This window comes from Hordeum vulgare, chromosome 4H (assembly GCF_904849725.1).
Source record: "Hordeum vulgare subsp. vulgare chromosome 4H, MorexV3_pseudomolecules_assembly, whole genome shotgun sequence".
NCBI lineage: Eukaryota > Viridiplantae > Streptophyta > Magnoliopsida > Poales > Poaceae > Hordeum > Hordeum vulgare.
Window position 1 is genome coordinate 94,800,749 of NC_058521.1, and position 72,089 is coordinate 94,872,837.

Sequence of the window (72,089 nt, forward strand, 5' to 3'; positions counted from 1 at the left end):
GGATTTCTCAACACCATTAAATATATCTGATGAGGGTAATTATTGACAACTCGGGTACGAGAATTGGTTGGCGGAACCATCTCGTTAACAACCAACAATGTAGTAACATTTTGCTTTTAGCCCTCTCTTGATGTAGGAGAAAACTTGCTTTTCGCTAAAAACTTATAGCCCCACCCGCCATATATGCATATAGTATAGATGATTACTTTTCACCCCTCTCTTATGTGACTTGCCGGCATATTCAATATGCTGACCTACACGGCGGCAACGTCTTATGTTGCAGATATTTTTCTTCGACGAGTAAGAGTACGATTCAGGGGTACGGTCTACACTCAACTTGTCGTTGGTGTTTATTGCGACTCCACTCCCTTGACTGCTTCCGCTGAGATATTTAAGGTATATATATCAGTTTTACGCTATTTTACATGTGATTGCACTTTGATATATACATTGATGTACTGTGTGTGCCAGCATACTGATCCAGGGATGGCACAGATACACAGAGGCTTGACTCGTCTTGAGTCGGGTCGCTACAGAAATGGTATCGGAGCACATGTTGACTGTAGGACGTGACCCTAGAAACTAGAAATTTCTTAGGAAAGGATCTCTCAAAAATTCTATTTTTCGAGAACACCTTTTACTTATCATCTCTTCTGATTTCATCAAACGTTCTCTCTCTCCTCAAATAGTTAGACAACGTCCTTACCCCTTTGACCACATGAAGGATCAACCGACTCCCACTTCAAGTAAAGAGGATTTCATCATGCAATTGAAGCTACACCCATTGAAGACTCTCAAGACCCGAAGAATTCAAAGACCCTGAAGCATTCGAATATTTATATGACCCTTAGAAGTCCAAACCCCTGTTATATACTCATGTTAGTTACGATGATTTGTGAGCCGTCATTGGTGTGTGTTTTCTGACGGCCACAACTAAAACCTATTCTCAAAAATACTGTTTGTATTGTGTGTATCTCCCTCCCTCTCTTACCCGTCTCATCCCCAAAACCTCAACCCTACCAGATGGAGTATGAAGCTGGACTTGTAGTCTCTGGACCAATGACCCAGCTGGAAGCTGATATATGGATTCAAAACATGGAGAACCACTACGGGAGCAACTTGATCTCAAGGAAGTATGAAGTGGAACACGCTCTTCAGTACTTTACACAAACTGCTGCAATCTGGTGGAAAATGCATCATGCCATACAAGGATTTAGTGGAGCAGAAAGCTGGGACGAATTCAAGAAGACTCTGTTAAGATCACGTCTTATTCAGAACTGCTATGATAATCCGAAGAAGAAGACTTGTGCATGCAAGATCTGTGGAGAAATAGGACACACCCAGGAGGAACACAAGGATGGATGCACTCATTGTGAAGAAAATCACCCAGCTGAGGAATGCCCAACTAGTCAGGTGACTTGTTTCTTGTGTGAAGGAACCATCCACTACCCAGCGGCGTGTCATATTTACCCCAAGTATGCGTGAAACCCAGATACCCCGGGACTAACAAGGATCAAGTACTATCTTTTTGGAGAAGGAAACTTTTATCAGCAAACGTTTTCTTAGGAGCATACGACAACCCGAGAGTGGTGAAGAAACGATAGATGTTTTGTTCAGCTTGCAGAACCAATGGATTATCCGAACTTCGTTCGTGGACAAGAGAAATTCTGCAACCCTGTGAGGATGCCCAAGTGTTAGAATGCGAGATTCGCTAAACCTTATACAGAGAAATGATTTGGGTGCGGAATGGATTGATCACCAAGACGACTTACTCTTATCATTTATCTTGCTATTCGGAATGGTAAATCTGAGAGACTTACCCATATAGAGAGACGACGTTCTTTGAAGCTTTTGTTTAAGCCTTAGAATGGTATAAGAAAAGCCCATGTACATGGCACTTGTTGTCTCGCGTAGGAAATTTTACGGTGAGGATGAAACCAAGACCCCGCTCTCTGCAGGATAACCACAAATGGTAGACCACCATGAGAACCATCGATATGTTATTTAGAATTGACCACGAGACTGTCAGTTAAGAAGGCCCAGTAACGGAAGAAACTCATATCAACAGAAGAACCCTCGATTTTGATGGAAACGTTATGAATATAATGAAAGAGCTTCACCAGAGGAGTTAGTATGAAGACTATGAGGAGTCAGATTCCAAAACCCCAAAGGATTGTTAAAATCTTAAGGGGCAATATCTCTCATTTTAAGTGTGGTAGCATCCCACCTTGCTGGAGATTGGATTTGTTAGAAGAGCCCCAAACCCTAACCTTTCTTTCTAGCCTCTTCGAAAATCGAGGACGAGATTCATTTTAAGTGTGGTAGTTTGTAACATCCCAAAATTATAAATTTTGGAATGTTAATATAATTATTATTATATTTTTTGTTTGTTTGCCTGAGTGATTGAAACTTGTGTGAAATCTGAAACTTTTCAAAACTTTTGAATGAGAGGGAATAAAATGACTTGCCCCTTCTCCGGTGAATTCAAATTCAATCTTTTAAAAGCAAAGAGAGAAGATGACATGACTTCTTCAACTATAAAGAATTCGAACGGAGATATTTGCATTCCTTTGCATTTCCATTCGTTTTCTTCGTGCAAGAAATGCCGGGAAATACATTCTAAAGAGCGGAGGAACATGACCCTTAAATACCCGGGCATTTTGAAAGTCATTTGAACCCTAAAACTTAGAGGGTCATTTGAAAATTATTTGCAAAAGAAAATTAATCTTTTAGGCAATTTTGTGAAAATAATTTTTTCTGAAGTTTTTATTTTTGCCGTTTTTATTTTTGCCGTGGAAAAATGACCATCATCTATATTTTATTTTTCTGATAATTTTAGTATATAAAAACTCTTTATTCCGAATTGATTTGATTTCCTTTTTATCGTTTTAGTTTCCTAGTTTTAAAAATAGGAAGGAAATCACTTTTATTAGGAATACCTGCTGGCCCATTAAGCACTTTCCTATTCTAGCCCAACAAGAGATCATCTTCTTCCTCTGTTTCCTCTCACGTCACAGAAAACCTTCCTTCCATGGAGAGTAGATCCCCACCTCCGGGATTCGCGAAGCCCTTTCCCTCCTAGCCTCTCCCGTCGCCTCTATAAGAAGCCCCACGTCCTCCTCGTTCCATTCCCGTTGAAACCGCCGCCTCTCCTCGCCTCTAGCTAGCGCACCCCTCGCCGGAGTTGGCCACCAGAGAGCTGCCAGAAACCCACAGGAGCTCCACCTCGCCACCACCCTGCACTCCTCCCCATCGCCAGGAGCTTCCCACCCTTAGGCCACCCCTCCTCCAACACCCCACCCCGCCAGCCACCCTCCTGCACCCCTCCTCCACCACCCCTCCCATCGCCCCCTGCTTCCCCATTGCCAGGAGCACCAGCAACCAGGAGGCCAGCAGCTCCCACCTCGCCCCCCCTGCAGCCCCCCCCCCTCCACCTCGCCTCCCTCCCCTCCCTGGAGCCGCCCCACCCTTCGCCCCCCCCCCCCTCCACCACTCCCCCCCCCGTCGGAGTGCCCCCTTCCCCACCGGCGACCCAGCCCCATCGGCCACCACCCAGCCACGGGAGTCGTCCCAGCCGAGGTAACCTCTTCTCCCTCTGTTCTTTTTTTTCTTTCTTCGTTACATCGTTAGATTTAAGATGTGTGGTGTAGATTAGATCCTAGTATACCCTTTCGGTTTAGAGTAGAAAACCGGCGGTTTTATTTCACTTATACTTTTAGCCAGTAGCTTCGGTTAGAGCTAGGCCGTTTGCTCCTAACCTTGCAACAAACACCCTCCGCAGCCTATCATAGTGCGCCACGTGTACTCCGTGTTAGTTACTTGTTAGCTTTATTTTTTTCTGCCTATTTGCAAAAACAGAAAAGTTTATGTTTTGTTTTGGCCACAACTTTTAATCCCGAAGTCCAATGATAGTGATTCTTTTTCCAGTAGCTCAAAAATTTCCTGTAGTTTCTAAAAACATATAACTTGTCTATGTTTGAAATTTTGAAATATAAGTTAGATCAAATTTAGTTTAAACCTTGTTTTGCCTATTCCAGGAGTTTAAAAATAGCTTTTAATTTGATTCCTTTTGGTACTGATCACTAGTGATCTTATATATCAGTGGTAAAAATGTCAGATTTGTTTGAGTATTTTAGCTCACTGTTTCATGTGAAACAATTTCTGTTTCACCTCTTTTAGGATTTCGGCTAATTCCTTTTCCATATTTGTTTTTAAAATATTTTCCTTATTATTTCAGAAAGATTATTGTTTTGTTTATGTTAGATAACAGTAGTTTTGCAACAAGTTTTTATTTTATTTCTATTTGTTTTCATGAAACTAATTCTAGTTCCGTAGTAACGTGCAATTGTTTTCCCCACTGTTTCAAATCCCGTTTGGGAATACTTTCAAAAAGTTTTGTGAAAAATATTTTATTTTATCTTAGTTAGATTTATATCTTAGTTCCTTGTTATTATTTTCTGTTAGACAAAAACTATTTAGTGTTTGACGTAGCAGAAGATTCTCTAGTCTTATTTGAAGTTTCTTTCGGAATTCCTATTCGCTCTCTCTTTTGTTTTGATTGTTAGAATGATTGCTAGTATGAGTGCTTATGTGAATGATATGTTTGTTATATAGATTTCATCGGAGAGTGACGAGTAGTCTATAAAGTTATTTCTCGAGAAATTCTTCTTCGTCAACATCACCAGGCAAGTCACTTTGATCATACTATCACCTATGTTTTATGCATCGTAGTTCTACCATCCTATGCCCAATTGCATGCTGAGTAGGTACTTGGAAATTTTAGTATAGATTGTAGTATCATGTGGTAGGCACACAACAACCCCGATACTTGGCCCCGGGACGACAAGTTTCATATTGCTATGCTACAGTAGACGGGATTTCGGTTGAGTGCATAACACGAGTGATGCGAGGTTGATTAAATAATCAAGACCGGTTAAGACAAGATTTTCAAGACCTCGGACGCAATGCAACTCTGGGTGAAGGACGGTTGATCGGCTCCCTGGAGAACCCAGTGGATGACCCGGGATGCTGGAGAGGCCATGACATCCTGCGGAAAGCTTCACCCAGGCTCAAAGAGACGGACGGATATTTCAAGACCCAAGGCTTACCTGCACAGCCACAAGTCATTATGGGCTCTGGCTTGGTTGGTCAACGCGGCGACTCTGGACAGGCGGTGCTAGCAGATGTAGACGAACGATAGGAATGGATGGGCACGGACAGGGATTCAGAGGGACCCGTTGAAAGACCATGTTTTGATCATCCGGTCTTCAAACACCCTGAAGTGCGAGGACATACACGGAGGCGATCAAATCTTGTGGTGAACGTGTGCAAAACTCTGCAGAGTACTCAAACCTAATTGATTAGCCGTGTCCACGGTCATGGACAACTTGAGCCAAAGGAACTGAAGTTATCTGGATTTCTCAACACCATTAAATATATCTGATGAGGGTAATTATTGACAACTCGGGTACGAGAATTGGTTGGCGGAACCATCTCGTTAACAACCAACAATGTAGTAACATTTTGCTTTTAGCCCTCTCTTGATGTAGGAGAAAACTTGCTTTTCGCTAAAAACTTATAGCCCCACCCGCCATATATGCATATAGTATAGATGATTACTTTTCACCCCTCTCTTATGTGACTTGCCGGCATATTCAATATGCTGACCTACACGGCGGCAACGTCTTATGTTGCAGATATTTTTCTTCGACGAGTAAGAGTACGATTCAGGGGTACGGTCTACACTCAACTTGTCGTTGGTGTTTATTGCGACTCCACTCCCTTGACTGCTTCCGCTGAGATATTTAAGGTATATATATCAGTTTTACGCTATTTTACATGTGATTGCACTTTGATATATACATTGATGTACTGTGTGTGCCAGCATACTGATCCAGGGATGGCACAGATACACAGAGGCTTGACTCGTCTTGAGTCGGGTCGCTACATATGGTGTCTAGATCTAAGTTGCACGTGGCAAAAGTTGTCTGAAAGTATCCCTAAATCACCACTATATAAACGAGGGAGGGGGAGGAGGCTTTCCTTGAGGGCCGCCGGCCAAGGGAGAGAAGTAGTCCTACTCCAATTAGGATTGGAAAGTGGAGTCCTTCTTTTCCTTCCCACCTCTTTTTTTTCTTTCCCTTTGGTTTTCTTTCCTTGGCGCATAGGCCCTCTTGGGCTGTCCCACCAGCCCACTAAGGGCTGGTGCACCACCCCTAGGGCCATTGGGCTTCCCCCGGGTGGGTTGCCCCCCTCCCGGTGAACTTCCGGAACCCATTCGTCACTCCCTGTACATTCCCGGTAATGCCCGAAAACCTTGCGGTAACCAAATGAAGTCATGTTATATATCAATCTTCGTTTCCCGACCATTTCGGAAACCCTCGTGATGTCCGTGATCTCATCCGGGGCTCCGAGCAACATTCAGTAACCACACATATAACTCAACTATACTAAAACATCGCTGAACCTTAAGTGTGCAGACCCCGCGGGTTCGAGAACTATGCAGACATGCCCCGAGGCACTCCTCGGTCAATATCCAATAGCGTGTAGCAACCCAACTCAAAACGAGTCAAGCCTCTGTGTTTCTGTGCCATCCCTGGATCAGTATGCTGGAACACACAGTACATCAATGTATATATCAAAGTGCAATCACATGTAAATAGCGTAAAAGTGATATATACCTTAAATATTTCAACGGAAACAGTCAAGCAAGTGGAGTCCCAATAAACACCAACGGCAAGTTGAATGTAGACCGTAACCCTGAATCGTACTCTTACTCGTCGAAGAAAAATATCTACAACATAAGACGTTGCAGCCTCGTAGGTCAGCATATTGAATATGCCGGCAAGTCACATAAGAGAGGGGTGAAAAGTAATCATCTATACTATATGCATATATGGCAGGTGGGGCTATAAGTTTTTAGCGAAAAGCAAGTTTTCTCCTACAAAAAGAGGGGGCTAAAAGCAAAATGTTACTACGTAGTTGGTTCTTAATGAGATGGTTCCCCAACCAGTTCTCATACCCCAGTTATCAATATTACCCTCATCAAGTATTTATAATGGTGTTGAGAATTTCAGATAACTTCAGTTCCTTTGGCTCAAGTTGTCCATGACCGTGGACAGGGCTAATCGATTAGGTTTGAGTACTCTGCAGAGTTTTGCACACGTTCCCCACAAGATTTGATCGCCTCCGTGTATGTCCTCGCACTTCAGGGTGTTTGAAGACCGATTGATCAAAACATGGTCTTTCAACGGGTCCCTCTGAATCCCTGTCGGTGCCCATCCAATCCTACCGTTCTTCTACATCTGCTAGCACCGCCTGTCCAGAGTCGCCGCGTTGTCCAACCAAGCCAGAGCCCATAATGACTTGTGGATGTGCAGGTAAGCCTTGGGTCTTGAAAATATCCGTCCGTCTCTTTGAGCCTGGGTGAAGCTTTCCGCAGGATGTCATGGCGTCTCCAGCATCCCGAGTCATCCACTGGGTTCTCTAGGGAGCCGATCAACCGTCCTTCACCCAGAGTTGCATTGCGTCCGAGGTCTTGAAAATCTTGTCTTAACCGGTCTTGATTATTTAATCAACCTCGCATCACTCGTGTTATGCACTCAACTGAAATCCCGTCTACTCAAGCATAGCAATATGAAATTTGTCGTCCCGGGGCCAAGTATCGGGGTTGTTGTGTGCCTACCACATGATACTACAATCTATACTAAAATTTCCAAGTACCTAAGCAGCATGCAATTGGGCATAGGATGGTAGAACTACGATGCATAAAACATAGGTGATAGTATCATCAAAATGACTTGCCTGGTATGTTGACGAAGAAGAATTTTCGTTCTCGGGGAATACGTGATAGAACTATTCGTCACTCTCCGATGAAATCTATATAACAAACATATCATTCACATAAGCACTCATACTAGCAATCATTCTAGCAATCAAAACACAGGAGAGAGTGAAATGAGAATCCGAAAGAAACTTCAAATAAGACTAGGGAGTCTTCTACTACATCAAACACTATATAGTTTTTGTTCTAACTGAAAATATAACACTAAAATGGAAAAAATAACAGAAAACAAAGTATAAAATAACTAAGATAACAGAAGTAAAATTTACAAAACAATATTATTTTAGAAGTATTTTCAAAATAGGAAATCAAACTAGCAATGCAATCAATTCGCAAGTTAGTATAGAACTAGAATTGATTCCATGCAACCAAATAAGAATAAATAAAATAAAAAATTTTGTTGTTGAAACGTTACTGGTAAATATCAGAAAACAAAATATAACTTGTCACAATTACAAAAAAACAAATTAAGAACAATTAATACAAACGAAATAGCAAGAAAACAAAAAAGGCTAAAACAGAAACTGTTTTTCTTAAAACCCTAAGTAAAAATATTTAAAAAAAATGGAAACTTAAACTACTGAAAGATATGATCAATAGGAAGCAGAAGCAAAAATAATCAAATTAAAAGCTATTTTTAAACTCCTGGAATAGGCAAAACAAGGTTTAAACTAAATCTGATCTAACTTATATTTAAAAATTTCAAACATAGACAAATTATATGTTTTTAAAAACTACAGGAAATTTGTGAGCTAGTGGATAAAGAATCACTATCATTGGACTTCGGGATCAAAAGTTATGGCCAAAACAAAACAGAAACTTTGCTGTTTTTGGAACTAGACAGAAAAAGAGAATAATTGCTACAGACACGTGGCGCCCACTGATTGGCTAAGGGTGTTTGCTGCATAGGCTAAACAGCGAATGGCCGCTAAATAAGAAATGTGCTTTGGTTCACTTAACTGATGGACCGGTTCTTTTTAGAAAACCGAAGGGGTAAGTACCTATGTAATCTACACCGTAGATCCTGATCTAAGGGATGAAACTACACAATAAAAAAAACAGAACAAGTAGCAGGAAAAAAAAAGAGGAAAGGGATTACCTCCCGTGGGTGAACCCAGAAGGGGCTGGAGCTTTCTCTGGCGTTGGGGAGCTGCGCCGGCGGGGAAAGGGGGCACTCCGGCGGGGGGGTGGGTGGCAGGGGGCGGTGTGGCTCGAGGGAGGGGAGGGAGGCGAGGTGGAGGGAGGGGCCTGCAGGGGGGGCGAGGTGGAGGAGCTGCTGGCCTCCTGGTCGCTGGTTCCAGGGAGGGGCGAGGTGGAGTGGTGGAGGGGAGGGGTGCAGCGAGGTGGGGTGGTGGAGGAGGGGTGGCCGAAGGGGTGGGGAGGGCTCGGCAGGGAGGGGTGGGTGCAGCGAGGTGGAGGGAGGGGGTGCAGCGAGGTGGAGGAGTTCCTGTGAGTTTCTCTGGTGCCGACTCCGGCGGGGTGGCGTGCGAGCTAGAGGCGAGGAGAGGGGGTTCTTTCGGGAAAAATGGAGAGAGGAGGATGGTGGGAATTTGTAGGCGGTCTCGGATGGCGTCCGGAAGGAAAGAAGAGGGAGATCGGGAAGGAGAGGATTCCTTCCTCCATGGATGGAAGTTCCTGTAACGTGAGGAAGGAGAGAGGTAGGAGATGATCCTCTGTTGGGCCAAGTTTGGAAAGTCTTAATGGGCCAGCAGGTCTTTCCAAATAAAAAGGGATTCCTTTCCTATTTTTAAAACTAGGAAACTAAAACGATAAAAGGGAATTCAAATCAATTCGAAATAAAGAGTTTCTATATACTAAAATTATCAGAAAAATAAAATATAGATGATGGGCATTTTTCCACGGCAAAAAATAAAACTTCAGAAAAAAAATATTTTCACAAAATTGCCTAAAAGATTTATTTTCTTTTGCAAATAATTTTCAAATGACCCTCTAAGTTTTAGGGTTCAAATAACTTTCAAAATGCCCGTGGGTTTGGGGGTCATGTTCCTCCTCTCTAGGATGTATTTCCCGGCATTTCTTGCACGAAGAAAACGAATGGAAATGCAAAAGAATTCAATGCAAATATCTCCGTTCAAATTCTTTATAGTTGAAGAAGTCATGTCATCTTCTCTCTTTGCTTTTAAAAGATTGAATTTGAATTCACCGGAGAAGGGGAAGTCATTTTATTCCCTCTCATTGAAAAGTTTCAGATTTCACACAAGTTTCAATCACTCAGGCAAACAAACAAACAATCAGTCTAATAATTATATTAACATTCCAAAATTTATAATTTTGGGATGTTACAAACTACCACACTTAAAATGAATCTCGTCCTCGAGATTCGAAGAGGCTAGAAAGAAAGGTTAGGGTATGGGGCTCTTCTAACAAATCCAACTTCCGGCAAAGTGGGATGCTACCACACTTAAAATGAGAGATACTGGTCCCTCAAAATGCTTTAACGATCCTCTGGGGTTTTGGCAACTGACATCGCACAGTCTTCATATTAAATCCTTTGGTGATGCTCTCCCGTTGATATAAGCTTCTTTCGTTACTGGGTCTTCTTTAACTGACAGTCTCGTGATCAATTCTAAATAACCTATCGATGGTTCTCATGGTGGTCTACCATTTGTGGTTATCCTGCAGAGAGAGGGGTCTTGGTTTCATTCTCACCGTAAAATTTCCTACGTGTGACAACAAATGCCATGTACTGGGGGCGTTCATCATACCATTCTAAGGCTTAAACAAAAGCTTCAAAGAACGTCGTCTCTCTCTATGGGTAAGTCTCTCAGATTTACCATTCCGAATAGCAAGATAAATGATAAGAGTAAGTCGTCATGGTGATCAATCCATTCCGCACCCAAATCATTTCTCTGTATAAGGTTTAGCGAATCTCGCATTCTAACACTTGGGCATCCTCACAAGAGTTGTAGAATTTCTCTTGTCCACGAACGAAGTTCGAATAATCCATTGGTTCTGCAAGCTGAACGAAACATCTATCCTATCTTCACAACTCTCTGGCTTTCGTATGCTCCTAAGAAAACGTTTGTTGATCCATCATAGCTTCTTCCAAGTTTTTTCTCCAAAAAGGTAGTACTTGATCCTTATTAATCCCGGGGTCTGTGGGTTTCAGGCATACTTGGAGTAAATGTGACACGCCGCTGGGTAGTGGGTGGTTCCTTCACACAAGAAACAAGTCACCTGACTAGTTGGGCATTCCTCAGCTGGGTGATTTTCTTCACAATGAGTGCATCCATCCTTGTGTTCCTCCTGGGTGTGTCCTATTTCTCCACAGATCTTGCATGCACAAGTTTTCTTTTTCGGATTATCATAGCACTTCTGAATAAGACGGGATCTTAACAAAGTCTTCTTGAATTCGTCCCAAGTTTCTCCTCCACTAAATCCTTGTATGGCATGATGCATTTTCCACCAGATAGCAGCACTTTGGGTAAAGTACTGAAGAGCGTGTTCCACTTCATACTTCCTTGAGATCAAGTTGCTCCCGAAGTGGTTCTCCATGTTCTGAATCCATATTTTAACCTCTAGCTGGGTCATTGGTCCAGAGACTACAAGTCCAGCTTCATACTCCATCTGGTAGGGTTGAGGTTTTGGGGATGAGACGGGTAAGAGAGGGAGGGAGATACACACATTACAAAAAATATTTTTGAGAATAGGTTTTAGTTGTGGCCGCCGGAAAACACAGACCAATGACAGCTCACAAATCATCGTAACTAACGTGGGTATATAACAGGGGTTTGGACTTCTAATGGTCATATAAATATTCGAACGTTTCGGGGTCTTCGAGTTCTTCGGGTCTTGAGAGTCTACTGTTGGTGTAGCTTCAATTCTTCAAACGCGTGGTGAAATCCTCTTTACTATGAAGTAGAACTCCGTTGATTCTTCATGAGGTCGAAGGGGTAAGGGGTTTGTATAACTATTTGAGGTGAGAGAGAACATTTGATGAAATCAGAAGAGATGAGAAGTGAAGGATGCTCTTGAAAATAAGATTTTTGAGAGATCCTATCCTAAGAAGTTTCCAATTTCTAGGGTCACGTCCTACAGTCAACATGTGCTCTGATACCATTTCTGTAGCGACCCGACTCAAAACGAGTCAAGCCTCTGTGTTTCTGTGCCATCCCTAGATCAGTATGCTGGCACACACAGTACATCAATGTATATATCAAAGTGCAATCACATGTAAATAGCGTAAAACTGATATATACCTTAAATATTTCAGCGGAAGCAGACAAGGGAGTGGAGTCCCAATAAACACCAACGGCAAGTTGAGTGTAGATCGTAACCCTGAATCGTACTCTTACTCGTCGAAGAAAAATATCTGCAACATAAGAGGTTGCAGCCGTGTAGGTCAGCATATTGAATATGCCGGTAAGTCACATAAGAGAGGGGTGAAAAGTAATCATCTATACTATATGCATATATGGCAGGTGGGGCTATAAGTTTTTAGCGAAAAGCAAGTTTTCTCCTATAACAAAAGGGGGCTAAAAGCAAAATGTTACTACGTAGTTGGTTGTTAATGAGATGGTTCCGCCAACCAGTTCTCATACCACAGTTATCAATATTACCCTCATCAAGTATTTATAATGGTGTTGAGAATTTCAGATAACTTCAGTTCCTTTGGCTCAAGTTGTCCATGACCGTGGACACGGCTAATCGTTTAGGTTTGAGTACTCTGCAGAGTTTTGCACACGTTCCCCACAAGATTTGATCGCCTCCGTGTATGTCCTCGCACTTCAGGGTGTTTGAAGACCGGATGATCAAAACATGGTCTTTCAACGGGTCCCTCTGAATCCCTCTCGGTGCCCATCCAATTCTACCGTTCTTCTACATCTGCTAGCACCGCCTGTCCAGAGTCGCCGCGTTGTCCAACCAAGCCAGAGCCCATAATGACTTGTGGCTGTGCAGGTAAGCCTTGGGTCTTGAAAATATCCGTCCGTCTCTTTGAACCTGGGTGAATCTTTCCGCAGGATGTCATGGCCTCTCCAGCATCCCGGGTCATCCACTGGGTTCTCCAGGGAGCCGATCAACCGTCTTCAGGGAGAGAATTCAATGCAAATATCTCCGTTCAAATTCTTTATAGTTGAAGAAGTCATGTAATCTTCTCTCTTTGCTTTTAAAAGATTGTATTTGAATTCACCGGATAAGGGGAAAGTCATTTTATTCCCTCTCATTCAAAAGTTTTGAAAAGTTTCAGATTTCACACAAGTTTCAATCACTCAGGCAAACAAACAAACAATCAATCTAATAATTATATTAACATTCCAAAATTTATAATTTTGGGATGTTACATAGCGGGACCTAGATGCCCATATTGGATCCTAGATATTCTCCGAAGATCTTATCGGTTGAACCTCAGTGTCAAGGATTCATATCATCCCGTATGTCATTCCCTTTGTCCTTCGGTATGTTACTTGCCCGAGATTCGACCGTCGGTATCCGCATACCTATTTAAATCTCGTTACCGACAAGTCTCTTTACTCGTTCCATAAAACAAGATCCCGTGACTTACACTTAATCACATTGCTTGCAAGGCTTGTATGTGATGTTGTATTACCGAGTGGGCCCCGAAATACCTCTCCGTCACATGAAGTGACAAATCCCAGTCTTGATCCATACTAACTCAACGGACACCTTCGGAGATACCTGTAGAGCACCTTTATAGTCACCCAGTTATGTTGTGACGTTTGATGCACACAAGGTATTCCTCCAGTCCCAGTGAGTTATATGATCTCATGGTCATAGGAACAAATACTTGACACGCACAAAACAATAGCAACAAAACGACACGATCAATATGCTACGTTCATAGTTTGGTCTAGTCCATCACATGATTCTCCTAATGATGTGATCCAGTTATCAAGCGACAACACTTGCACATAGTCAGAAAACCTTGACTATCATTGATCAACTAGCTAGCCAACTAGAGGCTTGCAAGGGACCTTGTTTTGTTTATGTATCCACACATGTATCTATGTTTTCATTCAATACAATTGTAGCATGGATAATAAATGATTATCTTTAAATAGGAAATATAATAATAACTATTTATCATTGCCTCTAGGGCATATTTCCAACAATCTCCCACTTGCACTAGAGTCAATAATCTTGTCCTCACATCGCCATGCGATTTGCATTGTAATAAATCTAACACCCATACAGTTTTAGTGTTGATCATGTTTTGCCCGTTGAAGAGGTTTAGTCATCGGGTCTGCTACATTCAGATGCGTGTGCACTTGGCAAATATTCACGTCCACTCCTTCGACGTAGTCGTGGATGAGGTTGAAGCGTCGTTTGATGTGTCTGGTCTTCCTGTGAAACCTTGGTTCCTTTGCTAAGGCAATGGAACAAGTGTTGTCACATAACAGAGTCAATGGATCTAGTGCGCTTGGCACAACTCCAAGATCTATCATGAACGGCTTCATCCATACACCCTCCTTTGCTGCCTTCGAGGCAGCCAGGTACTCCGCTTCACATGTAGAATCTGCTACGATGCTCTTCCTGGAACTGCACCAGCTTACCGCACCCCCATTAAGAATAAATATGTATCTGGTTTGCGACTTAGAGTCATCCGGATCGCTGTCAAAACTTGCATCGACGTAACCCTTTACGACGATCTCTTTGTCACCTCCATAAATGAGAAACATTTCCTTAGTCCTTTTCAGGTACTTCAGAATATTCTTGACCGCTGTCCAGTGATCCACTCCTGGATTACTCTGAAACCTGCCTCCCATACTTATGGCCAAGCTGACGTCTCGTCTAGTGCACATCATTGCATACATGATAGAACCTACGGCTCAAGCGTAGGGGACGGTACTCATTTGTTCTCTATCTTCCGCAGTTGCTGGGCACTGAGTCTTTCTCAATTTTATACCTTGTAATACTGGCAAGAACCCTTTCGTGGACTTATCCATTTTGAACTTCTTCAAAACTTTATCAAGTTATGTGCTTTGTGAAAGTCCTATCATGCGTTTTGATCTATCCCTATAGATCTTAATGCCTAGAATGTAAGCAGCTTCTCCTAGATCCTTCATAGAAAAACTTTTATTCAAGTAATCCTTTATGCTCTCCAAAATCTCCACGTTGTTTCCAATCAGCAATATGCCATCCACATATAATATTAGAAACGCCACACAGCTCCCACTCACTTTCTTGTAAATACAAGATTCTCCAACCACTTGTATAAACCCAAATGCTTTGATCACCTCATCAAAGCGCTTATTCCAACTCCGAGATGCTTGCACCAGTCCATAAATGGATCGCTGGAGCTTGCACACTTTGTTAGCATTCTTTGGATCGACAAAACCTTCGGGTTGCATCATATACAACTCTTCCTTAAGGAAACCGTTAAGGAACGCCGTTTGACATCCATCTGCCAGATTTCGTAATCGTAAAAGGCAGCTATTGCTAACATGATTCGGACGGACTTAAGCATCGCTACCGGTGAGAAAGTCTCATCGTAGTCAACTCCTTGAACTTGTGAAAAAACCTTTGCCACAAGTCGAGCTTTATAAACGGTCACATTACCGTCTGCGTCCGTCTTTTTCTTATATATCCGTTTGTTCTGAATAGCCTTGCGGCCTTCAGGTAGTACTTCCAAAGTCCACACTTTATTCTCGTACATGGATCCTATCTTGGACTTCATGGCCTGCAGCCATTTGTTGGAATCCAGGCCCACCATTGCTTCTTCATAATTCGCAGGTTCATTGTTGTCCAACAACATAATTGTTAAGACAGGATTACCCTATCACTCAGGTGCAGTACGTGATCTTGTCGACCTGCGAGGTCCGAGAGCAACTTGATCCGAAGTTTCATGATCATCATCATCAACTTGCTCCTCAACCGGCGCAGCAGCAACAGGGGTTTCCCCTGGCCCTGCGCCACCATCTAGAGGGATTAGAGGTTCGACAACCTCATCAAGTTCTATCTTCCTCCCACTCAATTCTTTCGAGAGAAACTCCTTCTCAAGAAAAGCTCCGTTTTTAGCAACAAACACTTTGCCCTCGGATTTGAGATAGAAGGTATACCCAACTGTCTCTTTTGGGTAACCTATGAAGACGCACTTTTCCGCTTTGGGTTCCAGCTTTTCAGGTTGAAGCTTTTTGACATAAGCATTGATAACCCACAAGTATAGGGATCGCAACAGTTTTCGAGGGTAGAGTATTCAACCCAAATTTGTTGATTCGACACAAGGGGAAGCCAAAGAATATTCTCGAGTATTAGCAGTTGAGTTCTCAATTCAACCACACCTGAAAGACTTAGTATCTGCAGCAAAGTACTAATAGCAAAGTAGTGTGATAGCAACAATAGCAACGGTAACAGTAGCAGCAGTGACAACAGTGGCAGTAACAGTAGCATCAGTAACAGCACTGACAGCAGTAGCGGCAAAGTAACGTAGCAAGGACAAATAGAAAAAACTCGTAGGCATTGGATTGGTGATGGATAATTATGCCGGATGACATTCATCATGCAACAGTTATAACATGGATAGATATGTAACTAGCTCCAGTTCGTCAATGTAATGTAGGCATGCATTCCGTATATAGTCATACGTGCTTATGGAAAAGAACTTGTATGACATCTATTGTCCATCCCTCCCGTGGCAGCGGGGTCCTAATGGAAACTACGGGATATTAAGGTTCTCCTTTTAATAGAGAACCGGAACAAAGCATTAGCGTTTAATGAATACATGAGCTTCTCATACTATGGTCATCTCCGGGAGTGGTTCCGGCTATTGTCACTCTAGGGTTGCCGGGTCATAACACATAGTAGGTGACTAGAACTTGCAAGATAGGATCATTCCGGAGCCCAAAACGGACTCCAAATCTGCCCTCCAGAGGAAGAACAAGTGGTGGCGGTGCCTCCGTATCGTAAAACGCGATGAACTCTCCTTCTTGATTTTTTCCCGGACGAAAGGGACTAAATAGAGCTGGAGTTGGAGGCGGTGGAGCTCCGTGCGCCCCACAAGCCTGTTAGGCGCGGCCAGGGGGCCCGTGCCTCCCTGGCTTGTGGGCTCTTCAGTTCACATCTCCTGTTGATTCTTGCACGAGTATTTTTTATATATTCCACAAAAAATCCTCGTAAATTTTTAGGTCATTCCGAGAACTTTTAATTCTGCGCAAAAACAACACCATGGCAATTTTGCTGAAAACAGCGTTAGTCCGGGTTAGTTCCATTCAAATCATGCAAATTAGAGTCCAAAACAAGGGCAAAAGAGTTTGGAAAACTAGATACGATGGAGACGTATCAACTCCGCCAAGCTTAAAGCCTTGCTTGTCCTCAACCAATTTAGTTGACAAACTGAAAGAGACAAAAGAAAAACTTTTACAAACTCTGTTTGATCTTGTTGTTGCAATTATGTCTAACTCATATTCAGATTTTAAGCAAGATCATAACACACCACATAAGCAATGACATTTAGGTCTCAAGAGGAACTCATATCAATGACATAATCAACTAGCGAGCAGTAATAATAAGTTTCAAATGTCAACACTTCAATCAAAACAATCATGAAGCAATATGAACAGATGGTATCTCGCTAGCTCTTTCTGAGACCGCAAAACATAAATGCAGAGCACCTTCAAAGACCAAGGGCTGAATGAACATTGTAATTCATGGCAAAGAAGATCCAGTCACAGTCATACTCAATATCAATTAAAAGAAAAGCATAAAAATGACAGAGGTGCTCTCTAATTGGTGCTTTCTGAAAGAAGAGGATGACTCAACAGAAACATAAATAGATTGGCCCTTCGCAAAGGGAAGCATTGATTTGCAGAGGTGCCAGAGCCCAAGATTTTAAAACAGAGAAAAATAATTTTGGGTGGCATGCTTTCATTGTCAACGCAATGACCAAGAGTTTTCATCATCTTCCATGCTACACATACTATAGGCGGTTCCCAAACAGAAAAGTAAAGTTTTGACTCCCCCACCACTGATCAATCACACTCCACGGCTGGCCGAATACTCGGGTGTCGTCCGTACCAACAACACTCCAGGGGGAGTTTTGTTTGCAATTATCTTTTCGATTTGAGCATGGAACTGGGCATTCCAATTACCGGCCCCTTTCTTGTGAGTGATAGTCAATAAACACATATCGAGGATAACACGCCTAGCATGGAAGATACTGATCGCCCCTTGTCACCACATGAGCGGTTCGGGCATGAAAAACAGATTGTTTCTTGAAGGTTTAGAGAGTGGCACATGCAAATTTACTTGGAATGGCAGGTAGGTACCGCATATAGGTAGGTATGGTGGACTCACATGGAACAACTTTGGGTTTATGGAAGCGAATGCACAAGCAGTATTCCCGCTTAGTACAAGTGAAGGCTAGCAAAAGACTGGGAAGCGACCAACTAGAGAGTGACAATAGTCATCAAAATGCATTGACATTAACCAACATTGAGTGCAAGCATGAGTAGGACATAAATCACCATAAACATGAATATCATAGAGGCTATGTTGATTTTGTTTCAACTACATGCGTGAACATGTGCCAAGTCAAGCCACTTGAATTATTCAAAGGAGGATACCATCCTATCATACTACATCATAATCATCTCAAAATTCATGTTGGCATCCAAGACAAACCATTATAAGCTCCTAGCTAATTAAGCATGGCATCAGAAACTATGATCTCTAATTTGTCATTGCAAACTAGTTTCTCTCACAACAAAGCTGAATCAGGAATGATGAGCTAGTCATATTTACAAAAACAAAATAGATCGAGTTCATACCAGCTTTTCCAGGCTCAGTCACTTCATCATATATCGTCATTATTGCCTTGCACTTGCATGACCGAATGATGTGGACAATAATAAGAGTGTTCGTGCATTGGACTAAGGTGGAATCTGCAAGCAAACTCAAAGGAGAAGACAAAGTAATATGGCTCTTTGATAGATAAACAGATATGCATGTGAGAGCCACTAAACTTTTTAACCATGGTCTTCTACCTTGACCCAAAGAAAAAGAAAACTATTTACACGGGAAAGCTCCCAACAAGCAAAAGAAGAACTAGAAAAGCAGAAAACAGGAAAAAAAGCTAAATTTATCATTTTTCTTCTAAGCAACAAAAAATAAAAGTTCGGAACACGAGGTTTGTGACTCCTATGTTCATCCATCTCATGGTTATCAAAAGAAATCCGTCAATGAGGTTGATCAAGTCTCCTTGACAAACTTTTTTCGAATCGCATAAAACCGAAGAGTTTTCGAATAATCACTAGGTTACCTCAACGGGGATGTGCATATCCCCAACAAGTAAATCATACTTCATCTTGACAGTAGGTATAGGGCATTCAAAGCTCCCAATAAGAATTGATGAAGTTTTTTCAATAGCATTGATGCAATGTACTCGATATTGTTTCTTCGGAAAGTGCACTGTATGCTCATTACCATTGACATGGAAAGTGACATTGCCTTTGTTGCAATCAATAACAGCCCTTGCAGTGTTTAAAAAGGGTATTCCAAGGATGACCGCCATGGCATCATCCTCGGGAATATCCAGAATAACAAAGTCCGTTAAGATAGTAACGTTAGCAACCACAACAGGCACATCCTCGCAAATGCCGATAGGGAAAGCAGTTGATTTGTCGGCCATTTGCAGAGAGATTTCAGTGGGTATCAAATTGTCCAATTCAAGTCTACGGTAAAGAGAGAGAGAGGCATAACACTAACACCGGCTCCAAGGTCGCATAAAGCAGTTCTAACATACTTTCCTTTAATGGAGCATGGTATAGTGGGCACTCCTGGATCACCTAGTTTCTTAGGATTTCCACCCTTGAAGGTGTAATTAGCGAGCATGGTGGAAATGTCAACCTCAGGTATCCCCCTCTTATTATTAACAATATCATTCATGTACTTAGCATAAGGAGACATTTTGAGCATATCTGTTAAACGCATTTGCAGAAAGACACGTCTAATCATTTCAACAAAGCGCTCAAAATCCTCATCATCCTTTTTCTTGGATGGTTTGGGAGGAAAGGGCATGGGTTTCTTAACCCATGGTTCCCTTTCTTTACCATGCTTCCTAGCAATGAAGTCATTCTTATCGTATCTCGTATTCTTAGGTTGTGGGTTATCAAGATTAACTGCTTCAATCTCCACATCCTTATCATTGCTAGGTTGAGCATCATCATGAACACCACTATCGATATTATCACTAGGCTCAAGTTCATCACGAGATTGTGTTTCGGCATCAGAAACAGAGACATCGTTTGGACTCTCAGGTGTAACAGCAACGGGGTTGCTACCCTGCAAGTTCCTATCATCTTTCTTTTTCTTTCTAGGATGACTAGGTGCATGAGTGCTAACTCCTTGAGAATCTTGTTCAATTCTCTTAGGATGACCCTCAGGATACAAAGGTTCCTGAGTCATTCTACCGCCTCTAGTGATGACTCTAACAGAATTGTCATTCAACTCATTGAGCAAGTCATTTTGAGCCTTAAGTACTTGTTCTACTTGAGTGGTGACCATAGAGGCATGTTTACTCAAGAGCTTAAGATCATTGGCATTTATGTCCACACAAGCACTTAAATGACTAAGCATACGAGCATTTTGTTCCAATTGTCTACTAACATAATCATTGAAACTTTGTTGTTTGGCAACAAAGTTATCAAAATCATCCAAGCATAAGCTAGCAAGTTTATCAAAAGGAATATCACTCTCATTGAATCTACGAAGATAATTTACCTCTACTACATGTGTCGGGTAATCAAGACCATGGATCTCTTCGATAGGTGGTAGATTTTTGACATCTTCAGATTTAATGACTTTCTCTTTCATAGATTTCTTAGCTTCTTGCATATCTTTAGGATTGAGGAATAGATTACCTATTTTCTTTGGAGTTGGCTTCAGAGGTGGTTCGGGAATAGTCCAAGCAATCTCATTGCACAAGATATTATTCAATAGGATCTCAGCTTGTTCCACAGTTTGTTCCCTAAAAACACAACCAGCACAACTATCTAGGTGGTCCCTAGAAGAATTTGTTAGTCCATTATAGAAGATATCAAGTATTTCATTCTTTTCAAGAGGGTGATCGGGCAAAGCATTCAATAGCTGGACAAGCCTCCCCCAAGCTTGTGGGAGACTCTCTTATTCAACTTGCGCAAAGTTATATATTTCCTGCAAGGCAGCTTGCTTCTTATGGGCAGGAAAATATCCTGGGGACTACACACAAAACCAGGAGCAAGAGAAGTGAACCAAGTCTTAGCATCATCCTTTAGCGAGAAAGGAAACAACTTAAGGATATAGTAGTGTGGATCTTTTCCTCACTCGTGAATAGGGTGGCTATATCGTGCAGCTTAGTAAGATGTGCTACAACCATTTCAGACTCATAACCATGAAAAGGATCATATTTGACCAAATTGATTAACTCAGGGTCGACAGAGAATTCATAATCCTTACCGGTCACAAAGATAGGCAAAGTAACAAACTTCGGGTTGTATTTCATTCTAGCGTTCAAAGATTTTTCTCAACATCATAGCTATCCTTACAAGCAAGAAAGTCCCCAGCTACCTCTCCCTCCATAACATAACCCTCAGGTATATCAGGCAATTCATCTCTAGGAGAGCTAGTTCTAACAGGTGAAATAGTAGGTTCTACTTCAATAATCTTAGCAGTCTCAGAAGTATCATCACATTCAGCAGCAACTCTAGCAATTTGTGCATCAAGGAATGCACCTAGTGGCAAAGAAATATCAAGAAAAGCATCATCACAAGCATCACAGGTAGCATAACTAGCATCATCAAGCACAGGCGACACATCAAAATTTCTAGCACGAGGTGGTGTCGCAAACTTACTCATAACTGAAGGTGAATCAAGTGCAGGGCTAGATGGCAGTTCCTTACCTGTCCTCGTAGTTGAGGACAAGACTTTAGTTTTTGGATCTCTTAGATTCCTCATAGTGATCAGCAGACGTAAATCCCAAGTGACTCAGAGAATAGAGCTATGCCTCCCCGGCAACGGCGCAAGAAAATAGTCTTGATAACCCACAAGTATAGGGGATCGCAACAGTTTTCGAGGGTAGAGTATTCAACCCATATTTGTTGATTCGACACAGGGAAGCCAAAGAATATTCTCGAGTATTAGCAGTTGAGTTGTCAATTCAGCCACACCTGAAAGACTTAGTATCTGCAGCAAAGTATGAGTAGCAAAGTAGTGTGATAGCAACAGTAGCAACGGTAACAGTAGCAGCAATGACAACAGTAGCAGTAACAGTAGCAGCAGTGACAACAGTGACAACAGTGACGGCAAAGTAACGTAGCAAGGACTAGTAGGAAAAACTCGTAGGCATTGGATCGGTGATGGATAATTATGTCGGATGACATTCATCATGCAACAGTTATAACATGGAGAGATATGTAACTAGCTCCAGTTCGTCAATGTAATGTAGGCATGCATTCCGTATATAGTCATACGTGCTTAGGGAAAAGAACTTGTATGACATCTATTGTCCATCCCTCCCGTGGCAGCGGGGTCCTAATGGAAACTACGGGATATTAAGGTTCTCCTTTTAATAGAGAACTGGAACAAAGCATTAGCTTCTATCTCCACAAGATCCCATCTGGGGCACGTTCTGGTGCCCTGCCGGAGGGGGGATTCGGATACAAAGGGCTTCTTCATCAACACCATGACCTCTCCGATGATGCGTGAGTAGTTCACCATAGACCTACGGGTCCATAGCTATTAGCTAGATGGCTTCTTCTCTCTCTTGGATCTTCAATACAAAGTTCTCCATGATCTTCATGGAGATCTATCCAATGTAATCTTCTTTTGCGGTATGTTTGTCGAGATTCGATGAATTGTGGATTTATCATCAGATTATCTATCAATCTTATTTGAGTTTCTTCTGATCTCTCTTATGCATGATTTCATATCCTTGTAATTCTCTTCGAGTTGTGGGTTTTGTTTGGCCAACTAGATCTATGATTCTTGCAATGGGATAAGTTCTTGGTATTGGGTTCATACCGTGCGGTGACCTCACCCAGTGACAGAAGGGGTAGCAAGGCACGCATCGTGTTGTTGCCATCAAGGGTAAAAAGATGGGGTTTTCATCATTGGTTTGAGATAATCCCTCTACATCATGTCATCTTGCTTAAGGCGTTACTCTGTTCGTCATGAACTCAATACACTAGATGCATGCTGGATAGCGTTCGATGTGTGTAGTAATAGTAGTAGATGCAAAAAGTATCGGTTTACTTGTCTCGGACGTGATGCATATATGTATGATCATTGCCTTAGATATCGTCATGACTTTGTGAGGTTCTATCAATTTCTCGACAGTAATTTGTTCACCCACCGTAATATTTGCTATTTTGAGAGAAACCTCTAGTGAACACTATGGCCCCCGGGTCTACTTCACACCATATTTTCAGCCTTACTCTTTTTCTTCGTTGCACTTTCCGCCTTCATATCTCACTTCGCAATCAATCTTGAAGGGATTGACAACCCCTTTATAGTGTTGGGTGCAAGCTCTTTGTGTTTGTGCAGGTACTCTGGACTTGACGAGATTATCCTACTGGATTGATACCTTGGTTCTCAAACTGAGGGAAATACTTACTGCTCCTGTGCTGCATCACCCTTTCCTCTTCAAGGGAAAACCAACGCAAGCTCAAGAGACGACAGAAGGTTTTTGTCGACGTAGCAGAAGGATTTCTGGCGCCGTTGCCGGGGAGAATCAAGTCAATAACTCATCCAAGTAAGTGTCGCAAACTCATCTCTTGCATTTACTTTTTTGCCTCTCGTTTTCCTCTCCCCCACTTCTCAAAAACAAAAATTTACAAAAAGATTTGCCTTTTTTTCGTTTGCCTTTTCGTTCGCCATTTTCTCTCGCTTGCTCTTTGTGCACTTGTGTGCTTTCTTGTTTGCTGAAGTCACCATGACTGAAAACACCAAACTTTGTGACTTCTTGAATACTAATAATAATGATTTGATTAGTACTCCGATTGCTCCCGCCACTAGTGGGGAGTGATACGAAATCAATGCTGCTTTGCTGAATCTTGTTATGAAAGAGCAATTCTCTGGCCTTCCTAGTGAAGATGCCGCATCCCATCTTAACACCTTCGTTGAGCTTTGCGATATGCAAAAGAAGAAAGATGTGGATAATGATGTGATTAAATTGAAGCTTTTTCCTTTCTCGTTGCGAGGTCGAGCAAAAACTTGGTTTTAGTCTTTGCCCAAAACAAGTATCGATTCTTGGGATAAGTGCAAAGATGCTTATATATCCAAGTATTTTGCGCCGGCTAAGATTATCTCTCTCCGTAATGATATCATGAACTTTAAGCAAGTTGATCATGAACATGTTGCACAATCTTGGGAGAGAATGAAATTGATGATTAGAAATTGTCCTGCTCATGGCTTGCGTCTTTGGATGATTATACAAATCTTCTACGCTGGCTTGAATTTCGCTTCTAGAAATATCTTGGACTCCACCTCAGGTGGAACGTTCATGGAAATCACGTTAGGAGAAGCCAGAAAACTCCTAGACAATATCATGACGAACTACTCTCAGTGGCACACTGAAAGGTCATCTACTAGTAAGAAGGTACACGCTATAGAAGAAATTAACTCGTTGAGTGCTAAGATGGATGAGTTAATGAATTTTTTTGCTAGTAGAAGTGCTCCTTTAGATCCTAATGATATGCCCTTGTCTTCTTTGATTGAGAGTAGCAACGCTAGCTTGGACGTTAATTTTGTTGGTAGGAATAATTTTGGCAACAACAATGATTTTAGAGGAAACTATGTTCCTAGGACTTTTCCTAGTAACTCCTCTAATAACTTTGGCAACTCCTTTATAATACTCATGGAAATTACAATAGATTACCCTCTAATCTAGAGAGTAATATCAAAGAGTTTATCAACTCGCTAAAGATTTTCAATGCGTCCATAGAGGAAAAACTACTCAAAATTGACAATTTGGCTAAAAGCGTTGATAGAATGTCTAGTGATATTGATGCTTTGAAAGTTAGATGTGCTCCTCCCAAGATCAATATGGATGAAACTTTGAAAGTTATGAGTGTTTCCATGATTGATAGCAAAGAAAGAACCGCCCAAATTCGTGCTAGACATGAATGGCTTAAAAAGGCGTGTTCTCGTGATAAAAATCACGAAGATCTGAAAGTGCTTGGTGTGACTCCCATTGAATCTTTGTTTTCTTGTGTCAAACCTAATGATGATGGGGCTGGATATGAATCCACTTTGGTTGAAAAGCACCCCAATGATTCGAAGTCCATCTATCTTGATGCTAAAAGCATTGAAAGTGGAGTAGAAGATATTAAAGCTTTGAGTAGTAATGAAATTACTACTTTGGATTTCAAGGAATTCAATTATGATAGTTGCTCCTTGATTGAATGCATTTCCTTGATGCAATCCATGCTAAACTCTCCACACGCTTATAGCCAAAACAAGGCCTTTACCGATCATATCATCGAAGCTATGATAAAATATCTTGAAGAGAAACTTGAATTGAAAGTATCTATCCCTAGTAAGCTTCATGATGAGTGGTAACCTACTATCAAAATCAAAATAAAAAACTATGAATGCAATGCTTTGTGTGATTTGGGTGCTAGTGTTTCCGTGATTCCAAAGTCTTTATGTGATGTTCTGGGTTTTAATGAGATTGAAGAGTGTTCTCTTAATTTGCATCTTGCGGATTCTACTGTCAAGAAACCCATGGGAAGGATCAATTATGTTCTTATTATTGCAAATAGGAACTATGTACCCGTGGATTTCATTGTGCTTGACGTTGATTGCAATCCTACATGCCCTATTATTCTTGGTAGACCTTTCCTAAGGACTATCGGTGCTATAATCGATATGAAGGAAGGGAATATTAGATTTCAATTTCCTTTAAAGAAGGTCATGGAGCATTTTCCTAGAAAGAAAATAAGATTGCGTTATGAATCCATGATGAGGGCTACATATGGTTTGAGCACCAAAGACGACGATGCGTGATTCTATCGCTTTTATGCCTAGCGCTTGTTGGGAGGCAACCCAATGAATTTATCTTTTTCTTTCTATTTTGTTGCTTCCACACCATCATAATTATGTTGTGATTGTGTTTTTTGTGTTTCTTTTTTTGTTTGAGCCAAGCAAAACCTTTATGACTAGTCTTTGTGAGGGTTGTTTAATCCTGCTAAAAAAGACAGAAACTTTTCGCTCACGAGATGATTTTTCATTTTTATTAAGAAAGTGCTTTTGAGTTGATTCTTTTTGCTGCTGGTTGATATGCCTTTTGCCCAGGCAGTCGTAATTTTTCAGAATTGTTGAGGTACCTAAAGTATACGAAGTATACATATTGCTATAGACTGGTTTGTTTTTGACAGATTCTGTTTTTGTTGAGTTGGTTGCTTGTTTTGATGAAACTATGGATAGTATCGGGGTACAAGCCATGGAAAAGTGATAATACAGTAGCCCAACAACAATATAAATAGAAATCAAGATTGCTAAAGTACCAAAAGTGGTGGTAGTTTGTTTTCTTGTGCTAATGTTATCACGAGTTACTGTTTAAGTTTTGTGTTGTGAAGTTTTCAAGTTTTGGGTGATGTTCTCATGGACAAAGAGATAAGGAGTGGAAAGAGCTTAAGCTTGGGGATGCCCAAGGCATCCCAAGCCAAATTCGAGGACACCAAAAAGCCTAAGCTTGGTGATGCCCCGGGAAGGCATCCCGTCTTTCGTCTTAAATCCATCGGTAACATTACTTGGACCTATATTTTTATTCACCACATGATATGTGTTTTTCTTGGAGCGTCTTGTATCGTAGGAGTATTTTCTTTTCGTTGTTTCACAATCATCCTTGCTGCACACCTTTTGGAAAGAGAGATACATGCACTCATCGTGATTTTGCTAGAATGCTCATAGTGCTTCACTTATATCTTTTGAGCTAGATAATTTTGCTCTATGTGCTTCACTTATATCTTTTAGAGCACGGCGGTACTTGACTTGGTAGTTGGGCTTATGCTATGAAATTAGTTGCAAAGGTGATAGGTACCCAAAGAGGATACAAAAACGTCCATATTCATGTGCATTGAGTAGAAAGAGAAGTTTTGATTCCTCTCAATTAGTTTCGAGACGTGGATTTGGTAATATTAAGAGTTATGTTAGTAGGGTGTTGTGAATCTAGAAATACTTGTGTTGAAGTTAGTGATTCCCGTAGCATGCACGTATGGTGAACCGCTATGTTAGGAAGTCAGAGCATAATTGATCTATTGATTGTCATCCTTTGTGTTGAGGTCGGGATCGCGCGATGGTTAACACCTACCAACCCTTGCCCTAGGAGTATGCGTTTAGCACTTTGTTTCGATTACTAATAAAAACTTTCGCAACAAGTATGTGAGTTATTCATGACTAATGTGAGTCCATGGTATAGATGCACTTTCACCTTCCACCTTTGCTAGCCTCTCTAGTGCCGCGCAATTCTCGCCGGTGCACAAACCCACCATATGCCTTCCTCAAAACAGCCACCATACCTACCTACTATGGCATTTTCATAGCCATTCCGAGATATATTGCCATGCAACTCCCACCGTTCCTTCTTATGACTTGTGCCGTCACTCTCATATTGCCATTGCATGATCGTAAGATAGCTAGCGAGATGTTTCAATGTCATACACCAAGCTAGATCGTTGCACATCCCGGTACACTGCCGGAGGCATTTCCTATAGAGTCATCATCGTTCTAAGCTTTGAGTTGTGAGTAAATAAAACTGTGATGATCATCATTATTAGAGCATTGTCCCGTGTGAGGAAATAAAAAAATATAGGCCAAAGAGCACAAACAAAAAAGAATAAAAAAAAGAGGCCCAAGAGCCCAAGTAAAAAAAAGGAGAGAAGGGGCAATGCTACTATCTTTTTTCACACTTGTGCTTCATAATAGCACCCTGTTCTTCATGATTGAGAGCTTCTTGCTTTGTCACTACCATATGCTAGTGGGAATGTTCATTATATAACTTGGCTTGTATATTCCAATGATGGGCTTCCTCAAAATTGCCCTAGGTCTTCGTGAGCAAGCAAGTTGGATGCACACCCACTAGTTCTCCTTTTGAGATTTCACATACTTATAGCTCTAGTGCATCCCTTGTATGGCAATTCCTACTCATTCACATTGATATCTATTAATGGGCATCTCCATAGCCCTTTGATACACCGAGTCAATGTGACCATCTCCTCCTTTTTGTCTCACAACTACCACCACACTCTATTCTACATATAGTTCTATATCCATGGCTCATGCTCATGTATTGCATGGTAGTTATTAAAAGTTTGAGAAAGTAAGAGTGCGAAAACAATTACCTGGCCAACACCGGGGTTTGATACGTCTCCATCGTATCTACTTTTCTGAACTCTTTTGCCCTTGTTTTGGACTCTAACTTGCATGATTTGAATGGAACTAACCCGGACTAACGTTGTTTTCAGCAGAATTGCCATGGTGTTGTTTTTGTGCAGAAATAAAACTTCTCGGAATGACCTGAAAATTTACGGAGAATTTTTCTTGAATTATTGAAAAATACCTGCGCAAAGATCCACCGGAGGAGGTGAGCCAGTGGGCCACAAGCCCATGGGCCGCGGCCACCCCCCTGGCCGCGCCGTGAGGGCTTGTGGGGCCCACGTGGCTCCACCGCCTCCAAACTCAGCTCTATATATTCCATTTCGCCCGGAAAAAAATCACAGAGAAGGATTCATCGCGTTTTATGATACGGAGGCGCCGCCACCTCCTGTTCTTCATCTGGAGGGCAGATCTGGAATCCGTTCCGGGCTCCAGAGAGGGGAAATCGTCGCCATCGTCATCATAAACCTTCCTCCATCGACAATTCCGTGATGCTCTTCACCGTTCGTGAGTAATCTCATAGTAGGCTTGCTGGACAGTGATGAGTTGGATGAGATCTATCATGTAATCGAGTTAGTTTTGACGGGGATTGATCCCTAGTATCCACTATGTTCTGAGATTGATGTTGCTACTACTTTGCCATGCTTAATGCTTGTCACTAGGGACCGAATGCCATGATTTCAGATCTGAACCTATTATGTTGTCACCAATATATGTGTGTTTTAGATCCTATCTTGCAAGTTGTAGTCACCTACTATGTGTTATGACCCGGCAACCCCGGAGTGAGAATAGCCGGAACCACTCCCGGAGATGACCATAGTATGAGGACTTCATGTGTTCACCACATGTTAATGCGTTTCTCCGGTTCTTTATTAAAAGGAGAACCTTAATATCCCGTAGTTTCCATTAGGACCCCGCTGCCATGGGAGGGATGGACAATAGATGTCATGCAAGTTCTTTTCCCTAAGCACGTATGACTACATACGGAATGCATGCCTACATTAGATTGACGAACGGGAGCTAGTTACTCATCTCTCCGTGTTATAGCTGTTACATGATGAATCACATCCGGCATACTCATCCATCACCGATCCACTTCCTACGATTCTTTTACTACTGGTCCTTGCTATGTTACTTTGCCGCTACTGCTGTTACTGTTGCTCTGTCGCTACTACTGTTACTCTGTTGTCACTACTGTTGTTCCCTGCTACTGATGTCACTACTGCTGTTACTTGCTACTTTGTTGTTACTTGCTGCAACACCTTTACTGGCGCCATTGATACAACAACTCAGGAATAGTCTGCCGTCAACAGATTCTTTTCTGGCACCCTTGCTATCATACCACTTTGCTACTGATACTTTGCTTCCAGACACTAATCTTTCAGGTGTGGTTGAACTGACAACTCAGCTGCTAATACTTGAGAATATTCTTTCGCTTCCCCTTGTGGCGAATCAATAAATTTGGGTTGAATACTCTACCCTCGAAAACTGTTGCGGTCCCATATGCTTGTGGGACATCAAGGCTATTTTCTGGCGCCGTTGCCGTGGAGGCACAACTATATTATCTGAGTCACTTGGGATTGACGTCTGCTGGTCACTATGAGGAATCCGAAAGATCCAAGAACTGAAATCTTGCCCTTCACTACGAGGATAGGTAAGGAAGTGTCATCTAGCTCTGCACTTGATTCACCTTCAGTTATGAGTAAGTTTGTGACATCGCCTCCTGCTAGAAATATTGATATGTCGCCTGTGCTCGATGATGCTACTTCTGCTGCCCATGATGCTATGCTTGATACTATGCCTGATGATGCTATGCTTGATGATGCTACTTCTGCTGTCCATGATGCTATGCTTGATACTATGCCTGATGATGCTATGCCTGATGCTGCTTTGCCACTAGGTGCATTCCTCGATGCACAAATTGCTAGAGTTGCTGCTAGATGTGATGATACTTCTGAAACTGCTGATACTATTGAAGTAGAACCTGCTACTATGCCTGAATTGCGTGTTATGCATGAGCGCTATGTTATGGAAGGAGAGATAGCTGAGGATTTTGTTACGTGTAAGGATAGATATGATGTTGAGAAATTACTTCTCAAGTGGAAAGAAAAGTATCTGAACGCTAGGATGAAATACGACCCGAAGTTTTCTACTTCGCCTATCTTTGTGACCGATAAGGATTATGAATTCTCTGTCGACCCTGAGTTAATCACTCTGGTCAAATCTGATCCTTTTCACGGTTATGAGTCTGAAACGGTTGTAGCCCATCTTACCAAACTGTACGATATAGCCACCCTATTCACTAGTGAGGAAAAGATCCGCCACTACTATATCCTCAAGTTGTTTCCTTTCTCGCTAAAGGATGATGCTAAGACCTGGTTCACTTCTCTTGCTCCTGGTTGTGTGCGTAGCACCCAGGATATGGTCTACTACTTCTCTGAAAAATATTTCCCTGCCCATAAGAAGCAAGCTGCCTTGCAGGAAATATACAACTTTGCTCAAGCTGAAGAAGAGAGTCTCCCACAAGCTTGGGGGAGGCTCATCTAGCTACTGAATGCTTTGCTTGATCACCCTCTTGAGAAGAATGAAATACTTGATATCTTGTATAAAGACCACCTAGATAGTTGTGTTGGTTGTGTTTTTAGGGAACGAACCGTAGAACAAGCTGAGATCCTATTGAATAACATCTTGTGCAATGAGAATGCTTGGACTATTCCCAAACCACCTCCTAAGCCAACTCCGAAGAAAAGAGGTATTCTATTCCTCGGTCCTGAATATATGCAAGAAGCCAAGAAATCTATGCGCGAGAAAGAAATTAAATCTGAAGATGTCAAAAATCTACCACCTATCGAAGAGATCCATGGTCTTGATAACCCGATACAGGTAGTAGAAGTAAATTTTGTGCGTAGGTTTGATGAGAGTGATATTCGTTTTGATAAACCTGCTAGCCTATGCTTGGATGAATTTGATAACTTTGTTGCCAAACAACAAAGTTTCAATGATTATGTTAGCAGACAATTGGAACAGAATGCTCGTATGCTTAGTCATTTAAGTGCTTGTGTGGACAAAAATGTCAATGATCTTAAGATTCTGAGTAAACATGCCTCTATGGTTACTACTCAAGTAGAACAAGTACTTAAAGCTCAGAATGAGTTGCTCAACGAGTTGAATGACAATTCCGTCAGAGTCATTACTAGAGGCGGTAGAATGACCCAGGAACCTTTGTATCTTGAGGGTCATCCAAAGAGAGTTGAACAAGATTCTCAAGGAGTTAGCACTAATGCACCTAGTCATCCTAGAAAGAAGAAGAAAGATGATAGGAACCTGCACGCTAGCAACCCTGTTGCTGCTACAACTGAGAGTCCGAACAATGCCTCTGTCTCTGATGTTGAAACACAATCTGGCGATGAACATGAGCCTAATGATCATATCAATAGTGATATTCATGTTGATGCTCAACCTAGCAATGATAAGAAGATATGATAAGAATGACTTCACTTCTAGGAAGCACGGTAAAGAGAGGGAACCATGGGTTCAGAAACCCATGCCATTTCCTCCCAAACCATCCAAGAAAAACGATGATGAGGATTTTGAGCGCTTCGTTGAGATGATCATACTTGTCTTTCTGCAAATGCATTTGACAGATATTCTCATAATGTCTCCGTATGCTAAGTACATGAAAGATATTGTGACTAATAAAATGAGGATACCTGAGGTTGAGATTTCCACCATGCTGGCTAACTATACCTTCAAGGGTGGAACTCCTAAGAAACTAGGTGATCCCGGTGTGCCCATTATACCTTGCTCCATTAAAGGTAACTACGTTAGAACTACTTTATGCGACCTTGGAGCCTTAGTTAGTGTTATGCCTCTCTCTCTTTATCGTAGACTTGAACTGGATAAGTTGACACCCACTGAGATCTCTGTGCAAATGGCCGACAAATCAACTGCTTTCCCTATCAGCATTTGCGAGGATGTGCCTGTTGTGGTTGCTAATGTCACTATCTTAACAGACTTTGTTATCTTGGATATTCCAGAGGACGATGTCATGGCGGTCATCCTTGAAAGACCCTTTTTAAACACTGCAGGGGCTGTTATAGACTGCAACAAAGGCAATGTCACTTTCCATGTCAACTGTAATGAGCATACGGTGCACTTTCCGAAGAAACAATATCGTGTACATTGCATCAATGCTATCGAAAAAACTTCATTGATTCTTATTGGGAGCTTTGAATGCCCTATACCTCGTGTCAAGATGAAGTATGATTTGCTTGTTGGGGAGATACATATCCCCATTGAGGTGACCTAGTGACTATTTGGAAATTCTCCGTTCTCTTTTGCGATTCGAAAAAGTTTGTCAAAGAGGCTTGATCAACCTCACTGACGGATTTCTTTCGATGACCATGAGATGGATGAATCGAGGAGTCACAAACCTCCGTTCCAAGCTTTCACCTTCGCTTGCTTAGAAGAAAAATGATAGATTTAGTTAGTTTTCCCTGTTTTCTGTTTTAGCGTCTGGTGGAAAAGTACCCCGAAAATAGAAGTTCTCCAAACGTCCTGAAAATCTAGTATGATTTTTTATGGAATTTTTGAAAATTCTGAGACAAAGAGCTTGTATGGGGGCCACACCAGTGGGCCACAAGCCCTGACGGCACGGGCACCCCCCTGGCTGCACCACCCAGGCTTGTGGGGCCCACGGGCACACCGTCCACTCATTCTTGCTCTCATCTGGTTCTCCTACCTCCAGAAAAAATCGTTTCGCAGCTCAAACCCATGTTCTTGCTCCGCTTGCTGGGATTTTCGATCTCTTTGCTCAAATCACCGTTCTCCGAACTGTTTTGGGGAAATTACTCCTTGGTAAGTGACTCCTCCATTGGTCCAATTAGTTTTTGCTCTAGTGCCTTATACTCCGCGTATTTTTGCTGCCTTGGTGACCATGTTCTTGAGCTTTGCATGCTAATTTTAGCTGGTCCCAAGTAGTTTTGATGCGTAATATGGCCTCTAGGCACTTGTGGGAGTAGTTGCTACGAGTTTCATTGAGCCTTGTTCACTTTTCCTTAGAATCACTGGAAATTTCAGAAAAAGGAAGATGTTCAGGAGAAACTTTCATGGTGGTTCCTCAAGCAAGAGAGGTCCCCGTCTTGCGATTTGGGAGCCTGATCCTTACAAACCAAGGGATGCGCAGGTACAACCATGTGAATGGCCTTCTGATGAATTTATGATTGAGGCAGGTTTCAAAGATGAGTTTGACGCACTTGTTCGCAACGTCGGACTCGAAGATTTCATCTCCGATAAATGTGAACAGTATGTTGCTCTCACTGCCTCTTTTTTTTGTAGATTCAAATTTTCAACCGGCCGTGACACATCGGTACTGTTTGATCTCTATGATAAATCGTATACAATGGATTTAGAGGATTTCAATAGAATTTGCAAAATACCTATTTGGGGTAGCCTCTAGAGACATTACGCAAGCTACCATGGGGAGTATTCATTTTCCTGCCTTGCATTACTTTGCCCTCTTCATAGACAGATGCATTAATGGCAAGATTGAGCATTGTCACCTCTGAGCACCCGACCTTAGTATCCTTAAGAGCGCAGTAACGGGCCATAAAAGTTTCAACATGGGAGCTATTATAGCAAGGAGGCTGAATAAGAATGCTAATGAAGAAGATTTCTTTGGTGGGATCTATGCCACTCGCATAGCAAATTTTCTCGGAGTACCCATCCGCGAAGGAGAACCCCCGCTCCATACAGCTTTCCTTGACCGCGTCGCTTTGACACGCTACCAGTTCCTTGAGAGGGATGACGAATCCCTCCTATACTGTTTGATATTTAACCGGCAGCGTGTTTTCCATATTACCCTTCCTGCTCCTGCCTTCTTTGACTTTTAGGTAAAAAGGAGATATTACATAACCAGAGGAGAGGCATAGGAGTACGAGAGGGAGGCAAAAGCTACTCGTCTCTGTGAGGCAGCTATTCAGGAAGTGGCTGCAGCGCTCCCGTATAACCCCCATTATGATTTTGGGTTTCGCAAGGACCATCCTTGGGAGTAGACCAACTTAGGCCAAAAGCCTAAGCTTGGGGGAGTACGTGTTCTCACCGACTTTACATTCTTGCTTATGCTTTCACTTTGTTAGCCGGTGTTCACACTTTGCCACTTTATCATCCATGCTAGTTTATTTCTTCTTCTCGTTTTCTTTTCGTGTGTCTGTCTAGTTTGAGAAAACCCCAAAAGATTTTATTTTCTTCTTTTGCTTGTTGGGAGTTTTCCCGTGTAAATAATTTTCTTTTTCTTTGGGTCAAGGTAGAAGATATTGGTTACAATGTTTAGTGGCTGTCGCATGCATACCTGTTTAGCTTTCAAAGATCCATATTACTTTGTCTTCTCCTTTGTGTCTGCCTGCAGATTCCAGCGTAGTCCAATGCACGAGCACGCTTATTATTGTTCACATTGTTCGGTCGTGCAAGTGAAAGGCAATAATGACGATATATGATGAAGTGACTGAGCCTGGCAAAGCTGGTATGAAGTCGATCTATTTTGTTTTTGTAAATATGACCAGCTCATCATGCCTGATTCAGCTTTGTTGTGAGATAAACATGTTTGCAATGACAACTTATAGATCATAGTTGCTTATGCCATGCTTACTTAGCTAGGAGCTTATAATGGTTTGCCTCGGATGCCAACATGAATGTTGAGATGACTATGATGTAGTATGATAGGATGGTATCCTCCTTTGAATGATTCAAGTGGCTTGACTTGGCGCATGTTCACGCATGTAGCTGAAACAAAATCAACATAGCCTCTATGATGTTCATGTTCATGGTGATTTATGTCCTACTCATGCTTGCACTCAATGTTAGTTAATCTCAATGCATTTTGATGACTGTTGTTGCTCTCTAGTTGGTCGCTTCCCAGTCTTTTGCTAGCCTTCACTTGTACTAAGCGTGAATACTGCTTGTGCATCCACTTCCATAAACCCAAAGTTGTTCCATGTGAGTCCACCATACCTACCTATATGCAGTATCTACCTGCCGTTCCAAGTAAATTTGCATGTGCCACTCTCTAAACCTTCAAGAAATAATCTGTTTTGCATGCCCGAACCGCTCATGTGGTGACAGGGGGCTATTGGTATCTTCCATGCTAGGCGTGTTATCCTTGATATGTGTTTATTCACTATCATTCACGAGAAAGGGGCCGGTAATTGGAATTCCCAGTTCCATGCTCAAATCGAAAAGATAATTGCAAACAAAACTCCCCCAGGATTGATGTTGGTATGGACGGTACCCGAGGATTCGGCTAGCTGTGGAGTGTGATTGATTGGTGGTGGGGGAGTCAAAACTTTACTTTTCTGTTTGGGAACCGCCTATAGCATGTGTAGCGTGGAAGATGTTGAGAACTCTTAGTCATTGAGTTGACAATGAAAAGCATGCCACCCAAAATTATTATCTCTGTTTTCAAAGCTTGAGCTCTGGCACCTCTGCAAATCAATGCTTCCCTCTGCGAAGGGCATGTCTATTTTGTTCCTGTTGAGTCATCCTCCTCTTACAAAAGCACCAATTAGAGAGCACCTCTGTCATTTTTATGCTTTGCTTTTAACTATGTTGAGTATGACTGAGACTGGATCTTCTTTGCCATGAGTTACAATGTTTAGTCAGCCCTTGGTCTTTGAAGCTGCTCTGCATTTATGTTTTGCGGTCTCAGAACGAGCTAGCGAGATACCATCTATTCGTGTCGCTTCATGATTGTTTTGATTGAAGTGTTGACGTTTAAGACTTATTATTATTTGCTTGCTAGTTGATTATGCCATTAATATGAGTTTACCGTGAGACCTAGATGTTATTTGCTTATGTGGTTTGCTTGTGATCTTGCTGAAATTCTGGTTGTGAGTTAGACATAGTTGCAACAACAAGATCAAACAGAGTTCGTCAAAGTTTTTCTTTTGTCTCTTTCAGTTTGTCAACTGAATTGCTTGAGGGCAAGCAAGGCTTTAAGCTTGGGGGATTTGACACGTCTCCGACGTATCTACTTTTCCGAACTCTTTTGCCCTTGTTTTGGACTCTAACTTGCATGATTTGAATGGAACTAACCCGAACTAACGTTGTTTTCAGCAGAATTGTCATGGTGTTGTTTTTGTGCAGAAATAAAAAGTTCTCGGAATGACCTGCAAATTTATGGAGAATTTTTCTGGAATTAATGAAAAATACATGCGCAAAGATCGACCGGAGGAGGTGAGCCAGTGGGCCACAAGCCCATGGGCCGCGGCCGCCCCCCTGGCCGCGCCGTGAGGGTTGTGGGGCCCACGTGGCTCCACCGCCTCCAAACTCAGCTCTATATATTCCGTTTCGCCCGGAAAAAAATCTGAGAGAAGGATTCATCGCGTTTTACGATACGGAGGAGCCGCCACCTCGTGTTCTTCATCTGGAGGGCAGATCTAGAGTCCGTTCTGGGCTCCGGAGAGGGTAAATCGTCGCCATTGTCATCATCAACCTTCCTCCATCGACAATTCCATGATGCTCTTCACCGTTCGTGAGTAATCTCATCGTAGGCTTGCTGGACGGTGATGAGTTGGATGAGATCTATCATGTAATCGAGTTAGTTTTGACGGGGATTGATCCCTAGTATCCACTATGTTCTGAGATTGATGTTGCTACTACTTTGCCATGCTTAATGCTTGTCACTAGGGCCCGAGTGCCATGATTTCAGATCTGAACCTATTATGTTGTCACCAATATATGTGTGTTTTAGATCCTATCTTGCAAGTTGTAGTCACCTACTATGTGTTATGACCCGGCAACCCCGTAGTGACAATAGCCGGAACCACTCCCGGAGATGACCATATGCTTGTGGGTCATCAGGGTTGTGCATGATTTACATTAGTTGTGTGAGGATGATGGAGCATAGCCAGACTATATGATTTTATAGGGATAACTTTCCTTCCCTTGTTATTTTGAAAGTTCATGATTGCCTTGCTAGTTTGCTTGAAGTATTATTGTTCTCATGTCAATAACAAACCATTGTTTTCAATCTTACGGATCTGAACATTCATGTCACATGAAAGAAGTTGCAAAGGACAACTATGCTAGGTAGCATTCCACATCAAAAATTCAGTCTTTATCACTTCCCTACTCGAGGACGAGCAGGAATTAAGTTTGGGGATGCTTGATACGTCTCCAACGTATCTATAATTTTTGATGGTTTCATGCTATTATCTTGTCAAACTTTGGATGTTTTGTATGCCTTTTATATATTTTTTGGGACTAACTTATTAACTCAGTGCCAAGTGCCAGTTCCTGTTTTTTCCATGTTTTTGACCCCTTTCAGAGGAGGATTTTGAACGGAGTCCAAACGGAACGAAACCGCCAAAAAGATTTTTTTTCCAAAACAGAAAAAGATCGGGAAGCGTGAGAATTAGGGCAGGGGGCCTGCAGGGACCCCACAAGCCCCATAGCCGCAGCCAAGGGGGCCCGCGCCTCCCTGGCTTGTGGGCTCCCTAGGACACCTCTGTCCTAGGACTTTCGCCTATAAATTCCCTAAAATCCCAGAAAAAATCGGGAGATCATCGAAAGTACTTTTCCGCCGCCGCAAGCTTCTGTCTCTGCAAGATCCCATCTGGGGCGCATTCTGGTGCCCTACCGAAGGGGGGATTCGGATACGGAGGTGTTCTTCATCAACACCATAACCTCTCTGATGATGCGTGAGTAGTTCACCATAGACCTACGGGTCCATAGCTAGTAGCTAGATGGCTTCTTCTTTCTCTTGGATCTTCAATACAAAGTTCTCCATGATCTTCATGGAGATCTATCCGATGTAATCTTCTTTTGCGGTGTGTTTGTCGAGATCCGATGAATCGTGGATTTATGATCAGATTATCTATGAATCTTATTTGAGTTTCTTCTCATCTCTCACATGCATGATTATCCCTCTACATCATGTCATCTTGCTTAAGGCGTTACTCTGTTCGTCATGAACTCAATACACTAGATGCATGCTGGATAGCGGTCGATGTGTGGAGTAATAGTAATAGATGCAGAAAGTATCGGTCTACTTGTCTCGGACGTGATGCCTATATGTATGATCATTGCCTTAGATATCGTCATGACTTTGCGCGGTTCTATCAATTGCTCGACAATAATTTGTTCACCCACCGTCATATTTTCTATTTTGAGAGAAGCCTCTAGTGAACACTATGGCCCCGGGGTCTACTTCACACCATATTTTCAGCCTTACTCTTTTTGTTTGTTGCACTTTCCGCCTTCAGATCTCACTTTGCAATCAATCTTGAACGGATTGACAACCCCTTTATAGCGTTGGGTGCAAGCTCTTTGTGTTTGTGCAGGTACTCTGGACTTGACGAGATTCTCCTACTGGATTGATACCTTGGTTCTCAAACTGAGGGAAATACTTACTGCTCCTGTGCTGCATCACCCTTTCCTCTTCAAGGGAAAACCAACGCAAGCTCAAGAGACGACAGAAGGTTTCTGTCGACGTAGCAGCTCCTCGCTCCACATCTCCGGTTGATTCTTGTGCCAATATTTTTTATATATTCCACAAAAAATCCTCATAAATTTCCAGGTCATTCCGAGAACTTTTATTACTGCGCAAAAACAACACCATGGCAATTCTGCTGAAAACAGCGTTAGTCCAGGTTAGTTCCATTCAAATCATGCAAATTAGAGTCCAAAACAAGGGCAAAAGAGTTTGGAAAAGTAGATATCATGGAGACGTATCAAGCATCACATCCCCAGACTTTAAAAAATGACAACTTTTGTCTTTTGCCATACCACAGTTCGTATGGTGTCGTCTCAACGGATTTTGATGGTGCCCTATTTAAAGTGAATGCAGCTGTCTCTAATGCATATCCCCAAAACGATAACGACAAATCGGTAAGAGACATCATAGATCGTACCATCTCTAATAAGTACGATTACGATGTTCGGACACACCATTACGTTCTGGTGTTCCAGGCGGTGTCAACTGCGAAACAATTCCACATTGTCTTAAGTGAGCACCAAACTCGAAACTCAAATATTCACCCCCACGATCAGACCGTAGGAACTTGATCTTCTTGTTACGATGATTTTCAACTTCACTCTGAAATTGCTTGAACTTCTCAAACGTTTCAGACTTGTGCTTCATCAAGTAGACATAACCATATCTACTCAAATCGTCAGTGGAGGTGAGAAAATAACGATATCCGTCGCACGCATCCACACTCATCGGACCGCATACATCGGTATGTATGATTTCCAACAAGTCACTTGCACGCTCCATTGTTCCGGAGAACGGAGTCTTAGTCATCTTGCCCATGAGGCATGGTTCGCACGTGTCAAGTGAATCAAAGTCAAGTGACTCCAAAAGTCCATCGGTATGGAGTTTCTTCATGCGCTTTACACCAATATGACCTAAGCGGTAGTGCCATAAAAACATGGCGCTATCATTGTTAACTCTAACTCTTTTGGTCTCAATGTTATGTATATGTTTATCATCGCTGTCAAGATTCAATATGAACAATCCTCTCACATTGGGTGCATGATCATAAAATATATTACTAATAGAAATAGAACAACCATTATTCTCTGACTTAAACAAGTAACCGTCTCGCAATAAACAAGATCCAGATATAATGTTCATGCTTAACGCAGGCACTAAATAACAATTATTTAAGTTCATAACTAATCCTGATGGTAACTGAAGTGAAACTGTGCCGACGGCGATTCCATCAACCTTGGAACCATTTCCCACGCGCATCGTCACTTCATCCTTCGCCAGCCTTCGCTTATTCCGCAGTTCCTATTTCGAGTTGCAAATATGAGCAACAGAACCGGTATCGAATACCCACTCACTACTACGAGAGATGCTTAAGTACACATCAATAACATGTATATCGAATATACCTGATTTTTCCTTGGAAGCCTTCTTATCAGCCAGATACTTGGGGCAGTTGCGCTTCTAGTGACCCAGACCCTTGAAATAATAACACTCCATTTCAGGCTTAGGTCCATCTTTGGGTTTCTTCGTCGGATTGGCAACAGGCTTGCCGCTCTTCTTGGAATTTCCCTTCTTTCCTTTGTCGTTTCTCTTGAAACTAATGGTCTTATTCACCATCAACATTTGATGCTCTTTACGGAGTTCTGACTCTGCGACTTTCAGCATCGCGAATAACTGGCCGGGTGACTTGTTCATCCCTTGCATGTTATAGTTCAACACAAAGCTCTTGTAGCTTGGTGGCAGTGATTGAAGAATTCTGTCAATGATAGCCTCTTGCGGGAGTTCAATCCCCAGCTCAGCTAGACGGTTTGAGTACCCAGACATTTTGAGCACATGTTCACTGACAGACGAATTCTCCTCCATCTTGCAAGCATAGAATTTATCGGAGGTCTCATACCTCTCGATTCGGGCGTTCTTCTGAAAGATAAACTTCAACTCCTGGAACATCTCAAATGCTCCATGATGCTCACAGCGATGTTGAAGTCCCGGCTCTAAGCCATACAAGACTGCACATTGAACTACTGAGTAGTCCTCCTTACGTGTTAACCAAGCGTTCTAACATCTTGGTCAGCCGTAGCGGGTGGTTCATCTCCTAGCACGGCATTAAGGACATAATCCTTCTTCCCATCTTGCAGGAGCAACTTAAGATTACGAGCCTAGTCTACAAAGTTGCTTCCATCATCTTTCAACTTAGCTTTCTCTAGGAACGTATTAAAATTCAAGGTGACTGTCACGTGAGCCATTGATCTACAACACAAATATTTTCAAAGTGAACTTAGACTATGTTCAAGATAATTAGAGTTTAACTAATCAAATTAGTTGCTAAACTCCCACTCAAAACGTACATCTCTCTAGTCATTTGAGTGGTACATGATCCAAATTCACTAACTCAAGTCCGATCATCTCGTGAGTTGAGACTAGTTTCAGTGGTAAGCATATCTATGCTAATCATATCAACTATACAATTCATGCTCGACCTTTCGGTCTCATGTGTTCCGAGGCCATGTCTGCACATGCTAGGCTCGTCAAGCTTAACCCGAGTGTTCTGCGTGTGCAACTATTTTGCACCCGTTGTATGTGAACGTTGAGTCTATCACACTCGATCATCACGTGGTGTCTCGAAACGACGAACTGTAGCAACGGTGCATAGTCGGGGAGAACACAATTTCGTCTTGAAATTTTAGTGAGATATCACCTTATAATGCTACCGTCGTTCTAAGCAAAATAAGGTGCATAAAAGGATTAACATCACATGCAATTCATAAGTGACATGATATGGCCATCATCATGTGCTTCTTGATCTCCATCACCAAAGCACCGGCACGATCTTCTTGTCACCGGCGCCACACCATGATCTCCATCAACGTGTCGCCATCGGGTTTGTCGTGCTACTTATGCTATTACTACTAAAGCTACATCCTAGGAATATAGTAAACGCATCTGCAAACACAAACGTTAGTTTAAAGACAACCCCATGGCTCCTGCCGGTGGCCGTACCATCGACGTGCAAGTCAATATTAACTATTACAAGACGATCATCTCATACATCCAATATATCACATCACGTCATTGGCCATATCATATCACAAGTATACCCTACAAAAACAAGTTAGACGTCCTCTAATTTGTTGTTGCATGTTTTATGTGGCTGCTATGAGTATCTAGTATGATCGCATCTTACTTACGCAAAAACCACAACGGAGATGTGCAAATTGCTATTTAACCTTTCCAAGGACCGCCTCGGTCAAAACCAATTCAACTAAAGTTGAAGAAACCGACACTCGCCAGTCATCTTTATGCAACGAGGTTGCATGTTGCTGCCTCTTGAGCTTGCGTAGGTTTTTCCCTTGGAGAGGAAAGGGTGATGCAGCACAGGAGCAGTAAGTATTTCCCTCAGTTTGAGAACCAAGGTATCAATCCAGTAGGTGAATCGCGTCAAGTCCAGAGTACCTGCGCAAACACAAAAGAGCTTGCACCCAACGCTATAAAGGGGTTGTCAATCCCTTCAAGATTGATTGCAAAGTGAGATCTGAAGGTGGAAAGTGCAACGAAGTAAAAGTGTAAGGCTGAAAATATGGTGTGAAGTAGACCCGGGATCCATAGTGTTCACTAGAGGCTTCTCTCAAAATAGCAAATATTACGGTGGGTGAACAAATTATTGTCGAGCAATTGATAGAACCCGCAAACACTACAGGAATCAGCTATTTTGCCGACAGGTATAATCTTTGCCGTCAGCAAATCGTCGGGACTGACGGCAAACAGGAAGTTTGCCGTCATGGGCAGACGGCAAACAACTACTACCGCCAAAAATCATAGAAAGCAGACGGCAAAAAAAACACGGCAAAGAATAGTTTTGCCGTCAACTATTTGGATAGATGACGGCAAAGGCATGATTTTTGCCGTCTACTTACGCTATGAATGACAGCAAAAAGATGTCCACGACTGCGGCTACCTGACGTAAAATGCAGGCTGTTTTGCCGTATTGCATTCGCGAGGGTAGATGGCAAAAATTAATCTTTGCCGTTTGGTACGTCGTACAGAAGACGGCAAAGTGTAAAAAACAAGCCAGCGCGCTACCTCTCGGGAGTTAAAAAAGACCACACCGTATAAAAATAACACCACAACTAGCGCGCAGCAGCGCCCCTCCCTCTCGCGACTGAAAATAGCTAGGGTTCCACCGCGAGCCTCCCAGCCGCCGCCGGTTCCCTCCGCCGTCGTGAGCCTCCCAGCCGCTGTCGCGAGCCTCTCCGCCGCCGCCGGTGCCGTCCGCCGTCGCGAGCCGTCGCTAGTGCCCTCCCCAGCCGCCGCCGCCTATGCTCTCCCAGTCGCCGTCGTCCGTCTGCACACGCAATGGAGCCGGCGGTGCGCGTGCAGCTGGCAGGGCTCGGTGAGGATAACCGCCGGGAGGGGCTGTGCAGGCGGCCGTCACCCCATCCGCTCCGTCCTCTCCTCGGGGCCCAGTTCGAGCTGGCGACATGGTGGTCCCAGATTCGCGGCGGATCTGGCTCGCCCACCTCTTTCCCAAGGTCTGTCCCCCTTCTCTTGCTCCCCTCCCCTCCCCTCCTCTCCTCGGATTGCTGTCGCTTGATGCATACTTCCATGTATAACAAGCAAATATTGAAGTTAACCCTGCGAAAACTTGTAACAATCTGGACAATCAACCATGCAGAGCAATTGAACAAGAAAAGGAGCAGTGTGGAAATTGTTATAGGAATAATTAAGAAGTGTTGTGAATTATGTATAAGAAGCAAAGGAGCGTTCCCAGTCCACGTCATGGTCTTGTACTGCGTGCGTACTTTTCTTCCAGTCAAGTTATGGCTGAATGATTTTGACGATCGACCAGTCCCGGCATGGCACATCATTTTCTCCATTAAAGGTTAGGAATATTGTGATTTTCTAGCGACAAGTCTGAATTTCTCTGCTCCCTCTGCGTGCAATAGAAAGCCATCCTGCGGGTGAAAGTGGACAATGTCCATAAACACTGGGTTCAGTACTACCTGTACCTATAGCTTTCTACAAAAATGAGACACTTTCGATGAATGGATAGATTGCACATAAGTGGCAGAAACTAGGAAAGATCAGACATCGTGTAAATTAATTTTGCCCAGAGCATGGTTGATGGTTCACGCATTATTAATCCAAAGATACAGATCAAACATATTCACTATACATGCATGGTTAAAACTTGTCAAAGATGAAAATTTTCTGCTCAAATTAAGTTTGACATGATAAACCAAATAATTGTCTTACAGAGGCCAGGGGTAATCCCCCTTTCAAAAAAAAATTGTCTTACAGGCAGCACACAGAACCCCCAGCATTCCACCATCTCATCATCCAAGTTAATTAGTACCGAGTTGCAGATATGATATCTCAGCCATGCAGACATGAGCACAAGCATAGCGGATCACAAATTAACGTAATTGTAGCTAGTAGATCACTAATCTTACTCCAAAATATGTAGTGATACCCGTGTGCTATTATCTAATCAAATGTTCAAATAAGTCTTCCAATATGCATCTATATGACTCTTTTTTTCATTTGATAATGATTTGGAGACTGTGAGTTCGTCAACAAACATAACAGAAGCCCACAACCTCAAGGCCTTGTTGAGGATGATCTCCTGTGTGAAATTCAATAAATTTCATTCCATTTCGATCCCTAAGCTTAGAAAAAAAGGGGGATTGGGGGTGTCCCAGCCGGTTCTATTAGCCACAAGAAGATACTGGTTGACTTGCTTTGAGTTTTCCTTTGTTTTCTTCTTGCGATTGGATGGTGTAACTAGCATGGCTGAATTGGATATTCCTCCTTACGGAAATCTGAAAAAAAACATGAAGAATGGTTGACTTACTTCAGTTATATTGTTTCTGTAAAGATCTCTTTAGTGTCAATAAAGGTTTTCTGGCTCACCCACCTCTTTCCCAAGGTCTATCCCCCTTCTCTTGCTCCCCTCCCCTCCCCTCCTCTCCTCGGATTGCTCTCGCTTGATCCATCATTGCCTCCTCCTCCTCCTCCTCAATGGCCTCCTCTGCCGACGGTATCTTGTTGCTGAAATGCTAATTTGATTAAATTGTTGTACTAATTGCTGCTTTAGCAGACATAAGATGTTCAACTTTTGTTCGTATGTTACTAGTTATATATAGCTATCTAGTTATCTAACTTCTGTCCATTTTTGCATTTTGATACCTCTACTGAATATAAGATATATAATTGCGGCACCTATTGTTGCTACTATTCATTTTGTAATCTATTCTCGCTAGATAATGGATACGAGTAACCATGATGATGGATATGAGTCATGTACTGATTCTGAAGAAGAGGAGGAGGAGGAGATGATGTTTCTTGTCTTCCCAACATTATATTGTATATCTTCTACAAAAATGGCCTTTTTTTTGCTGGGCCACGAAAAGACTAGTTTTTTGAATCAGTATGAATGTTCCACGTAATAGTAGAAATTTGATTGAAATCCTGAGTGCACCCACGCCAAAACTTTTGACAGATCACGTATGGGACACGCACGCGCCAGAGTTTCCATAGATGTGGTTGTTCCCAGATCTTGCTCATGACTTTTGACAGATAAAAACAGATTCAAAAAAAAATGGCTGTTTGTCTGGTAGCTCTAGTCCCATGTAGCCACTGTCCTGGATCCGAGTGGCGAAGTTGCTAGCCTACTTGTTTTCTGCTGCTTCATTTTTATGCTACTTGTTTTCTGTTGCTTCATTTTTAAGAAAGAAAGAAAAACTGGAACCTGCATTACATTACATTACCACTCTCGTACTCCTAGCTGAAATGAAAAGAATGATTTTCATTTTCAATTCCAAGTGTAGTTGATCAGCATATCTATATAGTATATGATGTATTTTCCTTTCTAGTACCATTCCTGAGCTAGCACAGTTGAAAATTAACACCAAACAATTTTTTGGGCGGCAGCAAGTCTGAATACTAGCTAGATGGAAATGGTCCAGAATAACACCGGCTGGCCGGGCAGTAGGATTCATCACACAGTACAATAATATGGATTATTTAAGCTGACTTAGCACTCTATAGAGTCAGTACTCCTTGCTGTAAACAGGGAGCAGAAACAGAGAGCAGTAACACTAGAGTGATAGATAGCATAGCAAATTAAGTGCCAGAATGCCTAGCTGCAACTCAAAATGACTGCCTTGCTGAATCATTTCATTCAAAGCATCTCTTGGATACTCTGGGGTTACTACTCTCTGTTTCTGCTCCGAAAAAATTAAGTGCCAGATTTTTTTTATATTCTGTATTAAAATGTCCAAAAAAACTTGCATTTAGAAAGGGAGGGAGAGAACTAGAGATGTTGCTCGTGTTGTTGTCTAGATTCTGATTACATTTTGTTGTTGTCTAGCTTATCCAGTACGACTTGAGTGAATTTTCATGCGATTATGATGGATTATCTCCTTGCTCTGTTTCAACTGTTTCTGAATTTTTGTTGTTGCTTGTGCTAATTTTGTTCCTACATGCATCAGTTATTGTTTAGATAGTTCAGTTTAATTCCAACTCCGAATCATCCTATGCATGCATATAAGGAACGTTGTTCGGTTGGTAGGATTATGGCGTTCTTGTTCTGTTTGAATCATGACAAGCTCTTGTTACTTATGCAGATGTTGCTCGTGTTACTTATCCAGATGCTCTTTTCTAGCCCGATCAGATATGTCTTGTTTCCAAGGATTACTCTTCTGCCCCGAAGCTTCTTCTGCTTGAACTATTACCGGGGATTAATCTTTCTGAAATACTTTATGTCTAGGGAGCCCCTGTCCCCCTTGCAGGGTGCATAAGAAGTCAAGACGGCCGTCCTATATCTTCTGAATGCCTTAAACTGAAGTGAAGTGAAACTTGTATGCTGTTATAGTTTAGTATTTATATGCAGTAACAGCTGTATCCAGTACTGTTGCCTACATGCTTCTTTCGGCTGATGCATTTAATTTTGCTCAGTTTTTGTTGCTTCGGATCGCTTCCTCCTTGACACCCCGATCTGGACGGCGGCAGCAGTGATGGCGTCGACACTCGAGCGTGCCTACCTCTCCATCTATAACTAGCCCATCTTCTTTGGAAGGTTAGCATCGATATGATTTTGTATGTAGCAAGCCAGCAACAATAGTTGGATTTTCTTGTACACAGGCCTATTCATACCAATGATTTTTAAGTTACAGAAATTATGTATGATTACCATTCCTTGCTTCAAGAAAGTTTGAGATATGACATAGCATGAGGGTATCCGAATGATTTTTTTAGTGAGGAGATTTATTTATTTTTAGTTATTGGGATCATGAATAAGATGATGTGTCACCCAAATCTCTTGGTGCCAATTGGCACTCATCATGGCATATTTATGTCAACAAATTAATGCATAGTAAAACAAAATACTTTAGCCTATGTAATCACATATAGGATGTAGGAATAGGAATATTGAACACGTTTATGAATCTCTTCAACGTATGCTTTTGTAATCAAGTTTGTTAATTATTTATATAAATATTAACATCTGCAATGAATGATGTCGGAGAGAACATACTCATAAAAAGTTTGACTGAGGAAGATGCTACCTTCCTTTTAGAAGACAATTCATTCAAACATACTCTAAAGTAGTAGGAATTCATGTTTTCAATTTAAATAATAATGCTGGAACAGGGTATGTAGTTCCTAGCCCGTGCAGGGGCATGGGTTGATGCCTAGTTTAAACTAACTATAAATCAAGTTCATCGACTATACATGATTGGGATGTTCATAGATGTGTCCCAGGCAACTCTGTCATATTTCCACCTACCACTCTCAGGCTCATGGGTCTCTCTCGTGGAGTCATCACATGTAAACTGCACTGATGTGTTCATGAGCGTGTGGCTGATTCATTATGAGACATTTAAGGAAATAAAACAGTAACAAAAGCAGCTAGCCATCGTATACATTATGTGCGAACTATTATATTTGACAACAGTTAAGATAAACTATTATATTTGACAACAGTTAACAGAAGCAGTGTGTTGATTTAAATCTTTGTACTGGGTTAAAATATCATTGTCATTAACAATCATATTGTGTGACCATATGGCTGCATTGTTGCAGGGTGTTTGGTTTTCTATGCCCCTTTGCAAGGCTGAAGTGGAGGAGGCTACCGAAGACGACTTACTTGAGTTCTCAAAAATCCAAACACCTGACCTGGGCCAGGTTCTATTTGATTCTTCAACTTTCCCTTATTTGCTTTAGACAGACTGCAGCTACCGGACTGAATGGGATTGTTTTCTATTGGATGGGCAGACACTTCATGTAGATGCTTTATCTGAGGTTGACAATACCACGCAGTCGCTCCTTTCGTTTACTCGCAATAAGTGCGTTCATGGCTTATATGATGTCTTATTGAACTACAAGTAGGGTGATTAACCTGTAATAATCATTTTGTTCCTTTTACCCCCGTGAGTTTTCATGTTGTGTAATCTAATCTTGTTATTTATTTTTCAGGTATTTCCTGAATTCATTATCTGCCACGGACGTCCAGGTGCTATACTCACCGGCGCCATTTCAAAATGGCTGCCTCCATATTCCGGAGGTAGTTTCGAAATTATGACCCAGCTGTAGACGGATCAACTCCAAACATGATTACGCTATATATATATATATATATAGATGTTCTATGTATTATGCTATTTATATGGATGTGCTATGGATTAAGGATGTTATATATATGATGTATGGATTATGGATGTGTTATATGCTGTATGGACTAAGGATGTTATATATATGATGTATGGATTAAGGATGTTATATATATGATGTATGGATTACGGATGTGTTATGTACTGTATGAATTACGGATGTTATATATATGTTGTATGGATTATGTTATATTTATATATATATATATGTTGTATGAATTATGTTATATATGTATATATATATGCTGTATGGATTATGTTATATATATACATTGTATATTTATGCTCTTTGCTGTCACGTTCATGACGGCAAATAAATGTGGCGCACTCAACATGTGGTTTGCCGTCTTGTGTAACTTCAGAAGACGGCAAAAGTATGACATATTTTGCTGTCATGTATAGCTTATGCAGACGGCAAAAAATGTGTCATATTTTGCTATCATGTACACATTAGACAGACGGCAAAAAATATTTTATATTTTGCTGTCATGTACGGGTGAGGAAGACGGCAAAAGGGCTAACGTCGACCGTTAGTTAGGCCGTTCCATCTTCTCTGACCATTTTTTGCCGTCTACCCAGACAAGCTGACGGCAAAATAATTTCATGGACGGCAAACATTTTGTCGTCTGCTCTGCCGGACGCCGACGGCAAAGATACCCTTTGCGGGCACATGGTCTGACGACATTATTTGTCGTCATGGGCTGACGGCAAAAAATTTGCCGACTATAATTCGCTCTTTGTCGTTTGTAGCGTCCTGACGGCAAAATGCTCAATTCCTGTAGTGAAAGTCATGATGATATCTAAGGCAATGATCATACATATAGGCATCACGTCCAAGACAAGTAGACCGATACTTTCTGCATCTACTACTATTACTCCACACATCGACTGCTATCCAGCATGCATCTAGCGTATTGAGTTCATGACGAACAGAGTAACGCCTTAAGCAAGATGACATGATGTAGTGGTATAAACTCAAACCAATGATGAAAACCCCATCTTTTTACCCTTGATGGCAACAATATGATGCGTGCCTCGCTACAACATGATGCGTGCCTCGCTACCCCTTCTCTCACTGGGTGAGGTCATCACACGGTATGAACAGAAAACCAAGCACTTCTCCCATTGCAAGAATCATAGATCAAGTTGGCCAAAGAAAACCCACAACTCGAAGAGAATTACAAGGATATGAAATCATGCATATAAGAGATTAGAAGAAACTCAAATAAGATTCATAGATAATATGATCATAAATCCACAATTCATCGGATCTCGACAAACACACCGCAAAGAAGATTACATCGATAGATCTCCATGAAGATCATGGAGAACTTTGTATTGAAGATCCAAGAGAGAGAAGAAGCCATCTATCTACAAGCTATGGACCCGAAGGTCTATGGTGAACTATTCACGCATCATCGGAGAAGTCATGGTGTTGATGAAGAAGCCCTCTGTATCCGAATCCCCCCTCCGGCAGGGCACCAGAACGTGCCCCAGATGGGGTCTTGCGGAGACAGAAGCTTGCGGCGGCGGAAAAGTATTTTTCTGGATCTCTCTCGCAGTTTTGGAATTTTTCTGAATTTATAGGCGGAAGAGGTAGGGCAGACGGGCCATAGGGGGCCCACAAGCCTGTTAGAGGCAGGCCCCCCTGGCCGCACCTAGGGGCTTGTGGGGTCCCCTGCTGGCTCTGCCTTGGTTCTCAAGTCTCGTGCGTATCTTCTATTCCGGCAAAATCTTTTCGGAAGTTTTATTCCGTTTGGACACCGTTTAAAATCCTCCTCTGAAAATGGTCAAAAACACGGAAAAACAGGAACTGACACTTGGCACTAAGTTAATAAGGTAGTCCCAAAAAGATATAAAAGGCATACAAAACATCCAAAGTTTGACAAGATAATAGCATGGAACCATCAAAAATTATAGATACATTGGAGAGGTATCAAGCATCCCCAAGCTTAACTCCTGCTCGTCCTCAAGTAGGGAAGTGATAATGACTGAATTTTTGATATGGAATGCTACCTAGCATAGTTGTCCTTTGTAAGTTCTTTCATGTGACATGAATGTTCAGATCCGTAAGATTCAAAACAATAGTTTTCTATTGACATCAAAAACAATAATACTTCAAGCAAACTAGCAAGGTAATCATGAACTTTGAAATAACAAGGCCAAAGAAAGTTATCCCTACAAAATCATATAGTTTGGCTATGCTCCATCATCCTCACACAACTAATTTAAATCATGCACAACCCCGGTATTGGCCAAGTAACTGTTTTTGCACTCTTACTTTCTCAAACCTTTTTCAACTAACACGCAATACATGAGCGTGAGCCATGGATATAGCACTATAGGTGGAATAGAGTGTGGTGGTGGTTGTGAGACAAAAGGAGGAGATGGTCACATTGACTCGGCGTATCAAAGGGCTAAGGAGATGCCCATTAATAGATATCAATGTGAATGAGTAGGGATTGCCATACAAAGGATGCACTAGAGCTATAAGTATGTGAACGCTCAAAAGGAGAACTAGTGGGTGTGCATCCAACTTGCTTGCTCACGAAGACCCAGGGCAATTTGAGGAAGCCCATCATTGGAATATATAAGCCAAGTTATATAGTAGAGATTCCCACTAGTATATGGTGGTGACAAAACGAGAGGCTCTCAATCATGAAGAACATGGTGTTATAATGAAGCACAAGTGTGGAAAAAGATAGTAGCAATGTCCCTTCTCTCTTTTTGTTATCTGGGCTCTTGGGCCTCTTTTTTTTTCCTTTTTTTATTGTGGGCAACTTTGGCCTCTCTTTTTTTCCTCACATGGGAAAATGCTCTAATAATGATGATCATCACACTTTTATTTACCCACAGCTCAAAGCTCAGAACGATGATGACTCTATAGGAAATGCCTCCAGGAGTGTACCGGGATGTGCAACGATCTAGCTTGGCGTATGACATTGAAACATCTCGCTAGCTATCTTACGATCATGCAATGGCAATATGAGAGTGACGGCACAAGTCATGAGACGGAACGGTGGGAGTTGCATGTCAACATATCTCGGAATGGCTATGAAAATGCCATAGTAGGTAGGTATGGTGGCTATTTTGAGGAAGGCATATGGTGGGTTTGTACACCAGCGAAAATTGCGCGGTATGAGAGAGGCTAGCGATGGTGGAAGGTTAAAGTGCATCTATACCATGGACTCACATTAGTCATGAAGAACTCACATACTTGTTGCGAAAGTTTTTATTAGTAATCGAAACAAAGTGCTAAAGGCATACTCCTCGGGGAAGGGTTGGTAGGTGTTAACCATCGCGCGATCCCGACCGCAACACAAAGGATGACAATCAATAGATCAATTATCCTCCGACTTCCTAACATAGCGGTTCACCATACGTGCATGTTACGGGAATCACTAACTTCCACACAAGTATTTCTAGATTCACAACACCCTACTAACATAACTCTTAATATTACCAAATCCACGTCTCAAAACTAATTGAGAGGAATCAAAACTTCTCTTTCTACTCAACGCACATGAACATGGAACTTTTTGTATCCTCTTTGGGTACCTATCACCTTTGGGAATACTTTCATAGCACAAACCAACTACCAAGTTACGCACCGCCGTGCTCTAAAAGATCTAAGTGAAGCACATAGAGCAAAATTATCTAGCTCAAAAGATATAAGTGAAGCACGATGAGCATTCTAGCAAATTCACGATGAATGCATGTCTCTCTCAAAAGGTTTGCAACAAGGATGATTGTGACACAACAAAAAGAAAAGACTCCTACGATACAAGACGCTCCAAGCAAGACACATATCATGTGGTGAATAAAAATATAGCTCCAAGTAATGTTACCGATGGATTGAAGACGAATGAGGGGATGCCTTCCCGGGGCATACCCAAGCTTAGGCTTTTTGGTGTCCTTGAATTTGGCTTGGGATTCCTTGGGCATCCCCAAGCTTGAGCTCTTTCCACTCTTTATCCCTTTGTCCAGGAGAACATCACCCAAAACTTGAAAACTTCACAACACAAAACTTAAACAGTAACTCGTGATATCATTAGCACAAGAAAACAAACTACCACCTCTTTAGGTACTGTAGCAAGCTTGGTTTCTATTTATATTGGTGTTATATTACTGTATTATCACTTTTGCATGGCTAGTACCCCCTGATACTATCCATAGTTTCATCAAAACAAGAAACCAACTCAACAAAAACAGGATCTGTCAAAAACATACCACTCTGGAGCAATCTGTATACTTTGTATACTTGTGGTCCCTCACAAATTCTGAAAATTTACGACTGCCTGGGCAAAAGGCATATCAACCAGCAGAAAAAAGAATCAACTCAAAATATCTTTCTGAATAAAAATGAAAAATAATCTCGTGAGCGAAAAGTTTCTGTGTTTTTCTAGCAGGATCAAACAATCATCACCAAGACTAGTCATAAAGGTTTTGCTTGGCTCAAACACAAAAAGAAACACAAAAGACACAATCATAACAGAACTATGATGGTGTAGACGCAACAAACCAGAAATAAAAAGATAAATTCATTGGGTTGCCTCCCAACAAGTGCTATTGTTTAACGCCCTTAGCTAGGCATAAGGTGATAGAATCACGTATCGTCGTTGTTGGTGCTCAAACCATAAGTAGCCCTCATCATGGATTCATAAGGCAATCTTATTTTCTTTCTAGGAAAATTCTCCATGCCCTTCTTTAAAGTAAATTGAAATCTAATATTCCTTTCCTTCATATCGATGATAGCACCGATAATCCTTAGGAAAGGTCTACCAAGAATGACAGGGCATGTAGGATTGCAATCAATGTCAAGCACAATGAAATCCACGGGTACATAGTTCCTATTTGCAATAATAAGAACATCATTGATCCTTCCCATCGGTTTCTTGACAGTAGAATCCGCAAGATGCAAATTAAGAGAACACTCCTCAATCTCATTAAAACCCAGACCATCACATAAAGACTTTGGAATCGCGGAAACACTAGCACCCAAATCACACAAAGCATTGCATTCATAGTTTCTGATTTTGATTTTGATAGTAGGTTCCCACTCATCATGAAGCTTTCTAGGGATAGAAACTTCCAATTGAAGTTTCTCTTCAAAAGATTTTATCATAGCATTGACGATATGATTGGTAAAGGCCTTGTTTTGGCTATAAGCGTGTGGAGAGTTTAGCATGGATTGCATCAAGGAAATGCATTCAATCAAGGAGCAACTATCATAACTGAATTCCTTGAAATCCAATGTAGTAGTTTCATTACTACTCAAGGTCTTAATATCTTCTACTCCACTTTCAATGCTTTTAGCATCAAGATAGATGGACTCCGAATCATTGGGGCGTTTTTCAACCAAAGTGGATTCATATCCAGCCCCATCATCATTAGGTTTGACACTAGAAAACGAAGATTCAATGGGAGTCACACCAACCATCACGAGAACACGCCTTTTTAAGCCTTTCATGTCTAGCACGAATTTGAGCGGTTCTTTCTTTGCTCTCACTCATGGAAACACGCATAGCTTTCAAAGTTTCATCCATATTGATTTTGGGAGGAGCACATCTAACTTTCAAAGCATCAATATCACCATGCATTCTATCAACGCTCCTAGCCAAATCATCAATTTTGAGTAGTTTTTCCTCTATGGATGCATTGAAAATCTTTTGCGAGTTGATAAACTCTTTGATATTACTCTCTAGATCAGAGGGTAATCTATTGTAATTTCCATGAGTATTGTTGTAGGAGTTGCCAAAGTTATTAGAGGGGTTACTAGGAAAAGACCTAGGAACATAGTTTCCTCTAAAAGCATTGTTGTTGCCAAAATTATTCCTACCAACAAAATTAACGTCCAAGCTAGCGTTGCTACTCTCAATCAAGGAAGACAAAGGCATATTATTAGGATCTAAAGGAGCACTTCTACTAGCAACCAAATTCATTAACTCATCCATCTTAGCACTTAACGAGTTAATTTCTTCTATAACGTGTACCTTTTTACTAGTAGGTGACCTTTCAGTGTGCCACTCAGAGTAGTTCGTCATGATATTGTCTAGGACTTTTGTGGCTGCTCCTAACGTGATTTCCATGAACGTTCCACCTGAGGCGGAGTCCAAGATATTTCTAGAAGCGAAATTCAAGCGAGCGTAGAAGATTTGTATAATCATCCAAAGACTCAAGCCATGAGCGGGACAATTTCTACTCATCAATTTCATTCTCTCCCAAGATTGTGCAACATGTTCATGATCAAGTTGCTTAAAATTCATGATATCATTACGGAGAGAGATAATCTAAGCCGGCGGAAAATACTTGGATATATAAGCATCTTTGCACTTGTTCCAAGAATCAATACTATTTTTGGGCAAAGACTAAAACCAAGTTTTTGCTCGATCTTGCAACGAGAATGGAAAAAGCTTCAATTTAATCACATCATTATCCACATCTGTCTTCTTTTGCATATCGCAAAGCTCAATGAAGGTATTAATATGGGATGCGACATCGTCACTAGGAAGGCCGGAGAATTGCTCTTTCATAACAAGATTCATCAAAGCAGCATTGATTTCGTATGATTCGCACTAGTGGCGGGAGCAATCGGAGTACTAATAAAATCATTATTATTAGTATTCGAGAAGTCACAAAGTTTGGTGTTTTCAGTCATGGTGACTTCATCAAGCAAACAAGCACACAAGCGGACAAAAAGCAAGCGAGAGAAAAGGGCAAACGAAAAAGGAAAATATTTTTGTAAATTTTTGTTTTTCAGAAGTGGGGGAGAGGAAAACGAGAGGCAAAAAAAGTAAATGCAAGAGATGAGTTTGCGACACTTACTTGGATGAGTTCTTGACTTGATCCTCCCCGACAACGGCGCCAGAAATCCTTCTGCTGCCTCTTGAGCTTGCGTTGGTTTTTCCCTTGAAGAGGAAAGGGTGATGCAGCACAGGAGCAGTAAGTATTTCCCTTGGTTTGAGAACCAAGGTATCAATCCAGTAGGACAATCATGTCAAGTCTAGAGTACATGCGCAAACACAAAAGAGCTTGCATCCAACGCTATAAAGGGGTTGTCAATCCCTTCAAGATTGATTGCAAAGTGAGATCTGAAGGTGGAAAGTGCAACGAAGTAAAAGTGTAAGCCTAAAAATATGGTGTGAAGTAGACCCGGGGGACATAGTGTTCACTAGAGGCTTCTCTCAAAGTAGCAAATATTACGGTGGGTGAACAAATTACTGTCGAGCAATTGCTAGAACCACGCAAAGTCATGACGATATCCAAGGCAATGATCATACATATAGGCATCATGTCTGAGACAAGTAGACCGATACTTTCTGCATCTATTACTATTACTCCACACATCGACCACTATCCAGCATGCATCTAGTGTATTCAGTTCATGACGAATAGAGTAACGCCTTAAGAAAGATGACATGATGTAGAGGGATAAACTCAAACCAATGATGAAACCCCCATATTTTTATCCTTGATGGCAACAACATGGTGCGTGCCTTGCTACCCCTTATGTCACTGGGTGAGGTTACCCCATGGTATGAACCCAAAATCAAGCACTTCTCCCATTGCAAGAATCATAGATCAAGTTGGCCAAACAAAAACCACAACTCGAAGAGAATTACAAGGATATGAAATCATGCATATAAGAGATCGGAAGAAACTCAAATAAGATTCATAGATAATCTGATCATAAATCCACAATTCATCGGATCTCGACAAGCACACCGGAAAGAATATTACATCGGATAGATCTCCATGAAGATCATGGAGAACTTTGTATTGAATATCCAAGAGAGATAAGAAGCCATCTAGCTACTAGCTATGGACCCGAAGGTCTATGGTGAACTACTCACGCATCATCGGAGAAGTCATCGTGTTTATGAAGAAGCCCTCCGTATCTGAATCCCCCTCCGGCAGGGCACCAGAACGTGCCCCAGATGGGATCTTGCGGAGACAGAAGCTTGCGGCGACGGAAAAGTATTTTCGTGGATCTCTCTCGTAGTTTTGGAATTTTTCTGAATTTATAGGCGGAAGAGGTAGGGCAGACGAGCCACAGGGGGCCCACAAGCCTGCTAGGCGCAGGCCCCCTCTGGCCGCGCCTAGGGGGCTTGTGGGGTCCCCTGCTGGCCCCTGCCTTGGTTCTCAAGTCTCGTGCGTATCTTCTGTTCCTGAAAAAATCTTGTCGGAAGTTTTATTCCGTTTGGACACCGTTTAAAATCCTCCTCTAAAAAGGGTCAAAAACACGAAAAAAGCAGGAACTAGCACTTGGCACTGAGTTAATAAGTTAGTCCCAAAAAAGATATAAAAGGCATGCAAAACATCCAAAGTTTGACAAGATAATAGCATGGAACCATAAACAATTATAGATACGTTGAAGACGTATCACATATCAATCGATGAAAGCAGTCTTTCGTAAGCATATGAATAATGTCGGTCTGGGCCGCTTCAATCCAACAATACCGCCGAATCGAGAAAAGACTAAGGAGGGCAGCAAATCAAACATCACCGTCAACAAAACCCTTTGTGTTCTACTCGAGATAACATCTACGCATGAACCTAGCTCATGATGCCACTGTTGATGAACGTTGCATGGGAAACAAAAAATTTCCTATGCACACGAAGACCTATCATGGTGATGTCCATCTACGAGAGAAGATTTGGATCTACGTACCCTTGTAGATCGCACAACAGGAAGCATTAAGAAACACGGTTGATGTAGTGGAACATTCTCACGTCCCTCGATCCGCCCCGCGAACCGTCCCACGAACCATCCCGCGATCCGTCCCATGATCCGTTCCGATCTAGTGCCAAACGGACGGCACCTCCGCCTTCAGCACACGTACAGCTCGGCGATGATCTCAACTTTCTTGATCCAGCAAGCAAGACGGAGAAGTACACGAGTTCTCCGACAGCGTGACAGTGGTTCGGTGGTGGTGAGGATCTACTCCTGCACGGCTCCCCCCGAGCTCCGTAGAAATACGATCTAGAGGTAAAACTATGGTGTCTAGATCTGAGTTGCACGTGTTAAAAGTTGTCTCAAATCAGCCCTAAATCACCACTATATATAGGAGGGAGGGGGAGGAGGCTTGCCTTGAGGGCGAAGCCCTCAAGGGTGCACCGGCCAAGGGAGAGGAGGAGTCCTACTCCAATCCTACTCCAATTAGGATTGGAAAGCGGAGTCCTTCTCTTCCTTCCCACCTTTTTTCTCTTTGGTTTTCTTTCCTTGGCGCATAGGCCCTCTTGGGCTGTCCCACCAGCCCACTAAGGGCTGGTACGCCACCCCTAGGGCCATTGGGCTTCCCCCGGGTGGGTTTCCCCCCTCCCGATGAACTTCCGGAACCCATTCGTCACTGCCGATACATTCCCGGTAATGCCCGAAAACCTTCCGGTAACCAAATGAAGCCATCCTATATATCAATCTTCGTTTCCCGACCATTCAGGAAACCCTCGTGACGTCCGTGATCTCATCCGGGACTCCTAAAAACATTCGATAACCACAAATATAACTCAACTATACAAAAACATTGTCGAACCTTAAGTGTGCAGACCCTGTGGGTTCGAGAACTATGCAGACATGCCCCGAGGCACTCCTCGGTCAATATCCAATAGCGGGACCTGGATGCCCATATTGGATCCTACATATTCTCCGAAGATCTTATCGGTTGAACCTCAGTGTCAAGGATTCATATAATCCGTATGTCATTCCCTTTGTCCTTCGGTATGTTACTTGCCCGAGATTCGATCGTCGGTATTCGCATACCTATTTCAATCTCGTTACCGGCAAGTCTTTTTACTCGTTCCGTAATACAAGATCACGTGACTTACACTTAGTCATATTTCTTGCAAGGCTTGTGTGTGATGTTGTATTACCGAGTGGGCCCCGAGATACCTCTCCGTCACACGGAGTGACAAATCCCAGTCTTGATCCATACTAACTCAACGGACACCTTCGGAGATACCTGTAGAGCACCTTTATAGTCCCCGAGTTACATTGTGACGTTTGATGCACACAAGATATTCCTCCGGTGCGAGTAAGTTATATGATCTCATGGTCATAGGAACAAATACTTGACATGCAGAAAACAATAGCAACAAAACGACACGATCAATATGCTACGTTCGTATTTGGGTCTAGTCCATCACATGATTCTCCTAATGATGTGATCCAGTTATCAAGCGACAACACTTGCACATATTCAGAAAACCTTGACTATCATTGATCAACTGGCTAGCTAACTAGAGGCTTGCTAGGGACGTTGTTTTGTCTATGTATCCACACATGTATCTATGTTTTCATTCAATACAATTATAGCATGGATAATAAACGATTATCTTTAAACAGGAAATATAATAATAACTATTTATCATTGCCTCTAGGGTATATTTCCAAGACAAACTTCATATAATTCTTCTACTGATATAATGTACACGTTAAATGATGTGTTCATTTGATAGTGTGCATATGAGTGTGTTTGAAATCTCACAATATGGTAATTTGAAAATCACACGGTAATCTGTCACAAGCACACACACACTCCAATTTTAATACCAAGTTGAGAAAACTAAATGTTGAATTAATATGAATTTGGCAGCATGCGAAATTACTTGAATAATGAGTGACCTGTAACCCGAGGGCCGATTTATCTCCTTGAGAGAGTCGGGTATGATGTGATGCTTTGAGAGAGCAGTTTGCATTAGTCCCAAGTGTAATGGTGCATGCCTGCAGCGACATGGGACTTCCATAATTTGATGTAATCTTGATTTGAATAATGTAGCCCCAAGTGCCGGGTCATGTGCCTGCAACAACTCGGGCCTATTCCTTCCATTGTAGAATAAAATCATATCCACTTCTATGAATTGACGATGCCTTTTGATGAAAGAAATCCTTGACCGTGGTTGCAATGTAGCCCGATAAATATATGTTTGAGAAAACAATAATTGTTGTAATATACTACAGAGCACAAGTTGAAGAAATCCAAGAGCCGGTCAATTAGATGATTCGGCATTATATGTGATAGGGCGGCTCTTCGACAATAGTCAATTCTTCCGAGCTGGTTTAAAAAACCCCAACCACTTAATACTCGTCATGATAAACCATGATGAAAATCCAGCCATATTGGCTATCAAAGATTTATTTGCCCCTGCAGAAATTTATGCTTTGACCCGGTTTGAAGACCGACATGATATGTATGTATGGTGCATGATGCAATGCAAGATGATGCATGTATATGATAGAATAAGATTGAATCTTACTTCAATGAAACTAGCATGATAGCCATTGGTTTATCCTTGCTCTCTATAAGCCGGCCCTCACTTGACCCAATCGATATTTTAGCCTAATAAGTTCGGACACGACTTATTGAGAGTACACAGGGTCGGAGTTGCATCATGCAGACAGGCAGGTTTAACCAAGTTTCAAAGAAGGCGGCTTAATAGCCCATGGAGTATCCTCCTTTCTGTAAGGCGGCTCCCACATGACCCAATCGATGTTTTCACCTGGATAAGTTCAGGGTCCATGTGAATTGACTTATCGAAAGTACACGGGGTTTGGAGTACCATCCTCCGAATAAGCAGGTTTAACCTTGAATTTTTGCCAATAAGGCAGGACACCCAAGTTTGAACTGCGCATCGTGGCAGCTAGTCCTCTTTGGTGACCTTCAATTTGCCCGCCAATGAATCAAGGCACCCATGTTTGAACTGTCGCATCATGACGGCTCGTCCTCTTGGGCGACTTTAAAATGCCCACCAATAAAGCAGGGCACCCATGTCTGAACTGTCGCATCATGGCGGCTCGTCCTCTTGGGCGACTTTTAAATCTTTCGCCAATGAGCAGTAGCCCACGAGATCGAGTTATATTTTCTGTAATGACCCGGGGTTCTCGAATTATTCAACTCGGTTGAATCTGGCGGGCCATGTCTATGTAGCCCCCGAGTCTTAAATCGACTCAAGGAGGCGGCTTGAGAGTCTCCATATTTGACTGTGGCATAAGCCGGTGGAGAAAGATGCTGGTACCCGCTCCATCTCCGAGATATAAAGCCACTTTTTGTAATGAAGAAATCTCCTGCTTAAAAATATTGCAGGCCAAAGTAATTGTTTTTGGACAAATAACATGTATTAAAAAGTAGATAAAATGAATAGCACCTGATGTGTTGATGTAAATTGGACCGTGATGACGGTGGCTTGCGCACGTCTGTTGGACGACTCGTATAAGCGAGCACTGCACCAATATGTTGATGTCGTTCGGACCGTGAGGGCGGCATCTTGCATCCATCTATTGGGCGGCTCGTATAGGGGTGCACTGCACCGATGGGTTGAGTTGAATGCGAGAGTTGTCTGACGATTTGGCAGAGACCCGAGAATCGGTCGCGACGTTGTAAGCCGTCTTGGTCGTGCGGACGTGATAGTTTATCGCGCCATTGTAAGTCGGCGGAGTGTGACACGGACGAACGCCGGTCCAGACAGATGTTGACGCGTCTTCATCTCCGCGATATCGTGCCACTTTGGTAATGAATAATTGCCATGCATATAAAAATATCGCTGGACAGATTTTTTTTTAAATAACTTGAAACATACTGATAAAATAAATAAGTTGGATAGTACCTGATTTTTTGTCGGATAAACATGGACGGAGCAAGCCGAGTTAGCCATGCAGATCGATTCACTCCCAAAAATTCCAGTTGACGAATTTTACACGCATCCACCTTGAATAATATTCATTCTTGTATGATAGCATGTGAATAGCTTTGTCCATCCAAGCCTTTTCCCTCTTGTGGTGGTAGAATGGCAGCAGTCTCTTCATCAGGCCAGCACCCACTCGTGGTACATGCACACAAAAACCGATTTGTCTGGTCGTGCTGCCATGACACATTCCTCCTTCCTCTTTTTTCTTTTTAGTTTGTCCACAAGCGCAATATTCAGGACAAAATCACTGTTCTAACTCATGTAACAAAAAATTGCATAGAATGAACTCGATACGTCTTTTTTTACGTTTTGACCCTTTTAAAAACGTCAGAAACTGTGGCGTTTCTGATCAACTAATAAACGCCAGTCAACCATAACATTTTTAGTCCACATTTAAACGTTAGTCTACCTTCCATTGCAGTTTAAGTAGAAACGCCAGCATTGTTGGTATTGCTAGCCATTCGCCAAACGCCATGGACAATGGCGTTTCAGCACTAGATTGATTTTGTCCATTCTTTAGCTGGCATTGTTTTTTTTTTTGAAAGATTTAGCTGGCACTGTTCGGGCTGGCCACTGCGTCATCGAGGCGCTGTCGCGCTGGCACTGTTCGGGCTGGCCATTTGCAAGGCAGGGGCATGCATGCATGCAGGCAGCCAGCCGGCTTCAGAGCGACTGGGATTTTGTACGCGTTTAGGAAAGGCTAAACACCATGTCTTTACGTGCATAAGACAAATCTCTGCGCTAACGTGTGCATGCAATGGGTACAGAGTACTTTGCTTATGTAAGACGAGTTGTCATGCATGCATGTGTTGCACTGACAAGGCTAAGCTGGCACCCCGAAGGCTGCTCCTGCATTCTGAACCTGCAAACCATGCTCGTGTTTCATGCATCGGTCATGTCATCACTCGCACATTTACTACCCCTGCGTGCGCATTCACTACACCACACCTGCGCGACAGTGCGGCGTCGTCCTTGATGGACGCAGTGGCCAGCCCGAACAGAACCAGCTATACAAAATCACTGTAGTGCCGAAACGCCATTGTCTATGGCGTTTGGAGCTTGGCTGGCAACGCCACATCTTACGACGTTTCTAGAAGAGTCAGATGATAAAATACTTTCAAACGGAGCTCATTCTGTGCAATTTTTTATCACGTGGGTCAGAATAGTGATTTTGTCTTAATATTCATTGAGTCGTTGACTCCGGCTCATGCTCTGTCCAGCGGCCACGGTGCTCTTACTTAGTCCAGGCAGCCGGGACGTCCGTGCGGGTGTACTGTAGCAGCAGGAGCCAGGCCAGGGGCGAGGCGGCGACTTGGCGGCAGCTGCGGAGGCCCGGCAGACGGATGGCCGCACGGCGGGAGCAGGGACACAACGGCGAGTCGCTGGGTCACAGCGGCGAAGTCATGGCACAAGGACGATCAACGTGGTTGCTCGAGGAAAGCGAGGAGGGTCGGAGGTGGACTCGGAGCAAGGCTGGGCGTAGCAAAGGTGGAAGGCAAGGCGCGCGGAGACAGCTTGAAATCTTGGGGCAAGCGAGGCAGGTCAGCCACGACAAGCGCAACGGACAGACGATGAAGCCGGCGGCGCGATGGAGCCACGGGGGACTGGTGGGAGCGGGGCAACCGTGCCAGGCCGGCTCGGCGAGTTGAGGCCAGCTCGGAGTGGGCGCGACAATGTGGCGGCGACGGCGACTCGGGCGCGAGGCCATGGTGCAGGCATATAGGCGAAGCGCAGCAGCTGAGGCGGCATGATCAAGGCAAGGCCGACGAGTCGAGGCCGCGACGGCTGAGGCGACGTGAGCAAGGCGAGGCCGGCTAGAGTGGCGATCGCAGGCGGAACGGGGCGAGGCAAGAGCGCGGCGGCTGATGTGGCTGAGCACGGCGGCTGAGGCGGCGTGAGCGAGGCGAGGACGACAAGGTGAGGCCAGCGAACTCGTTGTGGGGGAGAAACGTGGCAGCTACTAGATGTCCACTAGTTTAATTCCTTGATCCATGCCAACTAGTGGATGTAAATGAGATGCAACCTTTCAGCCTTAGGAATTGATCTGGTCAAGGGGGTCGCTTTTGATTTCTCTGATGTACTACCTTGCCAAACATCGATACGAAACCCAGTTTGGAACTAACTCGACGCGCGACGAAACTCATATGGCTTGGTGCGATTCGGACTGCAGAACACCTGCCAAATCATCTTGATCTGGGAGATACCATAAGCTGCTAGCAAGGGCGGTACTGATGCGTAGCTCCTACAACTGGCGGCTTGAATTTCTCACGCTCGTGATTGGGATAGATCACCTTGATGTTGATAATGCCATTATCTTCACTGTTTGTGCTGAGTCATGGAAGTTGACGACCACGGCGGTATCTCGGTCGCCTAGCCAAGCATGTCGATATGGTGCAATCGCGGTTGCTGATAAACTCGGAGTCGTTTAATTCTTATGTGGCGGCTCGTTGTCAACTAGTCGATCACGAACCTCTTGATCCCTTAAAATAATTTTCTTCAAGAACAATATCACCATACACAAGCTTCATGGTGGGCGTCAATTATCATGGTTTCTATCACGGCATATGTCTTCATACAAAGACTTAGCTGTGATGCCATCGCAACTATGTGGCGGTTTGAGAGAGGTTGGTCGGCTGTGAGGCCAACTAGATCTATGATTATTACAATGGGGGAAGTGCTTGGTTTTGGGTTCATACCATGCGGTGACCTCACCCAGTGACAGAAGGGGTAGCGAGGCACGCATCGTGTTGTTGCCATCAAGGTAAAAAGATGAGGTTTTCAACATTGGTTTGAGATTATCCCTCTACATCATGTCATCTTGCTTAAGGCGTTACTCTGTTCGTCATAAACTCAATACACTAGATGCATGCTGGATAGTGGTCGATGTGTGGAGTAATAATAGTAGATACAGAAAGTATCGGTCTAGTTGTCTCGGACGTGATGCATATATATATGATCATTGCCTTAGATATCGTCATGACTTTGGCGGTTCTATCAATTGCTCGACAGTAATTTGTTCACCCACCGTGATATTTGCTATTTTGAGAGAATCCTCTAGTGAACACTATGGCCCCCAGGGTCTACTCCACACCATATTTTCAGCCTTACACTTTTTACTTCGTTGCACTTTCTGACTTCAGATCTCACTTTGCAAACAATCTTGAAGGGATTGACAACCCCTTTGAAGCGTTGGATGCAAGCTCGTTTGTGTTTGCGCAGGTACTCTGGACTTGACGAGACCCTCCTTCTGGATTGATACCTTGGTTTTCAAACTGAGGGAAATACTTACTGCTCCTGTGTTGCATCACCCTTTCCTCTTCAATGGAAAAAACCGACGCAAACGAGCGAAGTAACAAGAAGAATTCCTAGCGCCAAGGAAGGACTTTTGTTACCGTAGCAGAAGAATTTCTGGCGCCGTTGCCGGGGAGGAGGATCAAGTCAAGAACTCATCCAAGTAAGTGTCACAAACTCATCTCTTGCATTTACTTTGTTTGCTAGTTGCCTCTCGTTTTCCTCTCCCCCACTTCACCAATTTGCCTTTTTCGTTTGCCTTTTTCGTTCGCCCTTTTTCTCTCGCTTGCTTTTTGTTCGCTTGTATGCCATGTGCTTTCAATATGCTTTCATCTTCGCTTGCTGAAAATCTAGTGATATGGATCCTCATCCACTTGCTAATCTCTTTAAGAGATCCAATTATGTTGATCCAATTGCTAGTGAGTTGAGTGCACTTGACTATCTTTATGGAGTTTTGCTTGAGATGCGTGAATCTGAAAATTGTGAGGAAGAAATTTATGAAGTGATTCACGAGGGCTCCTTGGATGAAAAGCATGATTGCAATGGTTTCACTATAAATTCTATTAGTGACAATCATGCTAAAAATACGCAAAACCCTAAGCTTGGGGATGCTAGTTTTGCTATGTCCACTACTTGTTGCAATGATCATGAGTGGGGCGATGATTTTTATTATGATCTTGAAAATTTGTTTAAGCCTCATGATGAATATGATATTTGCAATATTATTGAAAGTGGGTTTCGAGAAGTCATGACTTTAGTTGATGATAATCCCACTATTTTTGAAGAGCGTCAACTTTGCATGCATGTGGATCATGAAAAGAATACCTATGTGATAGTTACATTGTTGAATTCGAATATGATCCCACATATAATCATTATGAGAGAGGAAAATATGGTGATAGAAACTTTCATATCACTAAATCACCTCTCGTTATGTTGAGATTGCTATTGTCTCTTTCTTCTTCCTTGCATATGATAACTATTGGTGAAAGGACCGATATGGTTGACTAGAGGGGGGTGAATAGGCAACGACCACTTTTTAATTAATCTTAGCAAGTTACGGTACACAACATACGGGTTCACAAATATTACAACAATGGGGTGAACCTTAATGAAGCTAACAACGAGAGTTACTAAGACAAGTAAGAGATAGACAACAACATAAGCATACACAAAGTAAAGGTTAGAGATAACCACAAGTGGAACCAATGGAGACGAGGATGTGTTACCGAAGTTCCTTCCCTTTGTCAGGAAGTATGTCTTCGTTGGAGCGGTGTGGAGGCACAATGCTCCCCAGTAAGCCACTAAGGCCACCGTATTCTCCTCACGCCCTCGCACGATGCAAGGTACCGTGATTACACTATAGGTGCCCTTGAAGGCGGCGACCGAACCTTTACAAACGAGGTTGGGGCAAACTCCACACAAAGCTTGGAGGCTCCCAACAAGACCACGAAGCTTCACCACAATGGAATGTGGCTTCGAGGTGACCTCAACCGTCTAGGATGGTCAAACACCCAAGAGTAACAAGATCCGCAAGGGATTGGTGGGGGAATCAACTTTTCTCTTGGTGGAAGTGTGGATCTAGGGCTTCTCAACCAATCCCTAAAGAATCAACAAGTTTGATTGGCTAGGGAGAGAGATCGGGCACTTTTGAGCTTAGGGAGCAACAATGGAGCTTGGGAGGGTAAGAGATAGGGTTCCACAGCTAGAAGAACCCTTTATATAGTGGGGGGGGGGAATCCAACCGTTTTCCCACTCACAACCCGTGCCTAGCGGTACTATCGCTGCATGCAGCGGTACTACCGCTAGCACTCCAGCGGTACTACCGCTGGCTGCAGCGGTACTACCGCTCGGCCCCTGGTAGTGCATAAGCACTACCACCGCCAAGAAAGTCTTCGCAAAAAGGTCCGTCCACGTACAACCGCTAGGCAGGCGGGTACTAAGCTCATGGAGCGGTACTACCACTGACCAGGGGCGGTACTACCGTCAGCTAGCGGTACTACCGCTATCACTCCAGCGGTACTACCGCTAGGCCCAGCGGTACTACCGCTGGGGGACCATTTGCAAAGAAGAAGGAAACACTAAGGCGGGATCCACTCCAAAGTTGTCGGCAAGGTGGAAAATATGTGAAGTGTGCGCGTGCAAGATTGATTCCACCCAAACCTTTCCACTACGGTTCCCCTCTTAATAGTACGACTTTCCTATGACTCAAATAAAGAGAATCGTAACACCGTGCTTCTGTTCCACGAACGAGGGGGCGAGTCGTCTTGTGCCGTTGACGTGTGTTATCTGAAATCTTAATACACACGGTTAGTCCTTTGCGGTACTGTCATCAATCACCAAAATTACTTAGGCATAAACTATGCCCCAACAATCTCCCTCTTTTTGGTGGATTGATGACAATACCAGATTTGCACGGAAAATAATATGAGAACAAAAAGATAGAGATATATGAAAATAAGGAGCATATGACTCACACCATATGATGGAAATAAATCTCACACAAGTTCAAGTCTCACGAAAGATAGCAAAATAGAAGCAAACCAAGTTCGAAGCAAAACATGAAAGATAAGCAAGGCTAAGCAAAGTTCAACTGTCAAAGCAAATCCAGCTCCTAGACTCTCTCCCCCTTTGGCACAAGACACCAAAAAGGGGCACACCTAACGCCACAGGTGGTTACTCCTCATCCTCAGCATCGCCAGACTCGTCCGTAGCCTCCGGATCGTCCTGCTCCTCTTCATTGTCCTCTTCCTCCTCAGCGCCAGACCACTGGTAACCTTGAGCCCGCATCCAAGCAGCCTCTGGAGTGATGTCGTCCTCTGATCCGCTGGAGATGTCAACATCAAGTGTCCTCAGGACGCGCTTGTGCCTCTGACGGTTCTCTTTCTGAGCCACGTGCGTCCGGTACTGGCCCTTAGCCTGCATACAGAAGAGAGTCTTCATCTTATCCTGCAGTTTCATGGCCCAAGATGGCATGGCAGAAGAGCGGGACTGAGAGGCGGTTCCTCTGTCAGCAGCAGTCTCTGTGTGAGTGTCCATGTGCTGAGATGAAGTTGATGGGTTGTCCCATTTGTCCTTGATGTGAAGCTTGACACGATCGTGCACAATGTAGTCAGCCTGAATGTATAGCTCCTCCTGCGGATAGGTGTCTTGCCACTTCTGACGGATATATGCAAACAGGTAAGGCCCGTAGATGGGAACCTTGCGCATCATGATGCAGTTCCAGAGCTCAGTGAACATCACATCAGAGATATCAAGAGGGGCAGAGTCCTTAGTCATAGCCTCCTCACAGAGCAGTAGCATCTCAGCCAGAGAGCCATGTACCTCGTCGAGGTTGCCAATGCGAGGAAAGAGGGTGTTGCGGAAGATCCGATGCATGATGTCCAGATGCCTGGGGAGCACACCTTTCTTCACATAGAGTTGCTGCAATCTGTCCTTGGCGGAGGCCCTATCAGTGGGAGCTGCAGCATGAGGACGCGACCCAAGTGGAGTGTCAGCTCCCTGGAAATCAACCTTGAGGAATGCCATGAATTCACGCCAGGTACCGGTCATCTTCTGAGTCCCAGTCATCCACACCATGGAGCGCTCGTCATCAGAAGAAAAGTGAACCGTGACATAGAACTGGGTAACCACATTGGGGTCAAAGTCTGTCTTGAAAGAGATGATCTCCTTGATGCCCAGTTTGTAAATCAGAGAGAGAGCATCACCAAAGTAGTCCATGTTCCGCTGAAGGTGAGCCAGGTCAATCCACTGAACGGGGACAAAGTTCTTCTTGAAATGGTTGATGATATCACGGTAGATCCTGCAGTGATCCCTTGCCCAAACATGCTCGACATTCTTGATCACAGCCCGCTCTTGGAGATAGTTGTTTTGGGTGCGGAACCGTAGAAAGTCCTTAGGGGGCATGGTGCGAACGTTGAGCCCCTTGTCCTTGTGAGCGGTCTTCTTGAAGGCCTGCTTTTTGGGTTGCAGACCTGAAGTGGCGGAGCCCTCTGGAGCCTCTGGATTGTGATAATGCTTGGACTGTGTGTCCCGTGGGGGGTTCGAGCAGCGAGCACCACCTGCGATCCAAAACACACATCGAAAAAGAGCGACAAAAAGGAGTCAAGGCAATGAACAAGAAAAGGCAGAAAAGTAAACACACATTGCCAAGCACATGAAAAGAGTACACAGAGAATCCTCCTGGCGGTAGTACCGCTACCCCTGGCGGTAATACCGCTGGGGTCCTAGCGGTAGTACCGCTACCCCTGGCGGTTGTACCGCTGGGGTTTGATTTTTCAGATCTGAAATATGAATAGAACCCATAGAGATGGCTACATTGATTTTACGAGGGCCATGGGCTGTGTATGATCACTAAGAACTCCACCACAGCCCTAACCACATGAGTATCACAAGTACCATCTAAATAAGCACATGCCTAGTCAAGAGAGTGCAAGTTTTAGATCTAATCCAAACATAGTTCAAGTGCTTGATCTAAAACATGTAAATCCTAGGGCATGGTAAAAATAAAAGCAAAGAGTCATAGGACCTACACTCCCCTCGAATATCTCCTTCATGCCATCCAAGAACAAGGCACAATATCAAAGACATGGATCCAAACCACCAATGCTCCTAACCCTAGAACAAGAACATCAACCAAGAGAAGAAGGGGAGGAGCTTTACTGGGGTCCATGGCACTTGGAGGAGGAAGGAGAAGTGGAGCAAATCCTCCAACTCAACGGAGAGAAGAGGCTCCACAAATAGAGATCGAAATAGGGGGAGTTCGGTGTTGGGGAGGGAGGAGCCGCGAGGAAGAAGAAAGAGGCAGGAAAAAAACGGGCTCCCCCTCCTTTATATAGCCCAAGGGGTACGGGCCAGCGGTAGTACCGCTGTGGTCCTGGCGGTAGTACCGCTGGCTGCACCGGTAGTACAGCTGGGGTCCTGGCGATAGTACCGCTCCCCCTAGCGGTAGTACCGCTCCCCCTGAGACAGCCCTAAAAATGTCCTAGTTAGGTCGTGGTAGATTGGGATCCTGGCGGTAGTACCGCTATAACTAGCGGTAGTACCGCTGGGATCCTGGCGGTAGTACCGCTACCCCTAGCGGTAGTACCGCTGGGGTCCTGGCGGTAGTACCGCTACCCCTAGAGGTAGTACCACTGCAAATGTCACAACGGGACCTAGGAGAAGAGAAGAACGTGGGCAAATGACAAGTAAGTGAAAAAAAAAGATAGCACCAGCAAGATATACTGACTTGTCATTTTATATCCTTTCTTCTATATGAGAGAAAGGTGGGGGGGGGGGGGGGGGGGGCGGTGGCCGAGGCCACCTATGTTTGAGACAAAGGTATGACACCGCGAAGAATTATCCTTGGGTTCATGACCAATGCTCGTCTTTGAAGCACAAGTGCCATTTTGACAATGGCTAAAGTGAAAGACTAGATCGATTTATGCATAATGGGGGGAGGAAAAGTTCATTGAGAGAACAACACTCCCCCTATGTCCATGCCTACATCTGGAACAAGATAGAATGCATAGTGAGGTGCAATGTGCCTAGCTTCAATCCACATTACTTGAATCAATGATATTTAGCTCATGCCTTAACTCCCGGAACCTTGCTTCATCTAGGGGCTTAGTGAAAATATCTGCAAGTTGCTCTTCAGTGTGGATGAAGTGAACCTCAATATCACCTAGCTTGATATGTTCACGAATGAAGTGATGGCGAATATCAATATGCTTGGTTTTGCTATGTTGCACTGGGTTGAGGGAAATCTTGATAGCACTTTGATTGTCACATAGAAGAGGCACTTTGTCACAAGTGACACCGTAATCCTTTAAAGTTTGCCTCATCCATAGCAGTTGTGCACAACAACTTGTAGCTGCCACATACTCAGCTTCGGTGGATGATAGAGAGACGCAATTCTGCTTCTTTGAAGACCAACTTAACAGTGAGCGACCAAGGAATTGGCATCCTCCAGAAGTTGACTTCCTCTCCACACAATCTCCTTCCCAATCTGAGTCAGAATAGCCAACTAGATTGAAGTTTGCTCCATTGGGATACCAAAGGCCAAAGTTTGGGGTATGAGCCAAATATCGAAAGATTCTCTTAACAGCCATATAATGACTTTCTTTTGGTGCGGGTTGAAACCATGCACATATCCCTACACTCAACATAATATCCGGTCTAGATGCACAAAGGTAAAGGAGGGATCCAATCATGGAGCGATATACCTTTTGATCCACTGCTTTACCATTGGGATCACTGTCAAGCTTGCCTCTTGTTGGCATGGGGAACTTGACCGGTTTGAAATCTTCAAGCTCGAACCGTTTGAGCATGTCTTGAGTGTACTTGGCTTGTTTGATGAAGGTCCCTTCTAGGCCTTGTTTAATCTCGAACCCGAGGAAGAACTTCAACTCTCCCATCATGGACATCTCAAATTTCTTAGTCATTAGTGCAGCAAATTCTTCATTGAAGGAAATGTTAGGAAGGCCAAAGATAATATCATCAACATATAGTTGGCATATGAACAAATCCCCTTTAACCCTCTTAGTAAAAAGAGTGGGATCTATCTTCCCAATTTCAAACCCACGATCTTGTAACAACTCAGTAAGATACTCATACCATGCACGTGGGGCTTGTTTAAGGCCATAGAGTGCCTTATTAAGTTTGTACACATGATTGGGGAGCTTGGGATGTTCGAATCCCGGGGGTTGTTTGACATAGACCAACTCATTTAAAGGACCATTAAGAAAGGCACTTTTCACATCCATTTGTTGTAATTTGAAGTTATGATGAGAAGCAAATGCAAGCAACTTGCGAATAGATTCTAGACGAGCAACAGGGGCAAAGGTTTCACCGTAGTCGATACCCTCGACTTGGGAGTAGCCTTGAGCCACCAATCTTGCCTTGTTTCGAATCACAATCCCATTTGCATCTTGCTTGTTCTTGAATATCCATTTGGTCCCTATGACATTATGTTCCTCTGTTGGCCTTGGCACTAAATACCACACTTGGTTGCGCTCGAAGTTGTTAAGTTCTTCATGCATGGCCATAAGCCAATCCTCATCATCGAGCGCTTCATGTACCTGTTGTGGTTCACAATGCGAAACAAACGCGTGATGGTCACAATAATTCCAAATCTGTTGACGGGTGGATACTCCCCTTTTTAAACTGCCAAGTACATTCTTCATAAGATGTGACTTGACTCTCAGCTTGTTCGCAATCTTGGCTGCTCGATGCTCCAAGAGTTCTTCATTGGATAGCGGGGGAGCATCGATTTGTTTACTTTGCTTCCCTTGCGTCTTGAGCCTCCCTTGGCACCGGCTGTTGGTGCTGCAGAAGGGAATTGTGAGACAGTATCCTGATCATCTTGACTTTCGACTTGAGCAGGATCACTAGTTTGTTCTTGTATTTGTGGTTGCTCTTGATCTTGATCTTGTGCTTCTACTTGGTCTGGATCTCGTGGTTGCACTTGATCTTGATCATGAGACACATCATCATTGTTGGGCAATTTATCTTGACCTTGAGCTTGTTCATTTTGTGGAGAGTCTTCTCTTTGTTCATCGGAAGCGTGTGGGGCTTGTGGAGGTGATGGCTCCATTTGAGTAGAGCATTGTCCTTCTCCTTCGGCCACAAGGGGTTCCTCAATGGGGAGTATTTGACCAATCCCCATTCTTCTTATGGCTTGGGGAGGAATTTCATCACCTACATCACAAAGACCACTTTGCTCCACTTGGGAGCCATTATTTTTATCAAACTCCACGTTACACGTCTCCTCAATGAGTCCCGTGGACTTGTTGAGGACACGGCAATC

At 42.9% G+C, this 72,089-nt stretch overlaps 1 long non-coding RNA gene across 3 annotated transcripts; it reads left to right on the forward strand.

The window, feature by feature from the left end:
• The first annotated feature begins 42,884 nt into the window (after positions 1-42,884).
• Positions 42,885-48,518, forward strand: LOC123447998. Of its 3 annotated transcripts, XR_006631579.1 has the most exons (8): positions 42,885-43,186; positions 43,330-43,536; positions 44,918-45,020; positions 46,283-46,516; positions 46,614-46,734; positions 47,742-47,843; positions 47,934-48,043; positions 48,135-48,518. It is a non-coding gene; the product is annotated as an uncharacterized LOC123447998 (long non-coding RNA). The 3 variants fall into 3 exon arrangements; XR_006631578.1 differs by lacking the exon at positions 44,918-45,020 and having other exon boundaries at positions 42,899-43,186; XR_006631577.1 differs by lacking the exons at positions 43,330-43,536; positions 44,918-45,020 and having other exon boundaries at positions 42,912-43,186.
• The last annotated feature ends 23,571 nt before the right edge of the window (positions 48,519-72,089 follow it).